A 72,089-nucleotide genomic window follows, 5' to 3' on the forward strand; every position below is an offset into this window, starting at 1 on the left:
TCTTTGTTACCGTATTACTCTAGAGATATCCTTAATCATTCACAATACTAATGGATCCTTTGGGTTTTTAAGATTTATTTATATGTTCAAGATTAACGGTATTATCTCTACCTATGCAATACATGGTTATTCTTGCTCTATTTAATTTTTAGTTTTAATTATTTAATAGTTAATTGTTATTTTTATATTTTCTGTTAACACTGACACATGCATGCAGTAAAAAGAAAAAAAAACAAAAACTCTTAAGACTATAAATGTGCTTACAGTGCAAAGTAAGTTACCCTGAAGGCCATTGCCCAAAGAAGATGCAGCAATATATACTCCTACCAAGAAGGTTTGAAACAGAACTTTTTCTTTTTCCTCTTAACAGAACTTTTCCCAGTATATAATTAATGTTTGTAATCTTTATGAGAGTAATAGATAAAACAGGTGTGATTGATGTAATTTGCCTTTCTCCAGTATACATGACTTAGCATATATTACATATGATTAAAAACATGCATATTTCTATTTTAGTATACTATCTCTGTCCTTCATAGGTGAGTAATACGTGAATAATTACTACTATAAAAATAAAATACTACAGATAAAGCATATATGCCCTCAGATCACCAACTTCAATGCTATTATTTTTATTACCTAACTTTTAATACATGCACATACACACACATACACATATACACATACACATAAAATATAAGATTGTTTGGGGGACTTCCCTGGCGGTCCAGGGGTTAAGACTCTGTGCTTCCAATGCACGGGGCACAGGTTCGATCTCTGGTCAAGGAACAAGGATTCCACATGCTGTGTGGTGCAGCCAAAACAAAACAAAACCATAAGATTGTTTGTGTGTGTTTTTGTTTTTCATAAGCATTATTATTCTTTATGAATTGTCCTTCAACCTGCCTTTTGTTTGTAGCAATATCTTGAAGTTTTATTTATGTAGATACATGTAGATCTACCTCTTGCTTTTAACTGCTGCATATTATTCCATTGTACAAAATACATTTCAGTTAGGCTTTTCTCTTCTGATAGTAATTTAGGTTGTTTAAAATTAGTGTCCTGTACATGCTTCATTCGGTGTATATATGAGTGTTTCTCTGGTGTAGGAAAAATTAAAAGGAATTGTTGTCATGCAATATGTATATTTAGAATGTTTAAATATTGCCAGACTGCCCTTCAAAGTGACTGCATAAAGTTCCACAGCCACCAGTGCTGTATGGCTGTACCCTTCTCTACATACTTACCTATAGTTTATATTCTTAAGCTTTTTGATTTTTGCCAACATAATGGGTTAGAGATATCATGTCATAGATATTTTAATTTGCATGCTCATGTCACCTAGCTGGATTGAGCAACTTTTTCATATGTATATTTGCAATTTTTATAGGCAACTTATTTATTCCTCAGAAATTTTTTATTGTTTGCTTATCTTTAACTTAGCTATAAATAAATAAATTTTGGATTCAACTTTGTTTTCTTCTAAGTCTATAGCTAATCTTTTTACTTTGGTTATGGTGGTTTTTCATACACAGGATTTGTCTGAAATTTTGATGTAGCTAAATTCTTAGAGCTTTGCTTTTTAAATCTTACTTTTTAAAAACTTCTCCTACCCTGTGTCTTATAGATATTATTTTATATTTTCCTCTAATACTTTATAGTGTTGCTCTTTGTATTTAGAACCTGAATCTACCTGGCAAATACATAGCAACATGTCTCAACATAATTTATTGAATCGTCTGTTCTTTCTAAGCAGAACACTTCTAATGTAATACATTTCTATACATGCATAGATGATCTATTTATCTAATACACACAAATACCATGGCATTTCAATTATTAAAGTTTCATATTACATTTGTTCTATGATTTTTCTCTTTCAAAAAGGTTTGCTATTTTTGCATACACTTTTCTATATGAATTTTATCTTCCCTTTGTTACCATCCATAAATTAAAACTTAGGGTTTGACAGGGATACACTGAATGCAGAGATTAATTTGGGGATAATTACTTATAACATTAAGTGTCCCCATTCATGAACATGCTATATTTCTACATTTATTTGGGTCTTATACATGCTTATATTTTTGTATTTTTTTCCCATTACAGTGCTGAATGTTTACTCTTTACTTCATAACTATGTACTATATATTTTTGTTACTACTGTGAGATTTTAAATTATATTTTCTATTGATTATGTTTGGTGAGTAGGAAGCTTTAGAGATCTGATGTTCTTCTTGAATTCAGCAACTTTCTCACAATTGGCTAAATGATTATCTTTTTTCTCTGGGTAGATGATCACCTGTTCTTTACATCATTTATTTCCTTATTTTTCACACCATTTATTTCTACATTATGTTTTACTGCAATAATAGAGGGATTTTATTGATTTTTAAAGTTTTAAATTATTTAAAAAGTTATGTAATAAGAAATTTTATATCATATTTTAAGGAAATTATACCTGCACCTGCCACATATATTTTTACTGACTGCCATCTTTCCTTTTTTCCTTTTTTTTTTTATTTTACTGAATTGACAGAAGCATCTTTATTAAGTGACCTGTTCAGAATTGCTATCCTTGCCCTCCAGAAAGAGAATAATATAATCTTTTAGAAGGTGGAGGTGTATTAATTGGAAGTAAGGAAAAAATCTAGATGAAACAGTTTCTTTTTTCAATAAATAACTTAGTACTTATTTTTAATAAAACACTGCCATTGTTTTCACAGGGTTTTACTTTCCCTTAACTTTTAACATATTATGAGTTATTATGCAGTGTGTAAACTACTCAATTAAGCCAAATAATGGTGGGTCGATACAACCAAAGTGAAATAGCCAAATGACACTTCCTTTTGGCCATAAATATGGTTATTATCATGTCCATAATAGAACAGGTGAATGACTTAATAGAACAGGTGAATTTGATATGAATTTCTTTCTCTTTCCATAATAACTGAAAGATGACTTACTTTTGGAGCACCATACCTTATATTCAAAATACTGTAGGTGTTGTTACATTATCTCTTTGTATTGTTGTTAAGGAGAAATCACAAGCCAAACGTTTTTGTTGTTCTTTTTTCTCTTGTAGATGACCTTTTTTTTAAAAAAGAAAAAATATTTATTTTAGGATAAGTGTTGTATACTTTCCTAAGTCACGAATTCAAATATTCTCCTATGGTGACTGCTTTATTGTTTTTGTTTGTTTATTCATTATTTGACAACTCAGTGTATTTAAGTGACTGTTGTTCTTCTCTGGTTACCTCTAATGGTTTGTACTGTCCTGTATCGATTCTGGAATCACCGATTTTTTCAAAGGGCCCTGGTTCCATTTAGAAACAGATCTCAGAATTTCTGTGCTCAATGCTACTGTGGTATTTTTGTTTCTAGACTGATTAGAAGACAGACCCAAAAGACATATACATCTATTCGTTATCTATCACCTATCTCTCTTAAAACCATAAATGGTGAGCTAATGCTGATCTCTCCAATTCCAATTTAACAACCCAAAGTTCATCCAGCACATTCTCTAACCATATTAGCCATCATTGGATAAGATGAATCTATATCATAAAGAGGTCAGTTCTCCCCAGTTTAAATTATACATTTTATACAATCTCAATAGAAATAGCACTTTTTGAAGAAGGCAGACAAATTGATGCTAAAGTTCATATAGAAAGAAAAACAGACAAGGATATCTGGGAAAAAAAGGAAAAAAAAACAGCTATGCGGAGGGACAGGGGAGGACTAGTCGTGCCAGATATTAAGGCATTTGAAACCTCTGTAAATAATACGGTATTAAAATAATTAAAATAATACCAATATTTTAATAATAATTAAAATAATACCGGGTTCCTCTTATCCGGTAGTGAGGAACCCAGATCCCACCAATCTCAATATATTTATCATTTATTTCCACCAGCCATACACAAAATGTATTTTCAGAATTGCTAGCCTATACCATTGAGGAAAAAAACTCTAATTAGAGTTCAATGTATGTTTACATTGTTCCCCATCTTTAGATTGAGTATATGGACTCAAAAGAGTGAGTTCAAAAGTTACTTGAGCTGGTACTCTTTTCTCTCCTTTTACTAAAGTTAAACTATCAATCTGGAATTTGTTTAGGTTCATATATTTCTGTTTGCATTCTATTCTGGATTTTTTTGGTTATTTCCTCATTTTGTTGTTTTGCTTATGGGCTTTAAGTATGTAGAATGTACTGTAGTTCCCAACAACAAAACTACAAAATGTACGCTACAAAAAGAGCTACTCCACCCACCAACAAGTCCACATTCACACCACTTTTGACATTAACTCACTTCATTTTCCAGTTTATCTCTTGTATTTCTTTTTCACAATAGATGACTAGATAGATGGACATTTTCTTATTTCCCCCTTTTATTTCTTACTCAAAAGTTAGCATGATATGAAATCAGTATGGTACTTAAAAAAATTAACAGTATAACCTGGAAATCTCTCTGCGTCAGATCATAGAGATCTTCCTCATTCTTTAAAATAACTGCCTAGGACTCCATTGTACCTTAGGCTATTCAACCAATATCCCAAGTATGGGCTTTTAGGTCATTTCCAATATTCTTCCAATGTAAATAATGCTTCAGTGAATTATCTTGTGCAATTGTATTTTCTTATGATAGGGCTGAATCTTTAGAGCAAATCCCTGTGAAAGAAGTTGATGGATCAAAAGATATTTTCAAATTCTCCTCCATATAAGTTGTACCATGTTACACTCCCACCAGCAATGTGTGACAGCCTCACCAGCAGAAGATATTTTCAAGTTTGTTTTTTATTTTGTTTCTGTTTTCTGTTAATCTTGGTGGGAAAGCACTGAAGTCTCAGTTTGGTTTTAATTTGTATTTCTCTTATTATGAGTGAAGGTGAATATATTTTCATCTGTTTAAGGACGGTGTTAATATCTTTTTCTTAAAATTATGTTAATTTCATTTGCCCATTTTTTCTATAGGATTTTTGTACTTTTCCCTTAAATTAAAAAAATGTGTATTGTGCATAGTATCCTATTCCTATGATATGTTGTAAATATTTTTTTGTGAAGTTATATAATACTTTTGCAAGTTTGTCTCTTAGTCTGTAATTATTTTTCTTTCCAATGCAAAGATATTTTTTATTATCTCAATTTAGTCAAATATTTGTTTGTTTGTCCATCTGGATTTTAGGTCATAGTTAGAAACCTTTCCCAGTGCCAAGTTATAGAAGAATTCACCTATATTTTCTTCAGGACCTGTATGGTTTCATTTGTTACATTTAGATCTATGACCTATTTGGAGCATATTTTTGGATATGTTGTGATAGGGAATTTAATTTGCTCTCTTTTCCAAGTGGCTATTCTGTTGCCTCAGCACCACTTATTAAAACAATCATCTTGGGCTTCCCTGGTGGCGCAGTGGTTAAGAATCTGCCTGCCAATGCAGGGGACACGGGTTCGAGCCCTGGTCTGGGAAGATCCCACATGCCACGGAGCAACTAAGCCCGTGAGCCACAACTACTGAGCCTGCGCGTCTGGAGCCTGTGCTCCGCAACAAGAGAGGCCGCGATAGTGAGAGGCCCGCGCACCGCGATGAAGAGTGGCCCCCGCTTGCCGCAACTAGAGAAAAAGCCCTCGCACAGAAACGAAGACCCAACACAGCCAAAAATAAATAAATAAATAAATAAATAAATTTATAAAAAAAAAAAAAATAAAACACTCATCTTTTCCCTTGTGATTTGAAATGGCTTCTTTATCATTTACTAAATTTGCATATATATATGTATGTATGCCACTCTATGGCTTCCGTTTCACTGGCCTCTCTATTCATGTATCAGTACAATACCGTATTATTTACAGAGGTTTCAAATGCCTTAATATCTGGCAGGACTAGTCCTCCCCTGTCCCTCCGCATAGCTGTTTTTTTTTCCTTTTTTTCCCAGATATCCTTGTCTGTTTTTCTTTCTATATGAACTTTAGCATCAATTTGTCTGCCTTCTTCAAAAAGTGCTATTTCTATTGAGATTGTATAAAATGTATAATTTAAACTGGGGAGAACTGACCTCTTTATGATATAGATTCATCTTATCCAAGAATGAAGGGATATTTTTCCATTTGTTCAAGTCTACTTTTGTGCCTTTCATGAGTGCCTAAAAATTTTCCTTTCACAGGTTTGATGACTTCTTATTAAAGTTGTTCCAAAATATTTCATCTTCTTTGGTGATACTGTAAGTGATAGTTTTGCTATAATTTTATATATATATATATATAGTTGTTATATATGTATATATATTATACATATATATAATATTCATATATATGTATACATATATAATATATAATATGTATATTATTGTTGCTGTTTGTTTCTGCATACTTAATTCTTGATTTCTGATGTATTGTATGAATGGATTTCCTATTAAAAACAAAACTTTAATTCCCGAAATAAATTTCACATTAGCATAGTGTATTGTTTTCTTGCTGTGATAGTATACATAATTTTTAAAATCAATATTTATAAATGATATTGGCCTATTAATTTCTTTTTGTGTGTGTGCTATCATAATCTCATTTTATTTTACTCATTAAAAAGAAAGAGTTTCTAAATTTCCCTTCATTTTCTATTCTCTGGAACAACTTGTGTAGCATTGCAATAATCAGAATTTCCTTTTGAATCTACTTGGGCCTGATGATTTTTTTGTAGGTGGTTCATTAATAAAATTTTCTTCAGTGGGAGATGGTCTATTTGAACTTTCTATCTCTAGTGGGGTAGATTTTGACTAACAGCATATCTTCCTTTGAAATTATCCATTATATATACAATTTTCAATTTCATTTCAGACAGGTCTGCAAAGTAGTGTCTTAATTAATTTCTTATATTTTAAAAATTATACCAACCATGTGTATTTTTGACTTCTCATTTTTTGATTGATTAGGTTAGATAAATGGTTTGCCGACTTTGTAATTTTTTCTTAAAAATGAACAGTGCAACAAAAAGAATAAAATATCTAGGAATAAACCTACCTAAGGAGACAAAAGACCTGTATGCAGAAAATTATAGGACACTGATGAAAGAAATTAAAGATGACACAAATAGATGGAGAGATATACCATGTTCTTGGATTGGAAGAATCAACATTGTGAAAATGACTCTGCTACCCAAAGCAATCTACAGATTCAATACAATCCCTATCAAACTACCACTGGCATTTTTCACAGAACTAGAACAAAAAATTTCACAATTTGTATGGAAACACAAAAGACCCCGAATAGCCAAAGCAATCTTGAGAACGAAAAATGGAGCTGGATGAATCAGGCTCCCTGACTTCAGACTATATTACAAAGCTACGGTAATCAAGACAGTTTGGTACTGGCACAAAAACAGAAATATAGATCAATGGAACAGGATAGAAAGCCCAGAGATAAACCCACGCACATATGGTCACCTTATCTTTGATAAAGGAGGCAAGCATATACAGTGGAGAAAAGACAGCCTCCTCAATAAGTGGTGCTGGGAAAATTGGACCGGTACATGTAAAAGTATGAAATTAGAACACTCCCTGACACCATACACAAAAATAAACTCAAAATGGATTAAAGACCTAAGTGTAAGGCCAGACACTATCAAACTCTTAGAGGAAAACAAAGGCAGAACACTCTATGACATAAATCACAGCAAGATCCTTTTTGACCCAGGTCCTAGAGAAATGGAAATAAAAACACAAATAAACAAATGGGACCTAATGAAACTTAAAAGCTTTTGCACAGCAAAGGAAACCATAAACAAGACCAAAAGACAACCCTCAGAATGGGAGAAAATATTTGCAAATGAAGCAACTGACAAAGGATTAATCTCCAAGATTTACAAGCAGCTCATGCAGCTCAATAACAAAAAAACGAACAACCCAATCCAAAAATGGGCAGAAGACCTAAATAGACATTTCTCCAAAGAAGAGATACAGATTGCCAACAGACACATGAAAGAATGCTCAACATCATTAATCATTAGAGAAATGCAAATCAAAACTACAATGAGGTATCATCTCACACCGGTCAGAATGGCCATCATCAAAAAATCTAGAAACAATAAATGCTGGAGAGGGTGTGGAGAAAAGGGAACCCTCTTGCACTGTTGGTGGGAATGTAAATTGATACAGCCACTATGGAGAACAGTATGGAGGTTCCTTAAAAAACTAAAAATAGAACTACCATACGACCCAGCAATCCCACTACTGGGCATATACCCTGAGAAAACCATAATTCAGAGAGAGTCATGTACCAAAATATTCATTGCAGCTCTGTTTACAATAGCCAGGACATGGAAGCAACCTAGGTGTCCATCATCGGATGAATGGATAAAGAAGATGTGGCACATATATACAATGGAATATTACTCAGCCATAAAAAGAAATGAAATGGAGGTATTTGTAATGAGGTGGATGGAGTTAGAGTCTGTCATACAGAGTGAAGTAAGTCAGAAAGAGAAAAAGAAATACAGTATGCTAACACATATATATGGAATCTAAGGAAAAAAAAATTTAAAAAAAAGGTCATGAAGAACCTAGTGGCAAGATGGGAATAAAGACACAGACCTACTAGAGAATGGACTTGAGGATATGGGGAGGGGGAGGGGTGAGATGTGACAGGGTGAGAGAGTGTCATGGACATATATACACTACCAAATGTGAAATAGATAGCTAGTGGGAAGCAGCCGCATAGCACAGGGAGATCAGCTTGGTGCTTTGTGACCACCTAGAGGGGTGGGATAGGGAGGGTGGGAGGGAGGGAGGTGCAAGAGGGATGAGATATGGGAACATATGTATATGTATAACTGATTCACTTTGTTATAAAGCAGAAGCTAACACACCATTGTAAAGCAATTATACTTCAATAAAGATGTTTAAAAAAAAAAAAAATGAACAGGATTTTTAGTTATTTATTCTTTTCTATTTCTGACCTTATGAATTTCTTTCTCCCAGAAAGATAAAATTTCTTCAAAAAAAACAACAAAAAATGCCTACTCCCAACAAAACTCAAGGGCATCACCTCACTTTGGATGAAATAGTTCTAAGCACTTCCTCTTTCATATGCTGTGGTTTTTGGGAATTGGTGCCTCTGAAAGGCCATAATAGATTAAAGTGAGTTATTCTGTCATTTTGGCAAAAAGCATTCAGATATTGGCAATTTCATATGGTTCAAACCTTGGATGATAAAAATCTCTTTGGAACATGTGCTCTAGCTGCCTCCAGAATCAGTTTCCACACATTATTGAAAGAGTTCCCCTGTTTGGTTTGTTGTTAGATATCTTTGTTCTGTGAGTCAGAGGAGGAAGAAAGACAAAGGAGGAGGAGCAGTGTTCACTTTGATTTTTTTTCCTGAAAATCTGGGTTTTTTTTTAATGTGGAAATGGGTACAACAAGAAAAAAATTATGGTTGTATTTTGAAGATTATTTTCTTATTCCAGATCCATATGCCTTAATGCAAAGTCCTCCAATATTCAAGACAATATCTATTCTTTCGTACTGGATTTTTTATGATATTTGTTTTATAGTATTTTAGCAAGTTGAGAGAGGCTATATCTAGTCTATATCTCCTTGTCCAAGAAAACTGAGATTGGTGTCACCTGAAAGAAAAAAAGAAGTCCGACACTGCAATCATTTTAGCAATTGCATATCTAGACCTGGTTGGTATTCACAGAATAAGAATCATATGGAATTTTATAGAAAAAGAAAAATTTCCCCCAAATAGCTCTGGGGACTGGCATGATAAAGCTGGCTGCCTACATTGTTCAAAGAAACTAGGAAGGCCTCTATCTTCCTTTGCTATATAATAACTTATTAGTATTCTTCATGCATTTTCAACCAGGAATTTGGTAGCAAACACCCTTCTATTTGAGGCATGATCCATATTGAAGTCATTTGAGATTTTCAGAAATTCATTAGACAACTATCTCAGCACAAACTATTATTTTTATTTGTAATGCACACATCATTGTGTTAGGAGAAAGGTAGTCTTTTGTAGACATCCAGTAATGTGGCATTTACTTATTTCTTATACCACGTCATGTTTCCGAATTCTCTTAGTGTTAATACATATTGATATACAATTTATTGACATTGGAAATTAAGTTTATCTATATGCATTAAATTCAAACTAACAAACATCCTTCAAAGAAAAAATTGGCTGGGAGCATATAAAGAAGTCTACGAAATACAGAAGCAAATGTGTCTTGGGAATTTTATTTACCTGAAACTAGTATCAAACTAGAAATATGTTTTAGAGTACATGCATATAATTATACTTTACAGCTATTTCATTTTCGGCTAGTGTTCGGGCAATGAAAATGGTTTTTGCTTTTTATGGGTCCAGAGACCCATTTTCAAAATGGAATCGACTCTTTTAAATGAAGAGTTCTTTTAAAATGAAATAGCAGAAAAGTGTAGACATTTGGAACACAGGAAACAAACTCATAAAGTCCCATTTTATTTAGAAAGCTCTACATTTTATTTTCAATGTGTCTTTCTTTCTTCTAAATAAAAGGAAATAATTTACAATACTCAATTTAATTTAGTGTTCTAAATGGCCAAGTGTCACAGACAATACTCTACATCATAAACAAAAGTGCACAGTAATTGTCCTTGGAAGTTGGAAGTGAAATGCATCATAACAAAGCAAAATTCATTATTTTTTCCACAGGCTTGATAATGTTAATGTGTCTCAATTGTGTTTAAACCATAAGTAAAGTACACTTCTGCTGGGTTAACTTCATTATGCTTGATAAATGATTCAGGGAATAAAGCAGCTTAAATTTGCTTAAGCAATTTGTTTGAATTACTCAATGTAATGTAACTGTGATGATATATATTTTTTAAAATTTCAACTAAAAGTTCATTTTCACATGATAGAGAAACTACACTTAGTACAAAACAAAAGTAAAATGAGCAAAATGAAAGCAAAAATAATAAAGGAAGAAGGGAAAAAAGGATGATAATACCAGATACAGCATAAAATATTTTCCAGATATCACACATACGTATTTTCCCTTCTCAACTTTTTGAGGATGCACATTATTCCCATCTTTTTTATACAGCCAAAACTGCTAACATTATGTAATGTATCCTTTCTTTGTTTTGTTGTCTCAGATAATTTTTCATGGTTTCCAGTTTTCAAATTTAGTAAGTCTGCTATAAAGAAAAAACAAAAATAACTAAGGATAATATTACCACTACATATGGAAGAAAGTACTTGGAGGTTACTGCACCAAGGCATGGAACATGGCTCATTCCTCACTGCCCTGAAAGGATGAAGTCCTTGCCAATAAACTTCAAATAATGTTAACAATGTCTGAGAAATTTGGCATTAAGGTTTTCCATAGACAGTATACGAAATCTCATCCACTCAGAGCCACTGAAGTGACAGTGCAAGAATGGGTAAAAATAACCACCAATGAAACATATTATCATTATCATTAACTGTGCTTCAAATCACTGGCTTGATGATATATTGAAAAGACCTAAATCTAGTGGAAAGGTTTCATGGGGCCTCATTTCCCCATAATAATTTGGTACAGAGTTAATGAGTTCATTCTAGTCCTCTGCCTCCAATTCCCTCTTTCTGTGTGTTTTTTTCTCTAGTGGAGAAGTAGACACTCCGACACAGGTCACAGGGAATGCAGAGGGAAACATCTGTCTAATTATGGGAATTCCATTGATTTTAGAAATATAGTAATAATTAAAATGTGAAGGATAATTTCTCTTTAAATTTATATTGATATTTTTAAAACACATTTTCTTCTGAAGCCACTAGGAATCATATTACATTGTATTATAGGTGTTACTTTTTATAAAAATGTTAAGTTTTGCTTTAATTTTTGTGTTACGTAGTAAATTGTGACAGACACTATTACTCACTGAGTATAATAACCAGCTCCCTCTAAAAGGGGCTAATTAGGTAACTTAACACTCCGTGTAACCCATAGAATGAGCTTTACAGGTATCCCTCTGTGAACCAATTATACCTTCTCTGTTATAAAATGTGTGACTAAGGAAGGTGATGACTGAGTTGAATTTATCATAAATTGTATTCCACATTCTGTTGGCCTCAGGCAAACTAGGTGACTTCAAATTCTGTTTTATTCCTCTTTTATACTAATGTGAAAATAATGGTATTGGGTAATGGTGTGGGTATTGTGAAGTTTAGTTAAAATCTATGTAGAGTTTTATATCCAAGTCTATAAAGTTATGTATGGGAGTCTTGTTTGTTTATATTGCTGATATGTTGTCCAAATAGGTAAGGAGAATTAGAACATTATATTGGGTGGGCCAAGAAGTGCCTTCGGTTTTTTAAGTAAAAATAAAAAGACACATTCTTCATTTTCACCAAGAACTGTAGTTCTTGAACAACGTAGTCACCCTTTTATTCCACTACCTTCTGCCATTTTTCAGGTAACTTCATAATTCCATCTTCCCAAAACTTTTTAGCTTTTTGAGCAAAGAACTGTTCCAGGTGCTTTTTACAGTCTTCCAGGGAATTGAAATTTTTTCCATTAAAAGAATTTTGTAAAGACCGAAATAAATGGAAATCCAAAGGTGCAATGTCTGATGAATACGACGGATGAATCAGAACTTCCCAGCCAAGCTGTAACAGTTTTTGCCTGGTCATCAAGGAAACATGCGGTCTCGCGTTATCAGATTATGCGTTTTCCGTTGCCTAATTCCAGACGTTTTTTGTTGAGTGCCGCTTTCAGTTGGTCTAATTGGGAGCAGTACTTGTTGGAATTAATCGTTTGGTTTTCCAGAAGGAGCTCATAATAGAGGACTCCCTTCCAATCCCACCATATGCACAACATCACCTTCTTTGGATGAAGACCGGCCTTTGGTGTGGTTGGTGGTGGTTCATTTCCCTTGCCCCACGATCTCTTCCGTTACACGTTATTGTACAGTATCCACTTTTCATCACCCGTCACAATTTGTTTTAAAAATGGAACGTTTTCATTACATTTCAGTAGAGAATTGCATGTGGAAATATGGTCAAGAAGGTTTTGTCCGCTTAACTTATGTGGAACCCAAACATCAAATCAATTCACATAACCAAGCTGGTGCAAATGATTTTCAACACTTGATTTGGATATTTTGAGTATGTTGGCTATCTCCTGCGTGGTATAATGTTGATTGTTCTCAATTATTGTTTCGATTTAATCGCTATCAACTTCAACTGGTCTACCCGACCATGGAGCATCGTCCAGTGAGAAATCTCCAGCACGGGAATTCTGCAAACCACTTTTGACACGTTTGATCAGTCACAGCACCTTCTCCATACACTGCACAAATCTTTTTGTGTGTTTCAGCTGTGTTTTTACCTTTCTTGAAATAATAAAGCATATACTGAAAATGTTGCTTTTTTTCTTCCATCTTCAATATTAAAATGGCTACACAAAAATTCACCAATTTTGATAAGTCCTTTTTTAAATGCTGTATGACAGCTGTCACATACAATCTAACAAAACTGTTTCGAATAAAGTTAAAGACAACTAAGTGCTACTAGAGCCGTCCTATGGAAAAAACCAAATGAACCTTTTGGCCCACCCAATATTTCACACAGGAAACTGGTTTTAGGGAAAATAATTTTGAACCTGAAATTGGACATCCTGGAATTGAGTCCTTATGATTTTATGAGTTGAGCCATGGAAACTCCTTGGACAAATTTTGAAACTTACCTGGAACTTTGATTTTTCTTTTTTAAACCTGATAAAGTTGCACTGACTTCACATGGTTTCTGTAAATCACAAATGTTACAGCATTTGTAAAATAAATTATTTTGAGTGACTACTAAGATGTTGAAACACTGAGGGGCTCCCAGAGGTGAAGAATATTAAAGTCCAACCCAAGAGAGGATGGTGTGATGAGTCATCAGGGATGCATCTATATACCCTCAGGGGAATTTATTCTATGGTCAGTAAGAAATTAATAAACAAAAACCATAATTAAATAAAGTCAGGAAATCAAAAGAGGGAGCTGTCATGTCCTGAGACAACATCAGAATGCAACAGAAAGAAGAAAGTCTCCTCTTGTTCCCTGGGAAGAACTCAGCCTATTAAAAGCCATGGCTTCTTCGTTTACTATATCCCTCCCAACTTCCTTTTCCCCTCTAAAAGCACTCTCCTTGCCTTGCTGTGCAAGGACTTGCACGTGGCTCACCATGGCAGCCGACCACACATTTCAATTCTCTCATGATCTGAAATAAATCCATCTTTGCTAGAGAAATAACTGGCAGTCTATTTGTTTTAGATGAATTCAATAATCTGACTAATCAGAAAATGAGGAGGGTTAAGAATGTGGGCTAGTGTCAGAAACACAGAAATTGCCTAGATTCTTGCAACACACAGAGCAGTGCATCGATCAGCAGCAACAGCAATAATTGGCAGCTTGTCAGAAATGCAGAATCTCAGGCCCCATCCCAGACATACGGAATCAGAATCTGCAAGTTAAAAAGATGCCCGGGCTTCCCTGGTGGTGCAGTGGTTGAGAATCTGCCTGCCAGTGCAGGGGACACGGGTTCAAGCCCTGGTCTGGGAAGATCCCACATGCCATGGAGCAACTAAGCCCGTGAGCCACAACTACTGAGCCTGCGCGTCTGGAGCCTGTGCTCCCCAACAAGAGAGGCCGCGATGGTGAGAGGCCCGCGCACCGCGATGAAGAGTGGCCCCCACTTGCTGCAACTAGAGAAAGCCCTCGCACAGAAACGAAGACTCAACACAGCCAAAAATAAGTAAATAAACAAATAGATAGATAGATAAATAAATAAATAAATAAATTAAAAAGATGCCCGAGTGATTCACACATATATTAAAGTTTAGAGGTATTGACCTTGACCTTGTGATATAGCCTAGGAATGCCTATTCTTGATACAACCCCTGGAAATGAATAGTAACCAAATACATGCAGGAGGACTAGACCAATTAGGCCTGGTAGCATTTTAGAATTTTATTCTCCCTTCTCTGATCCTTAGAGCCTCCTAGTCACAAATTTTCCCAAGCACAGACCCATTTATTGTGGGTCTATAACTAGTAACGAGTATATCTAGACAAGTAAGTCACTTTCAGGATTTAGGTCTTTATAAAAACAGATCTCAAATAAGACCTATTGCCTGTTTTGTTGTTGTTGTTTGTTTGTTTTGCTTTGTTTTCTATTCTATACAGGAAGACTAGCCACCTTGGTTGCTTCCTTACAACTACTCAAAAAGTCATTTAAGAGTCTCAGAGGAAGCACTGGAGATCCCTGCAAGACCAGGGCATATTTTCAGGGCATAAGAAGATTATAAAAATAAAGATTCCAATGCCCCAAAGGCTGATTTCTCCAGGAATCTGCATTTTAAAAGACTGTTCTTTGTTCTTTTACAGATAAATTCACTATACCTGGCTTTATTCAAACCTGTGATTTTGCCTATTTAGGAATTGACTGAATAGACTGGCCAATGAACACCTTCTTTCATTCTCTGCTATCAGAAATTTACCTCACAGTGTGCATGCATTAGGGACTAATGTTCAGGGCAATGTTTTCCATTGAGGTCCATGAACCACCTGCATGTACCTGGTATTCCTGTCAAAATTTCAGGTACCTTGGCCATACCCAACAAATGAGGATCACTGGATGGAATTGGCATTGTTTCTGTTTCCCCATGAACATCTAATACGCAACCAAGTCTGGAAACCACTTCTCTAGGGCATTACTTCTTAACCCTAGTTGCACATTAGAATCACCTGAGGACATTTTCAAGTATACTCTACTGTGCTCCAAGCCCAGGGCTCCTGATTTATTTGGTCTGGGGAGTGGGGATGGGCATCCATCAGTATTAAATGTCCTATAGTGTTTCTAACCAGTTTTCTGGCTAACATAGCCTGCAACTGGTGATCACAAAATGAGTCTCCCTACGTGAAAATAATCAGGTCAACATTGGTGCTTTGCCATCCTGAGTAACAGCACTTTCTACACCTTTAACCTTTTTCTGATGTTCACCTAATAACTCCCTCTCTGCTCATCGAAAGCCAAATAGATTCTGTCATTATAATTGCAGACCAGTGAAGAAATGTCCATCTTCAGAATTGAAAGAGAACAATTCCCAGCTATACTCTCACATATCTTGCTTTTGGATTCATTATCCTTAGACACTGTTCCTTGCCTTCACAGGATTGTTACTATATTTCGTTTTGGAGAAATGGAGCATATTCCAAGTGGAGGAAATGGTGCAGTAAGTGTAGTCTTCAGGAAATGTCAAATGACTTCTTTTAATTCATGAAGCAGGTCATGAATAATATTCGGAAGACATGAGATTCTTATTCTATTTCTATGTCATTTTAGCAATCATACCATGTAGCTTCTTTGTCAAAAGAAAACAGGCAGAATTATCATTATAACAGGTGCAATAACAGGTACAGTTTGATGGATAGCTATCCTATTAAAAAGCTCTGTCTAAATCACAAAGATTATAAATAAAGTAAGGGCCCTACCAGAGGTAGATGTAAGAAGAAACTCTGCAGTTTATCCTTTTGTAAAGTAAAAAGGAAATTGGCTTCTATTTTTTTAAGTACATGTTTTAGGATAGGGTTTATAAAGAAAGATGTATATTTATGCAGGCACAATAATTTTATATAATGGATTAGACAAAAGAGATCTTAGAAATTCTCTAGCACTTGTTTACTTGTTTACACGTGAGAAGAAGACAAAGCCCATTGGAGATTCTATGACCTTTTTTTACACCGTAGTTAGAAGCAGGTTCAAAACAAAAAGTCAAGTGTCCTGACTTCTAGCCAGTGTTCTTCCCCCCCCCACCCCCCCTCCCGCCCCAACATCTCCTTTGTCTTTGAAAGGATAAATGAAATTAAGTATAGGAATTTGACATTTAGATTCATACCATGAAATCAGGTTTTTTAAAGGTGGGATTGATTTTTAAGGTGCAAAAGATCACTAATGCATGAGCATTTAAATATCTAAATTAGATGTAATAATACATTTTATTGAAGATTTAAAATGGCCTGGGCTTTTAATGTTAATAGTTTTCAAACATCTCCTAATAGGTAGGTCAATTAATGCGGAATGAATACTTAGCACCATTATTTAAATAATGTGAAAGTTAAATGTGCTCCTTATCTTATTTTTTCCTTTATTCTGAGATACTGTCTAAGTGGTGGTTTGTAACTGGTAACTTTTCCTAGTCACATGTTGTTTTTGTAGTGCAGTTTGTAAATAAAGCAGGACTTGCAGCAGGTTCAACTTAAAAAATAAAACCAGTGGCCAACAGTATCCTGAAAGGCTGGTTAGATGGCAAGTGGATAGAAAGAGGCTTGGCAAATTACCTACCCCCTCTTCTCCTAATTCCCTAATTTGTAAAATGGGACTTACAACTATTCCTTTTTCAAGAGATAATTTGTGTAAAGATTCAATATTTACATTTTAAAGATCCCATTCAAATTGTCAAGGGCAACTTTTGTAGCTAATTGCTTTTGAGATGTTTTTTGAAGAAAAAAAAAGAAAGGCAGCATCTTTACTAGTCTGGGTAGAGTAGGATTAAAAAGTTCTTAATGCAAAATAATTATATAAGAGTAAGTTTTTCGTATTCCATATAAAATTTTATCAACAATAATCATTTAAATAAGTAAAACCTTGTTTGAAATAAAGATAATCTGTTTAAGGAAAGTTGAAATGCTTTCTCAAGGAAGTCTGACATGTGTGATAAATTGAATAAGAGAATTGAAAGTTTGATTCAGAATACTTACTAGCTGTGAAAGGTTGGGGAAAATTATAGATGTACGTTGACCAAATGTTTTCATAAACGTAGGCCAAGACTCAAAAAGAAGGCAGTGCACTCAGAAATATAATAGCCTAGAGCCAATTCATTATCCAGTGAAAAGAAATAAAAATGATTACCTCACTGATCTTAGTACTAATTGCACATTTGCAGATTTAACATTTTCCCCAATAATTTGTGAGAGGCACATTTAGCTAGTGAGTAAACCTAGCTAGCTGCCTGCCCAGCAAGCGAAATGCCACGTGGCTTTTTTGTTCCATATGCATTATTTCATATGCTATAATGCTGAGGTTGTGATTTTAAAACAAAACAAATTTATAAATGCTTATTTTTTTAAAAAAAGCACACTCAAAAGAAATAACTGGCATTGATGTAGAGAGTAAATATTACATAAACCAAGGAGTTCTAAGAAACTCGTAGAGAGGGGCTAAATCAAGGGCTGGAGAGCCTCGTGGGGCAGGCAGTGCTGAGGGCGCGGCAGCACAGGTAGAGGCAGTGCACTAAGGGCCAGTCAGACCCTGACTGGTGTGTCTTCTTGTTGCACGTGGTCACAGTGTTGCCCAGGTGGATGGCAAGCTGGCGAGTGTAGAGGAAGGCACGCTGGTAGCCGACACTGGGGCCCAGGGCCAGCAGCTTGGTTAGGGTCCGCTGCACGAAGCTGAGGAGGGGCAGAGCGCTCCAGGAGGTGAACTTGCAGTTCCTCAAGTACGTGATGTACGTTTGTTGAGGGCTGGATGAGGAAGGCATCCTTCTTGTGCCACAGACTCTTTTGAGGACCAGGAAGGCCAGCACTCGCAGCCTCTCTTCACTCCTGCTCCACAGGACCACCGTCCTTGTGGGCAGCATGAGGCGCCATGGCCACCAACTGCATGACTGAGCTCTGGTAAGCCTTGAGGTCCAGATGGAACTACCCTCCCTCACCCAGTGGACTGCTGGATGGCCGCAGCACTCAACTGCTGTCCTTCAGGGCTTTTCCAAACAACAGCTTCTGGAGGCAGCCGAAGAGAGCTCTGATGGAGAAGGTGACCAGAGCACTGAACACAGCACTGTCGACGATCTGGAATTTGCTGGCCTCGGTACCTTCCTGGTCTCCTTGGGTGGTGGCCAGGACAGCTTGGAACACTTGCACAACTTGGTGGCACAGCTCTGGAGTAAGGGGCTGCTTTGCCTGCTGCCTACTTCCATCTCTTGACCCTGGTGAGGGTCACTGGGGCAGCATCCCTCTTCACTCTGGGCACCTTGTCCTTATCCTCCTCATCTTCCTCCTCCTCATTGCTTCTTCCTGCAGGTCTGGCAAGGAGTGGAACGGCTCCTCTTCACCCTTAGAGCTGTCCAAGTGGCTAACGTTCAGCAGGCTCTGGGCATTCTCCTGCAGGACCTTGTGGAACTCAGAATCTTTGTCCTTCAGCCAGGAGAGCTGCTCCTTGTGCCAAAGGCATGGCCTTGATACTGGCTGGTTGGGGGGCTCCTGCCTGGTCAACCTACCTCTCTGTAGCTCTGTGCCTTTTCTGTCTCTAGTGTCATTATCTATTTGTTTACTTGTTTACTTATCTATTGCTTATTTGCTTATTTATTAGTGATTAAACAATGAGGCTTTTGGTCAATTTGTTTTGTTTTTCTGTTGGCAGTAGTTGGTGTAAGGAGATGTTAAAAAATCAGAATTACAGGGGCTTCCCTGGTGGCGCAGTGGTTGAGAATCCGCCTGCCAATGCAGGGGACACGGGTTCGAGCCCTGGTCCGGGAAGATCCCACATGCCGCGGAGCAGCTAAGTCCGTGAGCCACAACTACTGAGCCTGTGCTCTAGAGCCCACGAGCCACAACTACTGAAGCCCGTGTGCCACAGCTGCTGAAGCCCACACGCCTAGAGCCTGTGCTCTGCAACAGGAGAGGCCACCACAATGAGAAGCCTGCGCCCCGCAACAAAGAGTAGCCCCTGCTCACTGCAACTAGAGAAGGCCCGCGTGCAGCAGCGAAGACCCAATTTAGCCAAAAATTAAATAAATGAAAAAATAAATAAATTTATTAAAAAAAAAATCAGAATTACAGATCTCAGTTTTACCTCAATTTCCATATAGTTTTCATAGTAAATGAAACATAATCACATATATTTTAAAAAATAGTTTTCATAGTTAATTGCATATGATCAGGTATATTTATAATTAATGCTTAATACATAAATGCTATGTGGATTCTATTTAATGTATTTATTTATTTATGTTTAACATCTTTAGCTATGTGGATTTTAAAATGTTGTACCTACTCACAGTTATTTTATAATATTTTATTATTTCAGCAAAGGAATATGCTGCAATTCCATAGAAGAAGTATGCCAGCTGTTTTCACTGAAGGATTTTCTGGAAGTTAAGATGGAATGACTTTGTTTTTTCTACTATGTTATATCCCATTTCTAATAAATCAACTTTCCAAATTGTCAAAGGTGAGAGTTATGGATAATATTTCTAGTCAGGTGATAACAGAAATTGAGAAAAATATAGAAAAAAAAAAGAATGAAAGACAAAGAAGAAAGATACATAAACAACCTTTTTTTTGATATCTTGCTGTAATTCTTTTCACTCTTTTTAAAAAAACGTTATAATTAATCATTCTCTTTTTTGGACAAAATGACTGTTTCCAGTTTCTAGCTTACCCTCTGAGCAGCAAATTCTCTTTTAATTTTCAAAACATATTTTGAAGGAAATCCTTCTAGATATACCATAAATCCCTTTATCTTCTTGAACAGGAAATAGAAAGTGTTGTTTTACCTTTTGTTCCTAAGTCTGTATCATCACCATGAATGAATTACTACCCTGCAGCAATGCCCTCAGTGGGTACTGAAATGTGTGGACTTGCTTACCTTTCACACAAGGGGGCAATTTGTTTCTTAGGATGTTTATGTGGATGTGCTTGAGTTTTAACATTGAAATATCATATATATCTTCACATCAATTTCTCCTGAAATATATCATTGTATTCACTCCAACATACATCAAAATAGTACTCATTTCTGGTCCTCTGGCTAGTAGGGATCTGGGATCATTATCCATAAGTTGATATTCCCGATCTCTAAAATATTTTTATATACAGTAAAAATAGAGTTTCTTATCCAGTACAGCTTTGCTTAATAAGTACATAATCGTTTGGTGGTTTCTGTCTAGGCACAAATATATCCCTCACGTCTTCAGAAAATTCAGGTCATTATTCTTCTTGGTGCCAAACTTAACCAGATAACCTGAGCTTCGCTTTTTAAGAGATGAAATATTACATTAGCTATAGGACATTAACAAGAAAAACAACGCAACTGTGGACTGAATTGCCTCTGATAACTCGATTTTCGAATGTATTATGCTAATACTGCCAAGCAGATGTTACAGCTCTGTGGGCATTTTACATGAGCTGCTGGAGGAAAGACTGAGAATTTTTTTTCTTCTTTATTTCTGAGGATGCCTTTTAAATCAATAAAACATATGATAGTAATCACGAGGAGAGAACATCCATTCTGGTAACTTTTAAGTGATATCCCCATTGGCAATGGCTGTTTGGGGGTATCTGTTAGGGAGATTTTCTTACTTCTAAGTTAAACCAATTTCTTATCCAACAAGGAGCTGGATATGATTTGTAATCTTTGAAAAACTTCAGGGGCAGTGATATGAAGGTTTGAGCATTTCACAAATAATTGCACACATTTGGTAAAATCAATTCTCACTTAGTTTAGTGTCTAAGAGGGAAAGTATTGCTCTGGGCACATCTAATGACCTCCCCACCTTAGACAAGGATGACTATTCTGTGTGCAGGATATAATTGGATAAAAGGATTCAGGCTCTTGAATCCCTTGATTATGACCCATTTCATAGATCCCAAGTCTCTAGCTGATTCTTCAACAAAGTGTCAGGTTTTCTCAGGTGGCTGATGGTGTGAAATCACTCCATGCATAGACTGTTTTATTTTAGTTTGTTTGTTATTGCTATTGTTGTTTTTAAGTACTTTTGCCCTATGACTTCACAAAAGCCATTTAAAATTTTCCATATAACCTTGATTTCATAGTAATGGTAGTACTTACCTTCTTTAGGTTCTCTACATTCCTCAAGTGGTTACTACATGATTAGATGTATGATAATTGATGAAAGTGAAAAATTCAAGACAGTTTTCAACTTCCTTGCACTGTCATCTTGAAATGCTATTAAAAGTAAAAATATCAACCTAGGCAGAATGAAACATGAAGTTAGAAAATTACCATTTGGCAAGCAACACAATAAAAATTGTTTAGACAAGAGATATCAATAGTTACTAAATTGAGAGGATTATAAGAAACAGAATATCCTCAGTACCTTCCCTAAAATACGTATTAATTACAAGTGCAATAACAGCATCTCTGCCGTGTAGAAACCTGGCAGGTACCACTGTAACCAGGTGATCACAGCTAACTTTACTGGTAATGGGATAAATAGGTACCATTTGCCTCCTGATGAATGATTAACCAAAAGTACAACATCTCTTTTCTGGTGTTCCTGCCAAAAATGTATAACTTGAATTGAATTATGAAGATACTTCAGACAAACTTCTATAAATAAAGAGCTTGCACTCTTCAAAAATGTCAAGGACATGACAGACAAGGAAAGAGTAAAGAACTGTTCCAGATTAAAGAAGACTAATGAGAAATGACAACTAAATGCAACATGGGATCCTGGCTTGGATCCTGGACCAGAAATTTGTTTCTTTTGCCATAAAGAACATTAGTGGGGCAATTAGAATTTGAATAAGGAATGTAAATTAGGTAACAGTGCTGTTTTAATGTCAATTTCCTGAATTCGATTATATACGAGACTTGTGATTCTTAGGAACTATATGCTGAAGTGTTTAGTGGTAAAAGGGCATCGTGGGTACAACTTACTGTTAAATGATTCAGATATTATAAAGGATGCATAGACAGAGAAATAAGGGAAATGACAACACAAGTGTCTACATATCAGAAATGAAGAGTTTGGGACAAAGCTACTCAGCACTAGGGCACTGAGGAGGCACAGGCACAGGGACAACACACAGTCGGAGGGAGATTTCCACAGCGATCTTCTCTGACCTTCTACTCAAAGTATGCTCCATGGACAAACAATATGGACACTAGCTGGACAATTGTTAGACATGCAGAACTTTTGCTGCTACCCAAGATTACTGTTTGAAAATTTGCATTTTAATAAGATCATCAGGTGATTATGAACTTCTGAGAAGCACGGCTCTGTCACCTTCATGACAGGTATAGTATGGCTGGAGTAACAGTGAGGTGGGAAAAGCTGGAGTCTTGCTATGCTTAGATATGCCATCCTTGGAATATGTTTGGAATGCCAGGTCTTATTGTTATTGTTATCCAAGTATATAATATGTTAAAAATCAGAAGACCTAAAAATCATTTAGAGTCAGAATTTTTATGCTTTTCTTATAATTTTCAATTATAGAATTGAAATTGAACTAGAATTCTCAAATGAAATCTACAATTAATGGGTTATAAAATCATTGTAGAAGGTTATGATCAGTATTATCTTAAATGAAATACCACGGAATGGAATAGAAAATATGAAAATTCATTACACATCGTTAGGTAAGTGCTGTGGTCACTCTAAAGACGCGGAACAGCCCCCAGATTTGGTTCAGATGTAGTGACTGATGATGCCACACATGCAACAGGAAATTATGAAAAAATACATTACACACATAATAGGCTTTCTGGGGAGAGTAGAGTAGCTCCAAGCAGGCTAAAAAATGACTTGAGAGAGTCATGAAAGGGGAGTGGCATAGGGTTTTTATAGTGGTTAAGGAGGGGAGATGTGGCAAAAATTCCCATAGGCAGACTGGGCCTTGGGTGATTTGAAATCCCACACCTCTCTTAGCTCAAAAGGAGGGATATGGGGTAAGAAAAAAAGGGAGAATGTTGGGGTATGAAGGCTGTCAGTGGCCACATATCAAAAGTTGAGTCACACTCTTTATCACAGTAAGCGTCACTTCATGAAACCTTTTTTCAATAGCAGTGTGCTCATGCATATGGACTGGATTCTGAAAATATATATTATTTTGGTTTGTGGTCAAAAAAGTTTGAAAGCCAGAAACCTCAAAGTTATTGAGCAGGTTACATTAAATTATAGCTTGACTTAAAGAACATAGATTCAGAGGTTATTTTCCCTTGAGTTTATCACCAGATTAAGTGCAGAAATGAATTTTAATGGTCTCACTCAAGCTCTTACTGTCTCCCTTTTCTTTTATTCCAGGGAATTTAAGGACTGGGAAATTTAAAGTCCATTTATTAACACTGCGACTACCTGCCAAGCCATTTGGATCACCTGGACTATATTACTAAAGTTATTTCATCTAATTTAACCTTGACAACTAGACCCTGTGCTCCAGTCCCAACAGAGGTTCAGATTTCAGAACAATCTGATCACATAAATACTTGAATCCCTCATATATTAATCTTTCTCACAGCATCTCACTTGATACTTCATTCTTATCTATTGTTTTGCACAATTTGGGGTAGATCTTTTGAACTTTTAGAATCCACAAAAACAGAAATTCAAAATAACCTCTATGTTCTATCCAGCAGATGTTCTTTCTATTATTTGGTTTACCCAGATAGGGGTAAAGTTTCTACAATATATTTTATTATCAAGCGGAATTTAATTAATACAAAAATATTTTCTTTTGATCAGCCTATGAATATATTTAGCACTTGTTTTGCCTCATGACTCCTCCTGCTAACCCCTCTCCCAACCTGACCCTGATTATAGCACGTCATGATGTTTCTGTGCTTTAGGGTGTATTGGCTTTTATCTAATTATCTAATTTGTTCCTTTTTCCCAGAGTTATACCTATGAATTATGGTCACATGACTAGGATTTCCAGAGATATTCTAACTTTCTGACGTAATAAGTATTTAATTACTTTCATTCTTGAGCTAAGTGTACTTTTGAAATGTATATGATTTAGCCTTTTTATGCTATTTAAGCAATGCAGTGAGATGATGCCAACCACACAGACATACACATACATACACACACACACACACACACACACACACACACAGAGCCACATCCCTTTGACAGACAGATGGAAAATGTTGATTAAAATGATATCGCTTTTCAATGTTAATTGGACTGTGATCTCACTGTATAATAAGTTTCCATGTTCAAAAAGTCTGCAATGTGAGGTGTTTTTGGACAGTGCATTTTAGATTAGAACAAAATTGAATATACAGTCCGCTGCCTTAAAAAGCACAATTGCACAATTATCACTCTTTGAAAGAACAGCATAAGTCACTGGGTAATCTGACATGTGAGTGTCTCGTGATGTTGTTCATCTAGAAGCAGTGTCTCAGGCCTGTGAGTTGGGAGCCGTGTGAAGAGAAAGGGAGAGTAGAAACACACTTCTGTTTTACTTGTTTTGACCTTGGTACTTCTAAAGACTTTTACCAATAAATTGAGCATTTTTCTTTTCATGCTTTTCTTGGCTGTACTGCTGCTACTTCTGCTTTTTAAAATTATTTTTCTATTACTTTTGTCTTCTTGCTTCTTTCTTTCTATTTTAATCTATTCTCTTAAATGCTATAAAATTCAAAGATATAGATGGGTTTGTGGAACAGTGTTGATTAGATAAGAGGAAATCAGGGTGGGACTTTTTTCTCCGCCTAACAATCTACTCAAGATAGAGTTCTGTTACCTCAGTTTTCAAAAATGCCTAAGTTTTGTCTGAACTTATATTTGGAAAAGACTCGAAGGAAGTGCTTAGTCTTGCTCACAGCAGAGCAATAAAGGTAACTTAACTAGCTTTGGTAGTCTACATGCCATATGGTCTACAACTTATTAGAGTACAAACACCTTTGGAAAAAACCTTACTGACAAAAAAGGAGACGTATCATCTATTACTGTTGGGTTTTCCTCCACAGAACCTCTATCACATGGCATTCCAACGTACCATGTGCTCCAAATTCCAGGAGGAACACATTTCATTAAAATACCTTGGCTCATTTGCAAGGTCTCATTTTTATTAGCTTTGTTTGCTGTATCACCACACATTTGGATTTGTTATTGTGTAATTGAGCTAAAAATTTGATTTCGAGAATGTTTGAGAAATACAGGCTATCTATTAATAGTATAGACTAATCAAATAATGTGTGTGGAACTAATTAGTTAACAGTTGCCATTTAAGGTAATTTGCTATTTTAAACAGTTAAGTTTCAAAGGTCAAGGACAAAACAACAAATGGTGAAAAATGAAGTTTGATTGGTAATTTAGTTATGAAGCAAGTTACATTTTACATAAAAATTTAAATATATTAATGTATTATCTGCACATTAGATATATTTTACCTAAATCATCAATTAAAATGATGAGTATTAAAGTATTCCATGGGTGACTTCCTTCTATATTGACATAATTAACATTTTTTTGTAACAATATTATACGAAATATCTCATACTACTGTCTTTCAGCACATATGTTAAGCCTAATCTGAAAATTGAGGGTACCAAAGAAATTGTGAAATGCTTTACTAATCTCATGATAAACATAACTGCTTTTATTGGCAATGATCTATATTTAGATCCATATGTATGAACACATCTGTTTTTATTAATAATAGCCCACTTTGGCTCCTCATCCTCATTTTTTTATTGCCTAAATATTAATCAAAATATGTTTGCTAATCCATGACAGCAATCCAAACAAGCAACTCTTTCAATTTAGCTCTAGTTTCCAGAAGGCTCTTTTTTAAAAAAAATCATGTTATTTACTAATCTTAATTCTGTTGACTATATTTCCGTTCACTGTCATCTTTCAAAGACCATCCAAATCAGCACCGAGATTGCTTCAGCATGTCTCTTCATTACAGAACAGTAAATTGAAAGAGATTAGATATCAGTGTGGGGTCTCCCTGGGACGGACATTTTCAAAATAAAAAATCAAAACTGGGTTTTGCAAATCAAAAGCCATCATTCATGTTATTCAGATGAAGAAAGGTAGATTTATAAAGAGGATTTCTTTGGAGACAGCAATTGAGACCTGTAGAGTAAGAGTGGAAATTGTTCAAGCCTGGCGAGGAGACTTTTCAACAAAACTTCTGAGAAAGTTTAATAACGTGACCTACAATGTTGAATGGTGGGTTTCTGTCTGGCTTCTATCTGAAAAATACAAGGGTTATATATATGATCTAGCCAGCAGCTGACAGATGAGTTGAACAAGAGGTGTATGCATTTCCAGAGTTCATTGGAGAAAAAAATACATGAATGCTTCCCAGAATGAGTGGTGGGCTACAAAGGGGTGAGGGTTGGCCTGTTAGTATCTTAATCTGAAGGGGCCTCTGTAGAGTACAGTGGACCAGCAAAAAACAAGATGAGGAGAGGACTGAAAGTGAGAGGAAAATGCTTCGTGGGCAATGCAGTGGATATTCCCAGTGGGACCTCTGAAAAATCCATACAAAAGTGCCCTACAAGAGTAGGCTTTAAGTACCAGCAATACCCAGAGACTATAAAGCCATCAAAAAACAGCAGCAGTCAAGTAAGAATTTTTCTGTTCCCTTTTACTCTCCTCTCTAAACTAAACCTGAGGGAGAGAAAAATCCTCTTCTTGCAAATGGACAAATGAATAGGAAAAGAAAAATGAAGCACAATACCACCCTACTCTATTTTCTGGCCTCTTGCCTGCAGAATATCATAACTAGGGAGGGGAAGATTTAAGTTTATAATATAAGAGTTTTATCATATAGGTCTTGCAATTAGAATTTTTGAATTGAGACATTATTTCCTGATTTAAAGCAGCCATATGATTTTTATTACCTATGAGTAGTCAGAAAAGTCAACGGACTTAGTTTTCATGTACACTCGAGGAAAAATTTTGACCCCTGAATTAATTTTTTAAACTTTTTATTACAGAAAATTTCAAACATATAGAAAAGTAGAGATCATAGTACAATGAACTCACATGTGCCTATCACCAATTAGAACAGTCATCAACTTATGCTCAGCTTGTTTCATCTATACTGTCAGCTTTGAATTTACTGAAGCAAATCTCAGATATTGTATAACTCATTGAGTTAATTTTAAAAAGACAAAGGGGGACAAAATTACTTTAAGATTATACTTTAAGTGTCTTATAAGTGAAACAGTTGTAGAACAAAAGACATATGAGTGTTTCTGTGTGCCATGTCAGGGATGGGGCTGGCCTGGATTTTAAATCATGCTTAAAGACAGCTGGATTTATGAGATCCAAGAAAGTGGAATTGATTTAAAGTGACTTGAAACTACTGTCTCCTAACCCACTTTGGGCTTCTGGGAAATAATTCATTCTCTCTCTTAGAATATATTGTGAAACATTTCATTAATACATGGGAATGTTTTAATACCTTTATAAGGTATAGATAATAATATAATCCAAGTAATTGAATTATCAATACTAGGGAAACACTCTGTGTACTCCTCCCTGACCCTGGTCCATTACTCCTCTTCTCTGTGATAACCATGATCCCCACTTTTGCATTTATCATACAACTGCTTTTTTTAAAGAACTGTTTCACATGTATGTATCCTTAAAATATATATTATTTAGTTTTGCGTGTTTTTGAACTTTACATGAAAAGTATGATTGGTGATGAACATTTGGATTGTTCCTAGTTTTTTGGACATTACAAATAATGCTGCTATGAATATTCTTTTATATGACTCTTTGGGCATCTGGGGCAGAATTTCTCGAGGGTATATGCCTAGGAATGAACTTGCTGGGCCATAAGACTCACATCATCAACTTCACTGGTTGAATTTAGATTTATTTACAATGTTTCCCAATTTACATTCCTGCCAGCTCTGTGTGATAGTTCTCAATGCACCACATCCAAAAATAACCTCTAAAATAGGCAAAATGTTTCAAGTTCTGTCAATCTGATTCATGTGAAATTGTAATTTAGTATTGTTTTGATTTGTATTTCCCACAAATTTTCCCATAAATTTCATCACGTTTTTGTACTGTTATATGTTATGTGTGCCTCTCTCATTTAAAATGCATGGCCTTGATTTTTGCCCAAATTTTAATTTGGTTAATTTTCCCCCCTCATTTGTAAGAGTAAATGATTTATTCTGATACAATGCCTTTACCAGTTTTATATGTTAAAAATTTGTGGCTTTTAATTTTAATTTTAAAATGGTCTCTTTGATGAATGAAGGCTTTAAGTGTGTAAATTTTTTTTATCATGAGTTGTACTTTTTATATCTTGTTTAATAAGTTCTTACCTTAATTTCGTGACATCGTCTCCTATATTTACTTCTAAAAGCTTTAATGTTCTGTTTTTCACATTTTCAGATTTTTGTTGTCTGGATTTGATTTTTGTGTACAGTCTAAAGTGGGATCCAAACCGATCTTTTGCCAAATAGATACCCAGTTGTGCAACCATCCTTCACTGAACAGTCCATTCTTCCTCCAGCTGATCTTCAGAGACAATTTAGATTGATACCAAGATTGGCAATACCGGGGAGTCTGCTTCTGGGATCTTAGTATCCTACCATTGGCTGTTTGACTACCCATATACCAATGCTACTGTTTAGTTATTATTATAATTTTATAATAATTTTGGTAGGATCAAATAATGTCCTTTTATAGTCTAAGAAAATATTTTCTTGAAACTTTACAGACTTTAGAATTACCTTATGTTGGGTTTTGATTGGAAAAGAAATGTGTATATAGATTAATATTGGGAGAAATGTCAGATTCATAACATTGTGTCTTCTTCATGGATATATTAAGTTGAATCATGCGAAATTGCTGATATTTGACCTGCCAAAACAGCAGTATCATATAGTTCAACTTAATAGTTTATCTCTCAATTTATTTGTATCTCTTTAATGTCTTTCATTAAAATTCTATTATTTTCTCCATGAATTCACAAACATTATTGTTAAATTTAACTCTAGGCACACATTTTTATTTTAACCTATTATTGTGAAATAAATTCCTTTTTAAAATTATACTTCTGTTTTGCTAGTATAATTTACTTAAACTCATCTTCTATCTATTAACTGTATTTCCTTAACTAGATCCTTTAGTATGATATTTATTTGAGCAGTGATTGGCAATGTCTTTCTCTCACTCAGTTCTTGATTTTAAAGGAAAGGCTTAAAAAATTTCACTATTGAAGTATAATGTTTGCTGGAGGTATTTGATCAATAACCTTAATAGGTTTAGGAATTATCCTTTTTAATCCTAGTTCACAAAAAGGCTTTATTTTATCATGGATGAAGGTTGAATTTTATCAACAGATTTTTCTGCATTTATTGAAGGGACATGTGGATTTTCTCCGTTTAACTAATAGATTATAGTGCAGTATATTGATAGGCATTTGTGGAGAAATATACATGTATATCTTTCCCAGTTGTTTCATTTTTTATATTAAAAAAATTAGATAATATGCCTACATAAAAGTGAGTAAATATGTAGGTATGGTGCAAAATAATATTTATAAAATGAACACCTATTTGCTTTATCCAGTACAAGAGAAAGAAAACTATCAATAGCCCAAAGGTTACCCAGAAATAAATATTAGCCAAGATTTTGTAAAATAAAATAATAATTTACCTGTATTTTCTTCTGGACAGCAAACAATTCTGACCTCTGCCCTGGAGGGAGACACTGTTTCTATCTTCCCAACTTGTGTGCTCTACAAACATCCACGACAGTTTGGAACAAAGGCTGAAACACGATGTGCAGCAACATGAGAAACCCATGGAGAACTGTCTCTCAACAATCCTGTACTTCCAACTGGTGTAGCAACCTAGTGGGATTTGGAGTTGTCTGTTTTAAGGATGGCTGGATGACCTCTCTCTGCAAAGAAAGGAGTTACATATTTGGAGACCAGAAAGGCAGATTGTAACAAAGACCACAAATGCTCGATAATGTCCATTCTTTCTCTTCATCCGGGATTTACCACTAGACCTCATTTCTCAGGGCCCTTGTAACTATGTGGAGCTTTGTGATTAGTTCTCGTCAATGGACCATGGGCTGAAATTATGTGTTAACACTTACCAGAGTTATTAAGAGGGGATATACCTTCCACATGTTATGTATTTTTGCTTTTGTGTGACAGCTAACTACAAAGAATCCAAGACATCAGAAAATGACAAAGGTGTGCAATGAGTAGAGTCTAGATTCCTGAATGACTGAACAGAGCAAGGCCTCCCTTCTGACTTTCGTTAGACTGTAAAGTAAGAGATAAATATTTTTTTTTCTTGTTAAACCTCTGAGATGTTCGTTACAGCAACTAGCCTTCCCTGACTCATATAGAGATCACAATAATTTATAACTGTATTTTATTGGGTACTTATCATATGATAGATACCATATATTAGCAAATTTAATTCTTTCACAAGCCTATGATAAAGGTTTTATTAACCGCCTCTGAGAGATTAACTTTCCTCTTTAAAATTGTCACATGGCCGCTAAGTGGGGGAGTTAGTACTTCAAACTAGTTCTAACTGAACCCACAATGTGTGCTCTTAACCTGTTTTCTATTATGCCTGTAGTTAATTTCTTGGTGTATCAAACAAACAAACAAACAAAATCATATCCTTAGTCTTGGGTAAATCCATCAACCCAAACTGTGAAAATCTCAAACTGTAGCTCTCATTAATGTTTGGTTTGTAGAGTAATAGTTCATAATAAAACACAGCTGAAGGGAAATGTGGAGCATACTCATAAACTAAATAGTTTTATTAATAATGCATGTGGCATTGCTGGTTAACATTAATCATTGCTCTAAGTTTATAGAGAACTGAAGCTCTGACCATCTACGTGGAAAACTATTTCCATCATTTTAACTTCTAATGTTCCCACACATACATATATGAGGGTGTTTATATGTATATAACACTTTACTTATGCTATTAAGTATTTTTAAAATCATATTTTTAAAATTTTGAAACAATCTTTAGGTTATAAAAATTGAAATTTTTAAATGTTTTAAAATATTTTACTGTATTTTTTAAAAGTACAGTGTTGACCTTATACCCTATCACCTCCAAATTCCTTTATGTACTTTCTACCAAAAAGAATGTTCTTCCACACAAATGCAGTGTAACCATCCTTCTTTCTTTCCTCCAAACACACACACACACACACTTACTTCTACACTTGTCTTTAACTATATATTGAAAACCACAAGTTCATATCAATACTTTCAATCTAATCCAATACCAGTAGTTTATTCTGCTTTTATTCTGCTTTTCTCCCTTTCCAAATTTGGTAATGCCTTCTCCTTCAGTGAGAAACCAGCTTTCACTATCCCTCACAGCTATACTTTCTGTTGTATCTACTTCCCTTACATGGATGCCTTGCTCACCCTGCTCAGGCTCTAGCACCCTGAGCCAGGTTCCCTTCTCATGCCACTTGGACTCTGACACCTCACACATGACCACCCTGACCCAATACATATATGCTCTCCTTACCCTGCTCCAGCTCTAAAACCCTACCATCCTCATGCTGCCCAGGCTCTGACACCAAAGATGCCCTCCCTACCCTACTTGGCCACCAATATCCCACTCAGGGCATCTGAAATTCTCCCCTTAGGACATGTTTTAAACACAGAAATTATATCTGTGAAGGATAGTGACAGCTGGTTTTTCACTGAAGGAAAAGGGATTGAAAAATTTGGAAAGGGAAAAAGTAAAACAAACTATGTGGTATTGGATTAGAATTGAAGACATTGGAATAAACTTGTGGTTTTCAATATATAGATATTGAAATGCTTACCTTTCTCTTCCTTACCTAATGATTTTGAGTCCAAATTGTTCAGGAATGGAAGGAAAGATGAAGAAAAGACAATATTACAATTTTCAATGGCTGCATTCTTTTCTGTGTTTGTGCCTCAGTTTAAAATTCATTCTTCTAATCTTGGATGTCTTAAAAATTTTGAATTTTTCTCTTTAATACTGTAATAATTTTTGGATCCTCAGCTTATTAGGGAAGATTGCTAAAATTGAAATTACTAGATTTCAGCGTGTAAAATTCTTAAACCTTTATAATATGACAAGAAAAAAAAAAGCCCTCTCTCATTGTTATAATCTCCTTTTTTTTTTTAATTGGAGTATAGTTGCTTTACACTGCGGTGTCAGTTTCTGCTGTACAGCAAAGTGAATCAGCCATACATATATATATATGCCCTCTTTTTTTTGGATTTCCTTCCCATTTAGGTCACCACAGAGCACTGAGTAGAGTTCCCTGTGCTATACAGTCAGTTCTCATTAGTTATCTATTTTATATATAGTAGTGTATATATGTCAATCCCAATCTCCCAATTCATCCCACCCCCCTTCCCTTTCCCCCTGGGTATCCATACATTTGTTCTCTACGTCTGTGTCTCTATTTCTGCTTTGCAAATAAGATCATCTATATCATTTTTCTAGGTTCCACATACATGCATTAATATACAATATTTGCTTTTCTCTTTCTGACTTACTTCACTCTGTATGACAGTCTCTAGTTCCATCCATGTCTCTGCAAATGACACAATTTCATTCCTTTTTCCATTTCTTTAATTACCAATAAAATTACATGCTTTTTCTTGTTTGTTTCCCATTTTTGTTGTGAATTATTATTTTTCATGTTAACTGACACTACTTTTTTTTTTTTTTTTTGAAGAAACAATTCACATCTGCTACTTTATTTCTGGAACTGGTCACAAAGCCACAGATGATATTTATAAATTCCTTTTTTCTACCACCCATTCTGTATTCCCTTTGCCTTCAGCCAGCTGGTCAGTGTGACACTACTTCTTACAGTGCTTTCTTAATGATTTTTAAAAAGCTGTTTGTATTAAGCAAAGTCATATTTATTGCAAATATGCTTACTAGTTTTTCTTTTAGCTTTTATGATATATTTTTAATGTACCATAATTTAAAACAGTTTTAATATTATTGAATAACTTCTTTGGCATATTTAGAAAATTCTATCTCAATGGTAATTTAACTGTTTAAAGCTTTCTTCTAGAGTTTTACAGTTTCAACTTTCATATTTAGCTCTTTAATATATCTATCAAAGATTTATTTTGTGTGGTTTCTGGTGAAGATTTAAATTATTTCTTTTCTAAATGTAGCACAATTTCCCCAACATTATTAGTCAAACATGTTTTCTTTATTTAAATATTAAGTTATTATATATATTAATATCCAGTTAGAGGCAATTTCTTTTATTCTGTCCACTTTTCAAGTCTTATGTGAATACTGCAGTGTTTTAATCACTGTATGCTTAAATAGCCAATAGAATGAATAAATTCCTTTCATACCTCATTAAAAGAGTTCTGGAGCCAAGTCCAATGTGCACGTGGGGGGAGCAGGGAGGAGGGTTTTGCCACACTAACAAGCAATTCTCAGACACCAATAGTGTGTCCAAGAATTTAACTCAATTCAACTCAATTCTCACACTCTCTATCTGGAGATAGCATCAGATTCCACTGGTTAAGGGTTCAGTCTTACAAGACTGCCCCCACCCCCCACTTCAGATGCCAGTCAGAAGCCTAGGATGCTACCTGTGCTTCTGACTGTCTGGCTATAAAGCAGAGGTTCCCACAACCCACTTCTTCCTTGGGTTCAATTAATTTGGCTGACAAACTATAGTGGCTCACAAAACTCAGAGCAACATTTCACTTACTAAATTACCAGTTTATTATAAAAAGATATAACTCAGGAACAGCCAGATAAAAGATGCATAGGGCAAGGTGTGGGAGAGAGAGTGAGGAGCTTCCATGCCCTCTCCAGCAGCAACACTCTCGCCAAACTCTATGTGTTCACCAAACCAGAAGTTCTCCAAAGCCCATCCTTTTGGGTTTTTATAGAAGCTTCATTACATAGTCATGATCAGTTAATTACTGGCCATTGGCATTTGATTCAACCTCCATCCCCTTCCCCTCCCTGGAGGTCAGGGGGTGGGACTGAATGTTCCACTCTAATTTCATGGTTGGTTCTCCTAGCAACCAGCCCCATCTTTAGGTGGGGTCCAAAAGTCACTTCATTAACATAACAAGAGACACATTTGTCACTGTCAACACTTAGGAAATTCCAAGGGTTTTGAGAGCTGTAAGCCAGGAACTGTGGATGAAGATGAAATACATATGAGAAATATATTTTGGTCATCTGAATGTATGTATTTCTTATAAGTCACAATATTGCATTCATCATATTCAATAATGCCTGAGTTATGATGAGTGTTCTTCCAAATAGTTTTAGAATCACCTTTCCTGTTTTTCCCAAAGAGACTTTAAAGTGTACTTAATCTATTATAGTTTATCACTCATCCAAATCTATGATATGTCTTTCCTTTTATTCAGCCTTTTTGTTTCTGGGTAAAGTTTTCATCTTTTCTTGTTACTCTGATTCCTAGTTGCTTTATTTTTTAAAAATTATATTTCGTTGTCATTGTGAATGAATTCACATTTTTCTTAAAATTTCTACTGTCTATTATACAGGAAAATGATTGATTTTTGTGCATTTATCTTATGTCAAGATATTTTACTGTAGTCCTTCGTACTACATTATTATATCATGTTTTTCTTGATATTTTAGGAATAAAATGATATTGCCTGAAAATCTACCTTGTGTCTTCTCCCAAATAAACTACTACATTCAAATAAATTTATCAGTATATTATGAGAGCTAATCTTTCCCAACCACATTCTCCCCTGGGATGACAAATTTACTTTAGTGATATCTTGTTGGAAAACATACTGTCTAACTGGGTTTGGGGAAGTTACAATGACAACAAAACCCATGTCCATAAGAGGAGATATAAATGCCTATTTAAATATACATATTTTTAGTAACACAAATAATACTGTAAATCAAAGAATGTTGCTCACCATCTGGTTCTACAAGGATTGAATCATAGCCACTGCAGTTGCTGACCAACAGGACAACCTGAAAGGAATTCAGGAAGAAAAACAGCATGAGGCACTCTGTGCTTTGGAAAAACAGGCCTCTAAGATAGATAAATCTCAGGAAGAACTTTAATGAACCCAGGTTCTTGAATCTTCCTATACATATAAAAGCACTAAAATCATTAACTGAGATCGCTGTTCCTTGTAACTAGCAATAACCTTTTACAGAGATGTATGCTTGACTGCATGTATTCCCTCGGCAAAATTGTATATATACTGGCTTCTCCCCCAACTTCTTGGAAGCAGTTCTCTCAGAGCTACTTTACTGAAAGGCTGTTTCCCAAGCTATAGTCCTCAGTAAGACCCTGAATAAAACTCAACTCACAGCTCTTACACTGTGCATTTTTCTTTCAGTTGACAATACACAGCCACAATATCACATAAACATTTTATTTTATAGACAGTCTTAATATGTATTTTTCTAAATTTATATTTTTTCTCTGTGTTTGTATACAGACCATTCTTGAATCTGATTTCTAATAGTAGTGAATTGCATTTCAAAGTCATTCTGTATTATTTTGATACCCAACCATCATGAAATAGTAAATGCTTTAGGAAACCCCAATCCTTAACTTCAGGAAAAGTCCAGCATATATAACAGGAATCTCTAAAGTTCACCTTTAACAGAGAATTTTATAAAGATGTCTAAAGTCCAAAACTGGGAAAAAAAAAAAGAAAAAATACTTTTTAGACATTAATTTGAAGATCAGTCACCATAGGTTGAAGCTTTATTTACAATTCAGTGAAGTTCAGTAAGGATATGACCTTCTCTCCTCTCTGTTCTGTTCTTAATTCTACTGACCTTAATCTGTCTTTGTCTCACTACCCTGTGCCAGGGCAGTAATAGTAAGTGGTGAACCATTACCCAAGAATTACTGAGATTTTTATAATTTGAAGAAAACTCATCTTAAAATAACTTTTCTTTTTAAATAATGTCCTATCATAAGGGAGTGATTTTGTTTTGCTCTTGTCTAAATATTCCAAGCCTCATAACTTGGTAAGCCTCTTAATTCCATGAGAACTAACTATTAACTTATCCTTGGAAACTTAGTCTATGAGTATCTGAGTGTTTATGCCACCTCAGCACAGGAAATCCTAATGGATCCACTGGTATTTTCTTGAAGATAAATGTCTATATCTATATACTTTGACTTTATCTATTCAGTAAACTTTTAATTAGTCCATATATTGCTTCCTCAAATATGTAGAGAAACTAATTATCTTGGAAAATTAGGTTGGGTAGAAAACCTGGTGAAAACTTCTATGGGCAGTATCATTTTTCAACATGTTTCCAAGGATGTGGGAAGGTCTTGGATGGTAATTTACCTGTTTAATAGCTACCTGGAGTAAGCTGATATGCAGGACTCATTCTGCAGATATTCTTCTCTTCACCTTCAGCAAGATATTAAAGGCTTTTAAATAGCTATTCTGTATGGTTTTATTGATGTTAACAGAACTATTATGGCTGTTACTGGCCATTTTTATAGCCCTTTGCTGCTTCACTTCCACAGCATGCAAGTCTGGCTACCAAAAATGTCATTGATCCTAGTTTTAAGCATCAACCTTAGATGATAAAAATGGTGATATCCTTGAATGACAGATTCAAAAGTATCATAAAAAGTCTTTTAAACAGATGGCAAATATACCACTGTTTACATATTTTAAATGAATGCTACAGATGGTAAGAAATTATTCCACCATGTTTAATAGGAAAATTCCACAGCATTTCTACAAAGGCACTTTTCTTTTTACTGCAAGGAAATATATTCAGTAATTTAGCTACCAACCACTCTTTTGCCTTCCAAATTGTATATTGGAAGCATATGGGAAAGATGGCTAAAGAGCCTGTATTCATTTTTTCTTTATGTATCCTTAAATTTATTGAATAGTAAAAATAAATAGGAATGAGAAAGGTGTATGGATGTGTTCATTTTTAGGAAAAAAATGATAATTCTTAAAGGCATTTTTAGATAATTTACTCATTCAATTACAACACATTTCATGCTTAAAAATCTGGGGCTATAAAGAAAACATTAAAATGTCACATGTTAACAGTTTAAAAATATCATTTTTTAATGTATGAAGAATCCATTTGTACTGTACACTAATTTTATGTTTATTTTATGAAATGATGGTATAACAAAGTGTTTTGAGTGACAGGAATAATTCAGTAAATTAAGTAAAGATTTGAAAATAAGAATTTAAAATTTCTATTTGATTATGAATATGATTATAGTTATAGTAGCTGAGCATCAAAGATTATTGCACTTGATATGAGCACTTGTCCAATACCTTAAAATATTTCCTTCTATTCTCTCAATATTGTACACATATCCCTTGGATATTGGTGAGGAAATCAGTCTCTCCATAAGCAAACTTACTTGATGTCACAAATTCTAAAAAACAAAAAATTAATTCCAAAATCAGGATCCCTTCATAGAACTTCAATATCATTCTCACCTCCTTTTTTTTGAACAATTATTATAACTGTCTTCTTTTCAAAATACATTTAACTTTTAAAAATGTAAATTTGATGTGTTGAAACATACACGTTATTAGATTTTTCCCTTCAAATAGCTTTTTGAAATATTTCTCACTTGTGAGCATAAGGCTGTCCCTTCGTGAAGGACTGGTAGTAGAGGTAATCCCTGCTTCCATCACATATAAAAAATAACCTGTTATATTTATGTGTTAAGAGTTGGGGTACAGTCTTCCTTGCCTTCTGGCTATTGTTTGTTGCCATTATTTCTTCTTCATATAGACCTTTATAAAAATCATTGTTAAAATTCAAAGTTTATAATCTTTTTAAACAAAATAATATAGAAGGGGAAGACCTTCAAGATGGCAGAGGAGTAAGACACGGAGATCACCTTCCTCCCCACAGATACATCAGAAATACATCTACATGTGGAACAGCTCCTACAGAACACCTACTGAATGCTGGTAGAAGACCTCAGACTTCCCAAAAGGCAAGAAACTCCCCATGTACCTGGGTAGGGCAAAAGAAAAAAGAAAAAACACAGACAAAAGAATAGGGATGAGACCTGCACCTCTGGGATGGAACTGTGAAGGAGGAAAAGTTTCCACACACTAGGAAGTCCCCTCATTGGTGGAGATGGGGGGTGGCGGAGGGGGGCAGCTTCAGAGCCATGGAGGAGAGCACAGCAACAGGAGTGCAGAGGGCAAAGCGGAGAGATTCCCGCACAGAGGATCGGTGCCGACCAGCACTCACCAGCCTGAGAGGCTTGTCTGCTCACCCACTGGGGCGGGTCGGGGCTGGGAGCTGAGGCTCGGGCTTCAGAGGTCAGATCCCAGGGAGAGAGGACTGGGGATGGCTGCGTGAACACAGCCTGAAGGGGGCTACTGCGCCACAGCTAGCCGGGAGAGAGTCCGGGAAAAAGTCTGTACCTGCCTAAGAGGCAAGAGACCATTGTTTCGGGGTGCTCAAGGAGAGAAGATTCAGATCACCACCTAAACGAGCTCCAGAGACCGGTGTGAGCTGCGGCTATCAGCGCGGACCGCAGAGACGGGCATGAAATGCTAAGGGTGCTGCTGCAGCCACCAAGAAGCCTGTGTGCAAGCACAATTCACTATCCACACCTCCCTTCCCGGGAGCCTGTGCAGCTCGCCACTGCCAGGGTCCCGTGATCTAGGGACAACTTCCCCGGGAGAACGCATGCGCACCTCAGGCTGGTGCAAAGTCACGCTGGCCTCTGCCGCACTTTAACCCCGTCCTGCCTGAGCAAAGAACAGACGCCCTCAGGTGACCTAAATGCAGAGGCAGGGCCAAATCCAAAGCTGAACCCCAGGAGCTGTGTGAACAAAGAAGAGAAAGGGAAATTTCCCCCAGCAGCCTCAGGAGCAGCAGATTAAATCTCCACAATCAACTTGATGTACCCTGCATCTCTGGAATACCTGAATAGACAACAAATCATCCCAAAAATCAGGCTGTGGACTTTGTGTGATTTTATCTCTATAGCTTCGCTTTTACCATTTGTCCTAGGGTTCTGCCTGTCAATTTTTTTTTTTTAATTTAAGTACAGTTTTTAGTCCTTGTTATCATTGGTGGATTTGATTTTGGTTTGGTTGCTCTCTTCCTTCCTTCTTTCTTTTTTTTATTACTTTTTAATTTTTTTATTTTTAATAATTAAAAAAATTTTTTATTTTAATAACTTCATTTTATTTTATTTTTTCTTTCTTTCTTTCTTTTCTTCTCCCTTTTCTTCAGAGCCGTGTGGCTGACAGGGTCTTGGTGCTCCAGCTGGGTGTCCAGCCTGTGCCTCTGAGGTGGGAGAGCCGAGCTCAGGACATTGGTCCACCAGAGACCTCCTGGGTCTACGTAATATCAAACGTTGAAAAATCTCCCAGAGATCTCCATCTCAAAGCTAAGACCCAGGTCCACTCAATGACCAGCAAGCTACAGTGCTAGAAACCCTGCAGCAAACAGCTAGCAAGACAGGAACACAACCCCACTCATTAGCAGCGAGGCTGCCTAAAATCATAATAAGGTCACAGACACCCCAAAACACACCACCGAATGAAGTCCTGCCCACCAGAAGGACAAGATCCAGCCTCATCCACGAGAACACAGGCACCAGTCCCCTCCACCAGGAAGCCTACACAACCCACTGAACCAACCTTACCCACTGGGGCAGACACCAAAAACAACGGGAACTACGAACCAGTAGCCTGTGAAAAGGAGAACGCAAACACAGTAAGTGAAGCAAAATGAGAAGACAAAGAGACACACAGCAGATAAAGGAGCAAGGTAAAACCCCACCAGACCAAACAAATGAAGAGGAAATAGTCAGTCTACCTGAAAAAGAATTCAGAGTAATGATAGTAAAGATGATCCAAAATCTTGGAAATAGAATGGAGAAAATACCAGAAACGTTTAACAAGGAGCTAGAAGAACTAAACAGCAAACAAACAAGGATGAACAACACAATAAATGAAATTAAAAATTCTCTACAGGAATCAATAACAGAAAAACTGAGGCAGAAGAATGGATAAGTGACCTGGAAGATAAAATAGCGGAAATAACTACCACAGAGCAGAATAAAGAAAAAAGAATGAAAAGAGTTTAGGACAGTCTCAGAGAGCTCTGGGACAACATTAAAGGCACCAACATTTGAATTATAGGGGTCCCAGAAGAAGAAGAGAAAAAGAAAGGGACTGAGAAAATATTTGAAGAGATTATAGTTGAAAACTTCCCTAATATGGGAAAGGAAATAGTCAATCAAGTCCAGGAAGCACACAGAGTCCCACAGAGGATAAATCCAAGGAGAAACACACCAAGACACATGTTAATCAAACTATCAAAAATTAAATACAAAGAAAAAATATTAAAAGCAGCAAGGGAAAAACAACAAATAACATACAAGAGAATCCCCATAAGGTTAACAGCTGATCTTTCAGCAGAAACTCTGCAGGCCAGAAGGGAATGGCAGGACATATTTAAAGTGATGAAAGGGAAAAACCTACAACCGATATTAATCTAGCCAGCAAGGATCTCATTCAGATTTGATGGAGAAATTAAAACCTTTACAGACAAGCAAAAGCTAAGAGAATTCAGCACCACCAAACCAGCTTTACAACAAACGCTAAAGGAACTTCTCTAGGCAGGAAACACAAGAGAAGGAAAAGACGTATAATAACAAACCCAAAGCAATTAAGAAAATGGTAATAGGCACATACATATCAATAACTACCTTAAATGTAAATGGATTAAATGCTCCAACCAAAAGACATAGACTGGCTGAAAGGATACAAAAATAAGACCCATATGTATGCTGTCTACAAGAGACCCACTTCAGACCTAGGGACACATACAGACTGAAAGTAAGGGGATGGAAAAAGATATTCCATGCAAATGGAAATCAAAACAAAGCTGGAGTAGCAATACTCATATCAGACAAAATAGCCTTTAAAATAAAGACTCTTACAAGAGACAATGAAGGACACTACATAATGATTAAGGGATCAATCCAAGAAGAAGATATAACAATTGTAAATATGCACCCAACATAGGAGCACCTCAATACATAAGGCAAATGCTAACAGTCATAAAAGGGGAAATCGACAGTAAGACAATCATAGTAAGGGGCTTTAACACCCCAATTTAGCCAAAGGACATATCATCCAAAATGAAAATAAATAAGGAAACATAAGCTTTAAATGATACATTAAACAAGATGGACTTAATTGATATTTATAGGACATTCCATCCAATAACAACAGAATACACTTTCTTCTCAAGTGCTCATGGAACATTCTCCAGGATAGATCATATTGTGCGTCACAAATCAAGCCTTGGTAAATTTAAGAAAATTGATATTGTATCAGGTATCTTTTCCAACCACAACACTATGAGACTAGATATCAATTACAGGAAAAAATCTGTACAGAATACAAACACATGGAGGCTAAACAATACACTACTAAATAACCAAGTGATCACAAAAGAAATCAAAGAGGAAATCAAAAAATACCTAGAAACAAATGATAATGTAAACATGAGTACCCAAAACCTATGGGAGGCAGCAAAAGCAGTTCTAAGAGGGAAGTTTATAGCAATACAATCCTACCTCAAGAAACAAGAAACATCTCAAATAAACAACCTAACCTTACACCTAAAGCAATTAGAGAAAGAAGAACAAAAAACCCCCAAAGTTAGCAGAAGGAAAGAAATCATAAATATGAGACCAGAAATAGATAAAGAAATGAAGGAAACGATAGCAAAGATCAATAAAACTAAAACGTGGTTCTTTGAGAAGATAAACAAAATTGATAAACGATTAGCCAGACTCATCAAGAGAAAAAGGGAGAAGACTCCAATCCATAGAATTAGAAATGAAAAAGGAGAAGTAACAACCGACACTGCAGAAATACAAAGGATCATGAAAGATTACTACAAGCAACTATATGCCAATAAAACGGACAACCTGGAAAAAATGGACAAATTCTTACAGAAGCACAACCTTCAGAGACTGAGCCAGGAAGAAATAGGAAATATAAACAGACCAATCACAAGCACTGAAATTGAAACTGTGATTAATAATCTTCCAACAAACAAAAGCCTAGGACCAGATGGCTTCACAGGCAAATTCTATCAAACATTTAGAGAAGAGCTAACACCTATCCTTCTCAAAATCTTCCAAAATATACCAGAGGGAGGAATACTCCCAAATTCATTCTATGAGGTCACCATCACCCTGATACCAAAACCAGACAAAGATGTCACAAAGAAAGAAAACTACAGGTTAATATCACTGATGAACATAGATGCAAAAATCCTCAACAAAATACTAGCAAACAGAATCCAACAGCACATTAAAAGGATCATACACCATGATCAAGTGGGGTCTATTCCAGGAATGCAAGGATTCTTCAATACACACAAATCAATCAAGGTGATACACCATATTAACAAATTGAAGGAGAAAAACCATGTGATCATCTCAATAGTTGCAGAAAAAGCTTTTGACAAATTCAACACCCATTTATGATAAAAACCCTCCAGAAAGTAGGCATAGAGGGAACTAACCTCAACATAATAAAGGCCATATATGACAAACCCACAGCCAACATCATTCTCAATGGTGAAAAACTGAAAGCATTTCCTCTAAGATCAGGAACAAGACAAGGATGTCCACTCTCACCACTATTATTCAACATAGCTTTGGAAGTTCTAGCCACAGCAATCAGAGAAGAAAAAGAAATAAAAGGAATCCAAATCGGAAAAGAAGAAGTAAAGCTGTCACTGTTTGCAGATGACATGATACTATACATAGAGAATCCTAAAGATGCTACCAGAAAACTACTAGAGCTAATCAATGAATTTGGTAAAGTAGCAGGATACAAAATTAAGGCACAGAAATCTCTTCAATTCCTATACACTAATGATGAAAAATCTGAAAGAGAAATTAAGGAAACACTCCCATTTACCACTGCAACAAAAAGAATAAAATACCTAGGAATAAACCTACCTTAGGAGACAAAAGACTTGTATTCAGAAAACTATAAGACACTGATGAAAAAATTAAAGATGATACAAACAGATGGAGAGATATACGATGTTCTTGGATTGGAAGAATCAACACTGTGAAAATTACTATACTACCCAAAGCAATCTACAGATTCAATGCAATCCCTGTCAAACTACCACTGGCATTTTTCACAGAACTAGAACAAGAAATTTCACAATTTGTATGGAAATACAAAAGACCCCGAATACTAAAGCAATCTTGAGAAAGAAAAAAGGAGCTGGAGGTATCAGGCGCCCTGACTTCAGACTATACTACAAAGCTACAGTATTCAAGACAGTATGGTACTGGCATGAAAACAGAAATATAGATTATTGGAACAGGATAGAAAGCCCAGAGATAAACCCACGCACATATGGTCACCTTATTTTTGATAAAGGAGCCAAGAATATACAATGAAGAAAAGACATCCCCTTCAATAAGTGGTGCCAGGAAAACTGGACAGCTACATGTAAAAGAATGAAATTAGAACACTCCCTAATACCATACACAAAAATAAACTCAAAATGGATTAAAGACCTAAATGTAAGGCCAGAAACTATAAAACTCTTAGAGGAAAACGTAGGCAGAACACTCTATAACATAAATCACTGCAAGATCCTTTTTGACCCACCTCCTAGAGAATTGGAAATAAAAACAAAAATAAACAAATGGGACCTAATGAAACTTAAAATCTTTTGCACAGCAAAGGAAACCATAAACAAGATGAAAAGACGACCCTCAGAATGGGAGAAAATATTTGCACATGAAGCAACTGACAAAGGATTAATCTCCAAAATTTACAAGCAGCTCATACAGCTCAATATCAAAAAAACAAACAACCCAATCCAAAAATGGGCAGGCGACCTAAATAGACATTTCTCCAAAGAAGATATACAGATTGCCAACAAACTCATGAAAGGATGCTCAACATCACTAATCATTAGAGAAATGCAAATCAAAACTGCCATGAGGTATCACCTCACACCAGTCAGAATGGCCATCATCAAAACATCTACAAACAATAAATGCTGGAGAGGGTGTGGAGAAAAGGGAACCCTCTTGCACTGTTGGTGGGAATGTAAATTGATACAGCCACTATGGAGAACAGTATGGAGGTTCCTTAAAAAACTAAAAATAGAACTACCATACTACCCTGCAATCCCACTACTGGGCATATACCCTGAGAAAACCATAATTCAAAAAGAGTCATGTACCATAATGTTCATTGCAGCTCTATTTACAATAGCCAGGACATGGAAGCAACCTAATGCAGATGAATGGATAAAGAAGATGTGGCACATATATACAATGGAATATTACTCAGACATAAAAAGAAATGAACTTGAGTTATTTGTAGTGAGGTGAATGGACCTAGAGTGTGTTCTACAGAGTGAAGTAAGTCAGAAAGAGAAAAACAAATACCATATGCTAACACATATATATGGAATCCAAAAAAAAAAAAAATTGGTTCTGAGGAACCTAGGGGCAGGACAGGAATAAAGACGCAGATGTAGAGAATGGACTTGAGGACGCGGGGAGGGGGAAGGTTAAGCTGGGACGAAGTGAGAGACTGGCATTGACATATATACACTACCAAATGTAAACTAGATATCTAGTGGGAAGCAGCCACATAGCACAGGGAGATCAGCTGGGTGCTTTGTGACCACCTACAGGGGTGGGATAGGAAGGATGGGGGGGAGGGAGACGCAAGAGGGAAGAGATATGGGGATATATGTATATATATATATATATATATATATAGCTGATTCACTTTGTTATAAAGCAGAAACTAACACACCATTGTAAAGCAATTATACTCCAATAAAGATGCTAAAAAAAAAGATAATATAGAAATTGAAATGCATGAGAGGTGGACATAGAAACTTATATTTATAGGTCAAAATTTTAACACTACATGGTACAACTTCTATTTTTTGACAAGATGGTGACTAATGACCTTCCAGAGACAGGACATAAACATTGCCTCGGTGTACCAAAACCAAGGACATCTAAGACATCCCTGTTAGGAATTGTTTTAAAGTTTTGATCTCTATTTTCTAAACAGTGGTTCTCAAATGTTATATTACATCAGAATCACTTGAAGACTTTTTAAAATAAAGATTGCTGGTTACCAGACCCAGAGTTTTGGATCCACCCAGTCTGTGGTGGAGCTATAAAATTTGCATTTCTAACAAATTCCCAGTTGATTTTTATGCTGCTCATCCGGAGACCACATTTTGAGAACTACTACATTAGCATTAAGACAAAGGGAAAAAGCACTGAACTGAGGTCAAGTTCTTAACTTAGTTTAGCCATTAACTGTGTGATCTTGGAGATGGCATTTACTATCGCAGGTTTACTGTTTTATCTTTTTCAAATGAGAATGTTGGCCCAGGTGATTGCTTATTTCCTTGAGTTTTACCCCAGAATCTATGAATATAAATCAAGAACCACGAAGGAGCATACAAGCCCTTTTATTAGGATGATTCGAAGGTCTTACAGAAGAAAAAGGTTTGAAAATACTTTTTAAGTTAGAGGAACTCTTCCCTTCATCCTGGCTTCCTCTGCAAAGGTGACTTATCCATGAGCTCAAAATGTTTCTGCTTGAGCTATACAATCAAACAAACAAACAAACAGAACTAAACATATACTTTAATGGGTATGTGATTCTAAATTCAGTTTTTTCTTTATCATGTTATAAAATTATTGCTGAGGCCCTCACAACAATGTTGTTGGAGATTTCTTCGCCTCAGGCTGCTCTTTGGACTTAAAGCTAGTTCCTTACCACTCTATATTGATTTAAAACCTGAGGGTTTTTAGAGCCTCTTGCCAAGCCACCTATGTGATAGGTTATTCAATAAATACTATCTTCTGTTAATTATAATGGTGGCTCTTTCCATCTCTGTATTTCAGAGACTTTAAATTCTCTGAGCTAGAGAGAATTGGAGAGAATAGTCAAACACACAAACGTTCTCTCCGTAGCTGATCTGACTAGGTTCTGCTTAGGTTAGACTTACTTAGGTCCACCTGACCTCTCTTGAATTATATTATTCCATTTCAATTACAGTTGAGACAATTTCAGTCACTGATGAAAACAGACTGGAAAGATGATTGACTATTCAGAATCAATAAAGAGTGTGAGAGGTTTTATGTTCTGAGGGAGCAACGGAGTGTTAGGAAAATGGTTTTCTAATTTGTACCCTTGGCAGCTCCTGAAGTTTTAACAAAAGGGCTATTAAAGTAACAATATTAATAGCTTAAAAGAAGTCAGATATCATAGTTAAATTTTATTTGTAGTCTATTATAAAATTGATCAGCCTGAAAAGTTGTCTGCCCTGCAGGTTCTCCTTTCCCTTCCCCCTTTAACAACGATCCTTTTAAAAAAAGGCAATCTCAAAACTTCCTTCAGTGCTTGGCCTGATGTGGAAAAATCTCCAGAATGGCAAATAAAGGAACATTTCCACAATTGTTTCAAGTAAGGAATTCACAGTCATCTCATAAAATTTTTTTTCAAATGAATTTTACTTTATAAAAATAGTATTTATTGGAATTCATAATGTATTTTGCTGTTTTAAATAAATTAAGTACAAATAATAACTGCAATAAAAAGTCACTCTAAAAGATATATAGAGCTTTATGGCTACAGGAAATTAAAATTTAAAAATAAATATCTATAGAAAAGTATGATAAGATGTTCAGTAGAAAACCTTCAAGTCTAAAATCATACATTGGGATAAATTAGTGTTGCAGAATTAGAATGGGAGTAAAAATTCAAGGAGACAAAATCAATGGTATAAAATTTCCTACTATTAAATAATAACTTGTTTTTGGGTTTTTAAATGAATGATGATGATATCAATTTATTATAGTATTTATGTTCCATTGCTGTCAATACTTAAATAATATCATAATTTCAACTATGCTAAGATAAAACATTTAGATGTCACTTTAAAAATCATGAGTAGAATGGTTTTTAGCAATTCATTTTGGAGTAACAATAATACCTGAACAGCTGTGTTCCATTATTGAATAAAGTATAGAATTGACAACTCTTATAATAATAGTAATAATTAAAATAACGACAACTTAATAACCTAGTTTTAAAAACACTTCTGAAATATACTGAATTAAAATGTTCATATAATAAAGTAGGCATTATTATCACCTATTTGTAGATGTGGAAACCGGCCATTGGGTAACATAGGCAAGTCACTTGCTTGAATTGAAAATAATATGAAAGGTGAAGGCAGGACAAAATTTGATCCCAGTGACTCCTATGTTTGCTTTTTCTACCTACTTCTACCTAAGTGTAAAAAGTGATTGACCACGACAATAACATACCAATTTCGTATACATCTGCAAGATCTATACATCTGCATTTCATACATCTACACTTTGTTCATCTATACATGTACATCTGCATTATACATATATATTTCACTGGGTCTGAAAAACTTTGTAGAAGATCTTTGTGCTGAGGTTTCATCAAAATTTTCCCAGTGAATAATTCTTTAACAATTACTGTATTGTAATATCATATGTTTCCTTCCTAGAACTCTAATATCTTTCTATTTTGAACTGTTCTTCTGTAATTAGTTTAGGTCACTCTTCCATCTTTTATTAAAATATTATTAGTGAAGCACCAGTGGATTCAGTATCATCAAATCCACTAAAGTTAAATGATCACTTGTGACTGATAATTCTCAGTAGCAAAATATCTCCGAATTCATCAGGGAGATTAACACTTATAATCACCTTTATAAAAAAATGAAGTCTAAATTAGTTCAACCAAGGAAAGTGATAAAATATTTTTTAATTTGACTAAAATGTTGCTATTGGCAATATAACGCAGAAGAAAATGAGTGTCTGAGCTGCCAAGAATACTTGTTACATTGCAACTGTCTTTCCCTCTGTTAAAAGGTATTAGACTCAGCCTTTATTTTAATAACTAGGCAATCTCAAAGCTTAAATCAACATTCACAACCAAAAACCATGTCAATGATTCTGACTTGAAAAGAAAATCTTGAGCATAGCAAGTGCCAACCACCATCCAACATTTGGCTTTCAAACATCTATGAAAGGGTATTATCAACTGTTCAACTAGCATTTTGGGGGGAAAGAAATATAACCTACTCTGAGTTCCACGAACTCACTGATTTAATGTAATCTAACGCATTAGTTTCAATGCCTCAATATATGCCTTTTCTGAGTACCTAAAAATGTCTGTGGGTCACAAGACAGTTATAGTTCAGCCCTTAAGGGGGAAAACAGTTCTTCAATTCACTTCCAGCCATTTCCAACACTTACATATATGGTACAAGATGCCATATAATGGGAAAATGTCTCAAGAGACTTTATTCTACCTTGTCATACCAGAAAGATATGCTGAAAACTTGCCATGTGTCTACTTGTCAGAGAATAGAATTTTTAAAACATCATTACTAATTTCCCCAATACTAGATAATTTTATCTATGATGAGCAACCCTCACTCACACCTGAAGAACAGCATCATAATGAGGCTTAAGTGTAAATGATATGTCACCTACATTTAAAATCACAGATGATTAGTGATAGAAGCTTGTGTTTTTGAAGGATGTATTTTTCATCTGGCTCCTCTTTTAAACAGAACACTGTACTGGTTGTAGATACCGAAGAATATTTTAAAAAGTTATACATATGTTATTAAACCAGTTACATGTTATCCCTAAAAGGTCTGGATGATGGTAATGATAGCACATGTTTATTAAAAAAAATGGATAAGAACTGAAGAAGGAACACAGATGAAAGCTTGCCCTTTCTTAGTGAAGCTGTGACACACATGGATTACAAGATTGAGTGAGGATGGGACTTCCCTGGTGGTGCAATGGTTAAGAATCTGCCTGCCAATGAACGGGACACGGGTTCGAGCCCTGGTCCGGGAAGATCCTACATGCCGCAGAGCAACTAAGCCCCTGCGCCACAACTACTGAGTCTGCACTCTAGAGCCTGCGAGACACAATCACTGAGCCCTCGTGCCACAACTGCTGAAGGCTGCATGCCTAGAGCTCGTGCTCCACAACAACAGAAGCCACCACAATGAGAAGCACGTGCACTGCAACTAGAGAGCGCCTGGGCACAGCAATGAAGGACCAACACAGCCAAAAATAAATGAATAAAATAAATAAATTTATTAAAACAAAAACAGTTTAAAAAAAAAAAAAGATTGAGCGAGGAGAAAAGTATTCTTCAGAATGAGTATAGGGGATTTTCCTCTACTTATTAATCAGAGTAATGCTCATGACATTTCTAAGCTTTAGAGAAGTAAGAATGCATAATAGATCCAATCGCACCTTCACATAATTATGCAGTCATAGGATGCCAAAATGAAGGCATTTTTAAAAGTTCAGAATGAAGTAAAATTCACTTTCTAAATATTAGATAACTCTATTAGAATATTAAAAAAATCCTTTCCAAGTTATCAGAATAACGGCATTTCTTCAACAAGCTTTACTTGATAAAACGTGTTTATAAGAAGGAGGTTCATATGTTTATATACAAATACAATTCATCTAAAGCTCACTGCATTGCTAGTGAAGTCAATTACTCTTTTCTTGGTCACACGTTATTTGACAGGAAGTCTACTGTTGCAGCATCATTTAGGTTTTACAAGCAGGCCTATTTTATAGGAAGCTGTGGTAGTATTTTTTAAAGAGAAGCTATATAATGCATTTTAGAGTCTCTGAGGTGAAGATTTATTGTATTCAGTGGTGCCAAGAATAGATAGCATGGGCTGGCAATATACAAACATGTCCACGGTCATGACACAGTAGTCCAGCAGTGGCATACAAAATGTCTCCGATTTCAGCCCCTGATGTCTCAATGGGGATTGGCAGCTCAATCTCATACTAACTTGTCCAAACATGAGGCAGAGTTTGCAAATAAAAACTCTAAATATATTTACTAATATGTGACTTTTCCATAGAAATTGCCTAATATTTTAAGTTTAAATATGTAAATAGAACTTAATCTCACAATAATTTTAATTCTCAGACTTTTCTTAAACCAACTAGTTACGATGTGTAAAATATTTACTTAAGTAGCATTTTATAATCATCTTAGAATTTGTTACCTAAATTAAATTTGATCAGTCTATCGAAAAACTTTGAGCTTTAATGAGTAACTCACCTTTCTTAATAAATTTATTTATTTATTTTATTTATTTATTTATTTTATTTTTGGCTGCATTGGGTCTCCATTGCTGCGCACGGACATACTCTAGTTGAGGCAAGCGGGGGCTACTCTGTTGCGGTGCACGGGCTTCTCATTGCGGTGGATTCTCTTTGTTGCGGAGCATGGCCTCTACGCACGCAGGCTTCAGTAGTTGTGGCTCGCAGCCTCAGTAGTTGTGGCGCATGGGCTTAGTTGCTCTGCAGCATGTGGGATCTTTCCAGACCAGGGCTCTAACCCATATCCCCTGCATTGGCAAGTGGATTCTTAACCACTGCGCCACCAGGGAAGCCTGAGTAACTCTCCTTTATTGTCAGAGGTACTTTGCTCAAAGGGCAAAACATGGTAAGTTTCCTGACAGAAATATTAACGTTTGTGGTGAACATGCATTTGAGAATCATGAAGAGTAATTTTATATATTTCAATAAGAAATTTGTTTGCTTCTTAGTAATTTGACATATTATGCCAGAGAAGACTGACTTTTTCTTATTGCCTTTGCTTAAATTAATGTAATTATATGCAATTTTAACAAAGTTTTTAGCTTAGGAGAAAAGTATATCATTTCCACCATAAAGATATTAAGTTATGCATTTGAGCATAACTGATATTATAAATTACTTGTCATACTAATGACCCCACTAATCAAAGAAAATGTAGTGAAAGTATGGAAGGAAGAATACCCCATGAGTCTTTAACAAACAGACTCAATAGCAAAGGATCCTATAAAAACTAGAATATTTATGCCAGGATGTCTTCCATTATTCAGCCTGACTGAGGTATGCTACTTTTATAGAAGGAATACAGGATGAATGAATGAATGAACGAGTGAATGAGTAAAGAAACAAACTAGCAGATAAGTTTACAACTTGATTAAATTACAACATTTTGAACTTCTGCTTACTTTTACAGTTTTCGTGTTTACTGTAATTACCCTTGGACACGGTGATTCCTATCAAGCATAGATTCAAATCACCCTCACCAAAAATGGTGTTACTTTACTTAGCAAACACCTGTCATCCAATTTCAAATGAAAGTTTGCCTCAAATCCGTAAACTTTTGAATTAACAACATGCTGACACATTAGATGCTGAGTTATGCATTTTGAGGTTCATTTTTAATGCAGCTTTTATTGATTAACTAATATTTAGGTTTTAAAATTGTGAAATATATTGACCAAAAAACAATGACATGTGAAGTGATATGTTAGGATTTACTATTTCCAAGGAACAAAAACAAATAACTATGTTATTAACCCTAGAAATCTGTCATTTTTAATGTCTAATTTTCTTCCTCAATCATCACTGATGTTTAGTCTCTTATTAAATATATAGCACAGACACAACATAGTCACCTTCATTGGCAATATTTTTCTTATCTCAGAAAAGGAACATATGCAATTAAGTATCACCTTATGTCATATTTGGTTACTTAGAGTAGTGTTATATACAGGGCATATGCCTGCCAATAATATGTCAGATTTATTTAGTATTATACGACAAATCTTTCAAAGCCTTACCAGCTCTGGATACTGTTAGGAAAGTGTAGTATTATTTCTAGATGAACCATGTGAAAGGAAGTGACACATTTTGGAAGGCAATTTTTTAAGTGAAAATGCCTATAAACCACTTTAGGAGTGAAGAAAATGGTTTACATTCTAATTTAAAAATGATATATAGCTGTCCAGTTTTCCCAGAACCACTTATTGAAGAGGCTGTCTTTTCTCTATTGTATGTTCTTGCCTCCTTTGTCATAAATTAGGTGACATTTTTGTGCATGGGTTTATCTCTGGGCTTTCTATCCTGTACCATTGATCTATATTTCTGTTTTTGTGCCAGTACCATACTGTCTTGATTACTGTAGCTTGGTAGTATAGTTTGAAGTTGGGAAGCTTGATTCCTCCAGCTCCATTTTTCTTTCTCCAGATTGCTTTAGCTATTCGGGGTCTTTTGTGTTTCCATACAAATTGTAAAATTTTTTGTTCTAATTCTGTGAAGAATGCCATTGGTAGTTTGATAGGGATTGCATTGAATCTATAGATCGCTTTGGGTAGTATAGTCATTTTCACAATATTGATTCTTCCAATCCAAGAACATGGTATATTTCTCCATCTGTGTCATCTTTGATTTCTTTCATCAGTGTTTTATAGTTTTATGAGTATAAGTCTTCTGCCTCCTTAGGTAGCTTTATTCCTAGGTATTTTATTCTTTTTGTTGTGATAGTAAATGGGATTGTTTCCTTAATTTCTCTTTCTGATTTTTCATTGTTAGTGTATAGGAATGCAAGAGATTTCTGTGCACTAATTTTGTATCCTGCAACCTTACCAAATTCATTGATTAATTCTAGTAGTTTTCTGGTGGCATCTTTAGGATTTTCTATGTATAGTATCATGTCATCTGCAAACAGTGACAGTTTTACTTCTTCTTTTCCAATTTGTGTTCCTTTTATTTATTCTTCTTCTCTGATTGTTGTGGCTAGGACTTCCAAAACTATGTTGAATAAGACTGGTGAGAGTGACATCCTTGTCTTGTTCCTGATCTTAGTGGTAATGCTTTCATTTTTTCATCATTGAGTATGATGTTTGCTGTGGGTTTGTCATATATGGCCTTTATTATGTTGAGGTAGGTTCCCTCTATGCCCATTTTCTGGAGAGTTTTTATCATAAATGGGTGTTGAATTTTGTCAAAAGCTTTTTCTGCATCTATTGAGATGATCATAAGGTTTTTATTCCTTAATTTGTTAATATGGTGTATCACATTGATTGATTTGAGTATATTGAAGAATCCTTGTATTCTTGGGATAAATCCCACTTGATCATGGTGTATGATCCTTTTAATATGTTGTTGGATTCTGTTTGCTAGTATGTTGTTGAGGATTTTTGCATCTATGTTCATCAGTGATATTGGTCTATAATTTTCTTTTTTTGTGATATCTTTTTTCTGGTTTTGGTATCAGGGTGATGGTGGCTTCATAGAACGAATTTGGGAGTGTTCCTCCCTCTGCAGTTTTTTGGAAGAGTTTGAGAAGGATTGGTGTTAGCTCTTCTCTAAATGTTTGATAGAATTCGCCTGTGAAGTCATCTGGTCCTGGACTTTTGTTTGTTGAAGATTTTTAATTACAGTTTCAATTTCATTACTTGTGATAGGTCTGTTTATATTTTCTAATTCTTAAGAGAAAAACAAATACCGTATGCTAACACATATATATGGAATCTAAAAAAAAAAAGGGTACTGATGAACCACTTGCAGGGCAGGAATAAAGATGTAGACATAGAGAATGGACCTGAGGACATAGGGCAGGAGGGGGAAGCTGGGGTGAAGTGAGAGTAGCATCGACATATATATACTACTGAATGTAAAATAGATAGCTAGTGGGAAGCAGCAGCATAGCACAGGGAGATCAGCTCAGGGCTTTGTGATGACCTAGAGAGGTGGGATAAGGAGGATGGGAGGAAAGTTCAAGAGGGAGGGTATATGGGGTTATATGTATGCATATGGCTGATTCACTTTGTTGTACAATAGAAACTAACACAGCATTGTGAAGAAATTATACTCCAATAAAGATGTATAAAAAAATTAAAAATAAATAAAAATGATATATAGATAGATACCTGATTATTTTTATACTTTTATGTTAACCAAATGAAACTGATAGCTTAAAGGAGATGAAGACTTTTAAAAAGTCTTTAAAATTTCAGAGTGAATGTAATGAGCAATATTTTATAGAACATTAAATATTAATAAGAGTAATTTTAATGAGAAAATGTGGGAACAGAGCTACTTGACAAAACATCTCAAGGCAATTAAGGAAGACTATTAGCATAAGGAAAATAGTGTAAAATTACTTGCATGGAATCATATTAAAAACAAAAAAGGCAAGAGAAAAAGCAAATTATTTGGAATTAAGAATCAATTTTCAGGGCTTCCCTGGTGGCGCAGTGGTTGAGAATCTGCCTGCCAATGCAGGGGACACGGGTTCGAGCCCTGGTCTGGGAAGATCCCACATGCCGTGGAGCAACTAAGCCCGTGTGCCACAACTACTGAGCCTGCGCGTCTGGAGCCTGTGCTCCGCAACAGGAGAGGCCGCGATAGTGAGAGGCCCGCGCACCGCGATGAAGAGTGGCCCCCGCTTGCCACAACTAGAGAAAGCCCTCACACAGAAACGAAGACCCAACACAGCCATAAACAAATAAATAAATAAATAAAAATTTAAAAAAAATTTTTAAAAAAGGAATCAATTTTGAGCAAAAAGAGAGTCAAGCAAAGTATATAAAAGGGTCAGGAGAAGACCCTTGATTATAAAATTGAGGTATATTGATAGTAAAAAGTAAAAGAGGAGGCAGATTTCAAATAGAACCAAATAAACCAAATAGAGCATAAAGAGTGAAATATATTCATATATGTATATAACTGGTAATAGTGACTCAATGGATAGATTTACTCAGCATGTTAAACTCAAGAGAAGAAAGTATAAATTTATTCAAAGAGAGATATGAATAACTGATCCATCTTGAAGCCAGTCATGGAACACATAAAAATCACTCATACACAGAAAGAAAAGTTTCAACATAGATGTGATTGGAGGTTCAGAAAGACTTGATTTTCATATATTGGATTTCACATGCTGCTGGTGAATGTGCAGATTGGTAACCATATTGGAGACAATTTGGCATTCATGTGTATCACTGGTTTCCCGCAATCCAACTCCTACCTATGAAATGATCCTAGAGGAATTATTTCAAATGCATCAGGGGAGCTGCAGGAGCATATTCATTACAAAAACAATAGCAAAAACAACCTAAATCTTCATCAGTATTAAAATAATCAGTGACAATGTACACAATCAATAGAATATTATATAGTGTTGGAAATGAATGACTACAGCTACATGAGATAAAAAGAATAAATTTCAAAAATATGTTAAGCAAAAAGGAAAACCTCAGAAAAATACACACACTATTATTCCATTAATAGAAATTAGGTATAAGCAACATTAATTTTTGCTTATGTCTACATACTTACGTAACAAATCTATAGAAATCAAGGAAATTATTATCATAAAATTTAAGGTAGGGGTTATCTTTGGGAAGAAAAGAGATGTGATAGATTGGAGGGAGAATGCAGTAGCTTGGAACTGGATGATGTGGTATCTAAGGAACATGAAAGTTCTGTTCCTTAATCAGCAGGATTACAGCAGTGTTCACATTAGTATCTTTCTTTAAATACTACATATAGTCTTCATACAATTTTTCTGTATATTTCATTATTAAAACGTTTTAAAATAAGAAACATCTGTGCAATCAATGTAACATTTTTGAAAGTGGATTCTTTATATTTGCTTGGTAATGGAAAAACTATTTAACTGTATAACATATAGACCCATATCTTAAAATAAAGAAATAAAATGTGATCCTTAAATAAGGTATTTGTATGGACTGAATTGTGTCCTCTCTAAATTCACATGTAGAAGCCTTAATCCTCAATGTGATAATATTTGGAGATAGTGTCTTTAAGGAGGTAATTAAGGTTAAGTGAGATTATAAAGGTTTGGCCCTAATCTGATAGGACTGGTGTCCTTATGAGAAAAGGAAGAAAAGTAGAGAGAGCTCTCTCTCTTCACATATGCAGAGAAAAGGTCATGTGAGGACACCTAGAAGGTGGCAATCTGCAAGCCAGGAAGAGAGGTCTTATCGAAAACCAACTGTGCTAGCGCCATGATCTTGAACTTTCAGTCTCCAGGCTGTGAGAAGATAGTTTCTGTTGTTTGAGCCACCCAGTCTGTGGTATTTTGTTGTGACAGCCCAAGCAGACTAATAAAATATTTTATATAAAATCACTTTGAAGAGTAAAACTTGTTTTCCAAATGATGTTATTAATGGAATTGCTAATACTAGAAGCATTATTACTAATAGTTCTCAATTTGCCACTTGTTTTCAGGAGCAAAATACCAATCACATGTTGGGCACTACCTCTGCTGCTATTAATGCTGACTAAATAGCTATACTATCCAATAGCTTCATTAAATTATCCCCTAAGGGGCTTCCCTGGTGGCGCAGCGGTTAAGAATCCGCCTGCCAGTGCAGGGCACACAGGTTCGAGCCCTGGTCCAGGAAGGTCCCACATGCCGGGAAGCAACTAAGCCCATGCGCCACAACTACTGAGCCTGTGCTCTGGAGCCCGTGCTCCGCAACAAGAGAAGCCACCGCAATGAAGAGTAGCCCCCGCTCGCCGCAACTAGAGAAAGCCCGCCTGTAGCAACAAAGACCCAACGCAGCCAAAAATAAATAAAAATAAAATAAATAAATTTTAAAAAACAAACAAAACCGATGACGTTTAAAAAAAAAAAATTATCTCCTAAGACCTTTAAGGAAGAGTAATTCTGAGCTAGCACATGGAAAAAGGAAAGAAACACTTAGGGTGGGTTTAATTAGTCATGCCAAATAAAGCATCATCAAATGACTTCAGTCACTTTTACTTTATACTCATTGCCAATCACTTACATTTATTCAAATTCCACCCACCACACTTTCTTCTTATTTTTGCTACCCTAAACCTTCTTTTAAATAGTACTTCTTCCTAAAGCCCTGTCTAGATCGAATTGGTCATTTAAAAATTATTCTCTGGGACTTCCTCTTCTGGCCATAAAGATTAACTATGGGAACTAAACTAGCCCTCTCTCATAAACAAATAGAAAACTGAGCAAAATAAATGAAAAGTAAATCCTGTTTTCCAGCACTGGACAAAGGCAACATAGGATTATGAGCCCTCAGAGTAGAGAATAAATGAAGTAAGCCCTGCAACTAACTTTTTGATAGTAGGGTTTTACCAAAGCACAGATTGGAAGGGGAACTCATGCAGAACATTGTGGTCTTGCTAAACTGAAGAGATAGAGATTAGGGTTTAGGTGAATTAAAGCAGCAAAGCATTTGTCAAGGGGAAGACACACTGAAAAGTAACTACCAAATCTGCATAGGTGTTCCTTTGAATTGTTGCAGAATCCTGATGTGGGCATTTGAAGGCAAGACTCTGTGTGGTCAGGAAAAGAAAAATGACCAGGGAAGAAAACAATGACCAATAATTTATGAATGGAACATTTCCTATAGCTTGCACAGGATTGGGAGGTGTCAGAGAGCTGACAAAACAGAGTAGAGAAACCTTGTTAAACACCTGAGACATTTAGTAGAGAATCCCCAAACACTCTTTTCTTTTCTTTAAGAGGAGGATTAAAACTCTCCCCAGAGGAAAGCTACTTTAGGGTAAAGTTGTCATCGTCATCGCCGTCATCACCATCATCATCAAGATGATACAGAGGTAAAGTAATAATTGAAAAATCAAGCTGCAAACCAAAATAAATTAATACTTGCCAGGAAAAACAAGCAAGCAAACAAACAAACGTTCAATATCCTTTGAAGAAGAACAATGAACTCAGTACACAAAACAGTGACCAGCATCCTATAAAAAATTATTACACATATAAGGAAGTGGAAGTCATGATGCATAATTGAATACCATGATGGTGGATACGGATGGTAGTTTTACCAGACATATTGCATGAAGAGAAGGCAAATCTCTATCCAGAGTAAACGTCTATTCCAGTAAGAACAAAACACTTCCCATGGTGGAAGTGGTCCAATGTAATCAACCTGACACCAGGTAGCCATACTGGGGACTCAGTGTTGATCTCTGCTTTGGTAGAGGGAACGTTCAGCGGTAGCCATAGACTGGTGAGCCTTGGTGAGTAGAAATCCATGTTATTATTTTCAGAGAATAAATATGAAAATTAAAAACTTAAGGATATTATTTTTAACAATAAATATGTAGATGGTTAATTAATATTTAGATGGGTAATTAACAAGTCTATATTGTAAAAAGTTACAAAAGTCAGATGCAGTTTCATAAGAGATTGAAAATACGTTAAGAATGGGGGGGTACTTTAATTCATTTCTATCTTACAAGTACCTAAACACTTCTGATAATATGACATTTATATATAAAGATGTGTATGCATGTAGCAAGTAACTTATTCTTCACATTGCTTGTACCATGAGACCAGTGCGTCACATTGTTTGTGAACTGTACTTCACACATCTATTGTATAATTTCACATTTTGTTGTGGTAACCTGCTAACTGAATTAGTGTGACATGAAACAAGGGGACATTTTTATTCCTGTCAGTTATGCAGTGACCACATTAAATAGAAGATATCACCTACCTAGCACTCTTGTCAGGGGGTTAACATTTATTCATGAAGTAATAAAGGATTTGGGTGTCAGAAGGGCATCTTTTCAAGCCCCACATCTAACCGTTGTGCAGGATGTCAGAGACCAGAATCCTAATTATCTCCCAGTTGTAACTGCTCTGGTTAGAGGGTTGTGTCTTCAGCATAACTGGCTCAAGCTTTGACTTCTGAGGAAAGTTTACCTGCTCTCTGGTAAATAATCCTTCACTAACAATGTTCGAATTCCCAACCAAACTGAGGTATATTTCTCAAGTCGTATAAAATAGATTTTTCTTTCCTACAAATGATACACTATATGAATTAGATGCAATTTCTAAATGCCATCAAGCTTTTCCATAGACACACAGGTGAGAAAGAGCAAAACAAATAAAACAAAGTGAAGTAGTTTTATAAATAATTTGATAAAGATGCCTACTTTGGAAGAATTTTGAAATATAATGATTTATCTTGATGTTTAGTGATGAAAATGATCTATTAACAGCATAACGGATGGATGCATACATGATCTTTGAAGATATTCATACAGATAACATTTTCATATTAGATCAAACCATATGAAATTGGCATTTTTTAAAAACCAGCTGGATATTAACAATTTCATATAGTACCACCTAAATATTGTGTAGTTTTATCTTTTTATCATTGTGTAGTTAGATACACTGTTTTAAGTTTATGATACCTTTTTTGTTTTTACTTGAAGTTACTTTTTTCTGTAGCAACGGGTATTATATTAAAATGATCATGTTTGTTGCTTTAAGGAATCATGTTGTTGAAGCATAAGTCTTTTTTTTTTAATTTTTTTTTTATTTTTGGGTGTGTTGGGTCTTCGTTTCTGTGCGAGGGCTTTCTCTAGTTGCGGCGAGTGGGGCCACTCTTCATCGCAGTGCGCGGGCCTCTCACTGTCGCGGCCTCTCTTGTTGCGGAGCACAGGCTCCAGACGCGCAGGCTCAGTAGTTGTGGCTCACGGGCCCAGTTGCTCCGCGGCATGTGGGATCTTCCCAGACCAGGGCTCGAAACCGTGTCCCCTGCACTGGCAGGCAGATTCTCAACCACTGTGCCACCAGGGAAGCCCCCATAAGTCATTTTTAATGACTGAAATTTTTCTATTCTTAGCTGTGTTGACTATTTTTTTTGGTCTCTCATACAGTACAGGACTTACAGCATGTTCCAAAAAAAGTTCTGGCTGACCAGAACCTGCAGAAGTTCCGAACTGGTCTTGCAGATATAAATGGTGGTAAATTGTGAGACAGCACTGAGATAGGCATGCCAGTGTAATGTGCCACTTTTCAAGGAGTTTTCAGGAAGACTCGTTCTCAGGAGAGTCAAATCCCATGCAAAGATACCGCCCTTTTTGCTCACAAACTCATTACTATGCCTCGTACACTGCTTGAAGAGGAGCTGACACTCAACTTGATATTCAGCTTTGTTTTCCTTTATCCCTTTGAAGCTTAACAGATACCCAGGAGGGGGAAAGGAAACAACACAGAACACATGACTGAGTGACAGACAACAGTTAGGACAGACGTACAAACAAGCCTGTGTGACTTCAGTTCCTGAGGGGTCCTACCAACAAAATACACATAAGATGTTGCATTTGCTTTCACCAATGAGCAATTTTCAAGGAGGTAAGTGAGAGGGTGAATATCACTTTCACAAATACTTTTAAGAAAAATTTTCTTTTCCAACTCAATATTTTTTTCCCCTAGTATCAGTTTAAAATATTTACCTTTGTTTGTCCTTGATACTCTCCTGTGAAGGTATATAGAAAAGAACCATTTTTTAAAAATCATTTATTGAAATATTTATTAATATCAGTCTTTTCCCTTGTGTGACAAGCCCTGTCAAAATGACATACAGTGGACATACTGATGTGCCTGTGCTGTAGCCACTCATGATTGGAGGCTTATCTTGTCATTTGATCTTTATACCTAATGGGTCCCTGCTGAACCCGAAGGAGTGGCTGAAAATGACAGAAAGAGCAGGTCAATGCCTCGCATCTCAATGGAAGGTTGCACGGCACCTCGGGTCAAGGAGTCTTTGTGCTGGTATGAATCTTGATGCAGTGTTGGCACGAGCCTGCCATAACATGTGCTTGCCTTTCTTTGATACGGTTTTCAAATTCCTGATGTATAGCTCTGACATTTGACAGAGCAAAGGAAAAAATCAGAAGCGAAATTCAGTGACAGCTAACAACTTTCTTTTCTCTCAAAGATTTTGTAGCTTCTCCTGAGGAGAGGTGAATCTCAACTATTTGATTGTTAATTAAAACTGCTGTATGAACACAACAAAATCAAATTAAATATCTGGTTTGTGCCATCTTACGTTAGCAATGTGGGGCAAAATCATCAGTTTACTGCAATTCATGAATAACTGCCTCAAGGACTGTGGGAGTGATTTGCCTCAAAGAAGATTTTCAATGCATTCTAATTTCAGAATTTTTAATATCATACTACAGAATAGTAATAAATTTAAATACAAACATGTGCAGATACATAAAACTCAGGCTGTCCTTAACAGTCCTTCTTAACTAAAATTGGTTTAGACTGAATGCCCTTTATACTAAAAGTCAAGTATGGAAACTGTATTTGGTGTTTGGTTGGCTGACATTAGATAAATACTGGAGTTTTTTGGATAAGTTAATATGAAGAACTTGACACCTTTAAAACAAATTTTCTTAGCTCTTTTATTGAAGAACAGATCACTATGGAAATGACATTAATGTCCAAATTCACATTTTTTTTTTAAAATGTTTATTTCAGCTTACTTTTTTTTTTTTTTTTTAAACTTTGGGTTTATTTTATTTATTTATTTATTTATTCACGGCTGCGTCGGGTCCCCGCCTCTGTGCGAGGGCCCTCTCCAGCCGCGGCAAGTGGGGGCCACTCCCCACCGCGGTGCGCGGGCCCCCCACCACCGCGGCCCCTCCCGTCGCGGAGCACAGGCTCCAGACGCGCAGGCCCAGCAACTGTGGCTCACGGGCCCAGCCGCTCCGCGGCATGCGGGATCCCCCCAGACCAGGGCCCGAACCCGCGTCCCCCGCACCGGCAGGCAGACCCTCAACCACTGCGCCACCAGGGAAGCCCCAAATTCACATTTTTAACACAGACGACCACCACTGGTAATGCCATATGAGAAACCTCACAAATATTACTGGATATGATTAACTTATATGGGAAGACAGTTTAAAAAGATGCTGTGTCACGCTACTAGAGATTGCCACACTTCTTAAATTTTTCAATGATAATATCATCTTACCTAGTCCATAGTTTAGGAGTAGATGCATATAGTTTTCTTTGTCAATGGTTCATAAAACAGTAAATGTAATTTTAAAAAACATATTTGCCTTTTTTCCTGTTTTACTAATTATGTATTTTTTTTTGTTTTTCATTTCTTTACTATGTTAGTTTCAAATGTATGGTCAGGCATAAACATGTTACCTCTTTAGTCATTCATTTATTAGCATTGATCACTTACTGTGTATAAGGAGGCACTGGGACGTTCTATTTTTCTGCATGTATTGTTTGTTAGTCTCTGATTTATCCATTCTCATTCACTCACTTTATAATCCCTCAATATTTTAGTTTAATTTATACTGTGATTTTTTTCAATATGTCCATCTTGTTTTGAACTATCTTTATCCCTTTTTTCAGCTTCTCTAATAATAATAGTCATCATTTACTGAGATACTCTGTTAAACAGTCTGTACCCCAAATTTCCTTTTATTCTTCTAATAGTCGTGAGAGGTAGATGCCATTATTATCTCTGTTTCATGGATTAGGCACAGAGAGGTTACCTGTCCAAGTTCACATAGCTAGAAGTGATAAAATCAGAATTCTGAATGAAAGCCATTAGGTTCTTGAACAACTACACTGCTTTGTTTCCCAGAGCATACCGCTTTGCAGTGGTCTAGGCCTTACCAATTAGCTGCCTAACTCAACAGGCTTATCTCCAAGAAGGATATCAGAGCTAGGATCTGCTTTACCTGCCCTCTCCTCTAAATATATGTCATATGCCACATTCCCTCCAATATTTTTTCAAAATTCTCTATTAACTAACACAAAATTGTTCATCATGACTTACAAACTAAAGAGGTAAGACATCTGCATACACAAGAGCCTCTTGAAAGTAATTACTTAGTCTAAATGGATGACTCTGATGAAAATCAGGTGGGTCCTTGAAAAAAAAATATTGTGTACATGGAAACATGTGAGAAAATATAGTATTATTGTGGCAACTACTTACACCTCAGTTTTATACTGCAAACATACAAAACTCATCTCTCTCTCTTTCTTTTCCCCCACTCCCTGATTTAACCAAGATATTAACAGGAAAGAATTATTCTTTCTTCAGATATTAGTGAAAAACAAAAATTTTGAGATTCAAAAGGTCAATTTATGCTTCTCATAGGTTATTTGAAAAAAAATGAAATAAATATGTGTATGTAATATGAAAGGGAAACACATGCTAAATGAAGATTATGTATTTTTCTGTTTTCTGTTCCCCTTACTCTATCTAGCTATTAAATACCATTGTTCCCTTTATTTCTCACTGTATATGCCATAACTCTAATATCTAAGGTCTTATATAATAATCCTCATATTAGTATCTCATCTTTTCTCTTGAGCTATACACATTTATTGCTACAGAGTCTCCAGATTAATATATTCAAATAGATTCCCACTCCTCCCAATCATTCCCTCTTCTATTCCATTCTCACCTACTCTTCTCTATCCTTGTCTATTATCATTCACCTTAATTCTATCAATATCCTCCTATTGACTTCCTGTTTATAGCCATTCAGACTATCAATCAATGATTAATCACACTGGCTACAAATTACCTTTCCAAACAAAAAGATGTTATCATGTCACTCATCTTCTCAGAATCAAGTCCAAACTCCTTAGCAATGAATATAGAGTTATTCTAGCTAGTCCTTTCTTTAATTCTTTCATACTTATTGAGATTATACCAAAGTATGCTACAAGTTTGGTAGCACTGAATAATATATTTTTCCTTAGCAGTCATATAGTATATATACATATATTTTTTTTTCCTTCTCATGACAAGTCTTTGCAAATATTTGGTTGTAGAATACCTTAAATAGTTTCCTTATTTACCTTCACTTTTTTTTGTGTCACACCATAGATTTTTATGAAAATTAGTTCTCTTTCCAAATGTGGAACATGCTCACAATACAAATTAAAGTGTGAAAGGAAGAGTACATCTCAAAATCAGAATGGCAGAGGTGAGATTCATGAAATATATCAGATAGAATTTTTAGCAACCCCTACAAATAACACAAAAATAGAGCCAAGGGGCCAGTAGATAGATTAAAATGAACACTAAAAATCAAGTAACCTAAGAGAGGGAAGAGAAGGGGATACAAGTACTCAAAAGCAGTAGGGATAAATAGAAAACAAATAATAAAATAGTAGACCTAAATCAAAGCATAGTAGGAATTACATTATGTACTAATTGATTAAACACTATAATTAAAATATAGAGAATGAAAGATTACATAAAAAAGCAAGACCCAACTATAGGCTGCTTGCTAAAAACAATAGATAGATTGAAATGAAATGGGTAGAAACATATACACTACTCAAATAAAAAACAAGCATAGGAAAGTTGGAATGGCTATATTAATAACAAAAAAATAGACTTCAAGACAAAGATTATTATTAGCAAAAAATAGGTGATTTCATAATAATGAAAAAGTACACTTCATCAGGAAGATACAGCAATTATATATTTGTATGTGTCCAATAACAAAGCTTCAAAATGAATGAAGCAAACATTGGTAGAATTGAACAGCAAAACAGAAAATTTATAATCATGGTAGAAAATCTGAACATCTTTCTCTCAGAATGATAGAGCTAGATAAAAAATTAGTAAAGATAAAGAAGATCTGAACATTAACAACTTCCTAGCTCTAAATGACATTTATAGAACTCCATCTAACAACTAGAGGACACACATTCTTTTAAAGAGCACATAGCATATTTCCCCAAATCGACCACATGATGGACCTTAAAATAAGTCTCAATAAGTTTAAAAGATTAAAATCCTACAGATTGTATTCTCTGACAACAAAGTAATTAAACTAATAATCAAAAGCAGTAAAGCATGTAAGAAAATCTCAAATTTCTGGAATTTGAATAATGTGCTCCTGAATAATTCATAGGTCAATGATGAAATTAAAAAGGAAATTAGAAATTATTTTGAACTAAATGACAAGGAAAATGCATCATTTCACACCAGTTTACCAAAGGAGTGCATAATGGCAAAATGGCAAATACAATATTTGTTAATAGTATAATTAAAATGCATAAAGAAAGCTGGACATTTTAGAGAAACCTGATGTCAATGGAAAACAATAATTTTTTGGTATAAATAATTGGGCCTCCTTATACTTATGCATTTGGATTTTTGTGTATATGTATGTGTGTTTACACACACATATAGCTGTATATAAAAATATATACAGGAAGCTTCTCTGCATTTGATAATGGCTTATAAGAAATCTCCACACAAACATTTATGTGACTAATTGAAGAAACTAACTCCCATTTAATAGAATCTGAACAAAGATCCTTTACAGTTGATTTTATTAATATCCAAAATAAATATCATAATTAGCTATAAAGAAAAAAAAGATAGGCACACTAATATGGTTGAAAGACAGTAAGAATCTGGAAGGAGGTAAAACTTACTATGGAATTCGTTTAAATTCAATTTTTTAATTGTTCCTATTAAGATGACATTCTTAAAGATTCCACACTTTACCATAACAGAAAGAAAGGGTAAAAATTACCCTCTCAAGTTCAACTCTTTACTTCTTGACTATTCATTATACATTATCTTTATGTGCTAGTTACCAAAGCCTTTAGCAGGATCCTGAGCCTCAGCATCTTGCCTGTTATATACCATATTTGGTGCAGCACTGTGGGGAAACTGTATTTTTATATGTTCAGGACTGAAGCAACTACAGTGGTAATTTTTAAGTATCAGTATCTTGCCACAGATAAAGATGATACTCAGTCATGATCAATCTGTTGTAGACATGCATTTCTTTTCTTGTACATAGAGAAATAATTGACTCCACCAGTCTATGGAAATGTAAAGAAAAAATATCTAGGAAAAACAAGGGTCATAATTAGTTCTTAAGGAATTTGATGTTAGAAAAGTTTTAGTTACGTGTTAACATAGTGTCTTGAAATGATTGTTTTGTATTCAAGGAAAAGTTGGGATCATTTTAGCAGTATTATACATTAAAATAGATTTTTAAATTTCTGCTCTTCATGTATTTATTGCCAACATTTACAGAATAATTTATTGTTTCATGTTAAAAGATCATCTTTGATTTTAGTTGTTTTATATTTCAGCTTCTGAACCTTCCTTAGTCCTAAAATATCCCTGATCTAATGAAACCACATCAAGGTGATCTTTGTCCATTCAGTGCTGGGATCAGTCCACGCCTTTTTGTAGAGGTGCATCTTATCATTAAGCAAACTAGATACATAAAATTTTTCATGTAATCAAAAGGTTATTTATCCTCTGTATAGAATTACTTTGCATTTTGTAAATTAATTTGCATAATTTCTTTGCATAGTCTGCCACGTCATTGAATTTAAGGTATTATTTTATTGCAAAGCATTTTTTTCACAATTTTTCAGGAAATTATCCGCTGTAAATCCAGCAAATGGTTTATCTGAAAGTAGATAATCACTCTTTCATTCATACGTAACTATATTGATGAAGCTCCAAGGATGTAATTTTGCAAAGTTGGTGGGTGTCCTGATATTTACATTTAATTTACTAAAGACAGCAAAAAATTTGATTCTGAACTCTTTGACCACACTAAAATTCAGTATTACATTATATACAAGAACATAGCAATGATGTTCTAAAAATTATTTTTGGCATTTTTGCAGTCAGTGAGAGGAAAGCCATTTGCATCTCTCTGAGGCTTGTTAATGGACTCATTCTCTTTATTCATTCAACTATTTTTTTCTTTTTTTCTATCTTGTCAGTCTTTATATTATAATGTATAATTATCATCAATCAATTCAATAGATGTTTATTGTGTACCAACTATGCATTATGCATTAATCTAGGGACTGATTTATAAAGATAAGCCTGTATTCAGGAATTATATAGTTGGGCAGATATGGAAGTAAAAGGTAATTTTAATACAGTGTGATGAAAGCAATAATTACTATGAATGGAATGATATGGGAAGACATAAAAGAGGGGATGAGTAATTACTCTGGCTAGAGCTGTTTCAAAAAGCTTTTTGGAGAAGATGATGTTGAATATGTTCTTGGCATGTAAACAACAGATTGTTGCTCCTGTTTTTTGTTTGTTTGTTTGTTTTTAAATTTTTTATTGTGGTAAAATACACATAACATTAAATTTACCATTTTAACCATTTTTCAGTGTACTGTTCAATGATATTAAATACATTCATAACTGTGCAATAATCACCACCACCAATCACCATAACTCTGCATCTTGTAAAACTGAAACTTTATACCCATTAAACAATAATTCTTCATTCTATTCTCCCCCCACCTCCTGACAATCACCATTCTACTCTCTGTCTCTATGTTTTTGACTATATTAAGTACCTCATATAAGTGGGATCATACAGTATTTGTCTTTTTGTGACTGGTTTGTTTCACTTAGTATAATGTCCTCAAGATTTCTCCAGGTTGTAGCATACGTCAAAATTTTCTTCCTTTTTAAGGCTGAATGATATTTCTTTGTCTGTATATACCACATTTTGCTTATCCATTCATCCATCTATGGACAATTGGGTTGCTTCCACACTTGAGCTATCATAAAATAATACTGCTGTGAACATGGGTATACAAATATCTCCTCAAAACCTTGTTTTTAATTCTATTGAGTATATATCCAGAAGTAAAATTGCTGGATCATATATATGGTAATTCTATGTTTAATTTTTTGAGGAACTGCCATGTTTTCTACAGCAGTTGTACCATTTTACATTCCCACTGAGTGCACAATGGTTCCAATTTTTCCATATCCTTGCCAACACGTGTTATTTTCTGTTTTTATTTTTGTTTTTTTTTTTGATAGTAGCCATCCTAGTGGGTATTAGGGGGTATCTCATTGTAGTTTTGATTTGTGTTCATTTTAGTTTTTTATTTGGTTTGTTTTTTTGGCTAATTTTCCTTAGATCAGTGTTTTTCAAAGTGTGTTCCAAGGACCACATGACCAAAATTACATTGTCAATAAACTAGAATGTTTATTAAAAATGTAATTTCTTATGCTACCAAACTTTTATTCAATAGTTATGGTATTGTATGAAGAATATACATTTTTAGAACTCCTCAGGTGATCTTTTTAGCAGAATAAACTTCACCACAGAAACAAGTAAAAATTATTTCCTTTTGCATCAACATTACTATCATATTCAGAGTCATATTGTCTATTACCATCATCTCCAAGTTGTGTTAACAAGAGTACTTATTTACATTTCACTAATGTATTGCATACCCCCCAAAGCCTGGTTTTCTTAGAGATAAATTAGATTCAATGAGCCAAAAATCTTGGGATTGGTGGACACTTTAGAGGTCCAAGTAGTTTAAGGCCCCATTTAATCCTCAGACCCTCTCTGCAATGCCCTACTAAGTCACCTCGCCTGTGCCATGTCTTTGAACCTACAGGTTCCCTTTTTCTGGAATACATTTGAACCCTCACTCACTGCAGGATATTTGCTAATGTTTCACATCCAGCCCAAGTGCCTCTCCATAAAGCCATCCATAAACGACTCCAGCCATGCAGAGCTGATGTTTCCTTCTATTGTACGATCACCAGACATACCTTCGCTCTTATACTTACACTATCTTGCAAATTTTGTTGGCAAGGCTGCCCTAAACTCCATGAGGATAGAAATTATTCTAATTATTATTATTATAATTTTGTCTTAGGCAGTGCCTTATACCTGGTATGTAAAAGTATGTTCTTTATTTGAAATGGAATTTTAACAAAACTTTAAAAACTATGTTAACCAAGCAGTCCTTGATATATTGATACTGACAATTTTATTCACACAAAGGGCTGAGGATTAAGAGTTACATAGATCTTTTCAAGCTAAAAATTATTAGAACTTGAATTTTGTCATAAAAATGTGTATAGTGATATAGAAAAAAATGAAATATCAAGAGTCTATGTAAGAAAAATGTATATTTTTTAGGTTTTTTTGCAGTGATAAACAGGAAAATTTTTTTAATAGGTAGAAAATAAGAATATAAGGATATGTTTAATTTTTCCCTTTGACATGACATGCAGAATTTTAGTTTCCAAATCAAACAAGGATAATTAAGTGTTGGAAAATATTCTGTATATAAGGTATTAATACAGATAACTTGTAGTGTACAGTGTACAATTTCAAGACAAATGATTAATTTATGAGGTTTTTTAATAGTGAAAAGTTTTCAGTTTTAAAATATTGATGGACTTTGTCTTTGAGATACCATTTTGGGATCATTTTCTAAGCAGTAAAATAGGAAAAATAATTATGGGATACAGCTTTCCTTGGGAAACTGTATGGCTGATCTCATTGGTGGCTGTTTTCTTGAGAGAAGGATCCAATCCTGGAGCCACTTATTCTCTCACAGTTGATACACACTAATACCACAGACAACCCAGAATTGCTTTACCATTTATTCCCTCTTGGTCTCTCAGATAATTAGTTGTAGGTAAAATCAATAGTTGTTTCCCCCAGGGTATGTCATTACAGTGACAACAAAATTTCATTTTCATTATATTTACCAAGCTATTCTTTCAATTTGGTGCATTAGTGCAAGGACTAGACATTCTGAAGAACATGTTTATAAAATAGCATCTACAACAAAGAAACGTACAATCTGTAGGGCCCATTAAATGGTGAAAATGCATGTCTATAGATAATGAACAATACTTTACTGAGCCAGTATTAACATTCACAATATCAGTTGTGTGTTCTAAAGACTTGTGACAATCTGATGGCAGGCAAATGACTGCAATAAGATAACAATTGAGCAGGTGCTTCAAAATAATGACTCAAGCCTTTTCCAGAAAGCCTGTGGGAACCAGAGGTCAAACCTGTCCAGAGATACTGATAATGAGGAAGTGAAATGTCTATGATGGCAGTAAGCTAATCATCATCTGATTCATTATCCAGGTACAAAAATGCTGTGAGAAGCCCCATTAAAAATCAATGCAGAATATGGAAGAAGATGGCGGAAGAGTAAGACGCGGAGATCACCTTCCTTCCCACAGATACATTAGAAATACATCTACACGTGGAACTGCTCCTACAGAACACCCACTGAACCCTGGCAGAAAACGTCAGACCTCCCAAAAGGCAAGAAACTCCTCACGTACTTGGGTAGGGCAAAAGAAAAAAGAAATAACAGAGACAAAAGAATAGGGACGGGACCTGCACCTGTGGGAGGGAGCCGTGAAGGAGGAAAGGTTTCCACGCACTAGGAAGCCCCTTCGCGGGCAGAGACTGCGGGTGGTGGAGGGGGGAAGCTTCGGAGCCACGGAGGAGAGCGCAGCCACAGGGGTGCGGAGGGCAAAGCGGAGAGACTCCCGCACAGAGGCTCGGCGCCGAGCAGCACTCACCAACCCGAGAGGCTTGTCTGCTCACCTGCCAGGGCGGGCGGGGGCTGGGAGCTGAGGCTCGGGCTTCGGTCGGATCGCAGGGAGAGGACTGGGGTTGACGGCGTGAACACAGCCTGAAGGGGTTAGTGCACCACAGCTGGCCGGGAGGGAGTCCGGGAAAAAGTCTGCAGCTGCCGAAGAGGCAAGAGACTTTTTCTTCCCTCTTTGTTTCCTGGTGCGCGAGGAGAGGGGATTCAGAGCGCCGCCTAAACGAGCTCCAGAGATGGGCGCGAGCCGTGGCCGTCAGCGCGGATCCCACAGCAACAGGGGCGCAGAGGGAAAAGTGGAGAGATTCCCGCACAGAGGAGCGGTGCCGACCTGCACTCACCAGCCCGAGAGGCTTGTCTGCTCACCCGCCTGGGCGGGCGGGGGCTGGGAGCTGAGGCTCGGCTTCGGTCAGATTGCAGGGAGAGGACTGGGGTTGACGGCGTGAACACAGCCTGAAGGGGTTAGCGCACCACAGCTAGCCGGGAGGGAGTCCGGGAAAAAGTCTGCAGCTGCCGAAGAGGCAAGAGACTTTTTCTTGCCTCTTTGTTTCACAGCGCGCAAGGAGAGGGGATTCAGAGCGCCGCCTAAACGAGCTCCAGAGACGGGCGCGAGCCGCGGCTATCAGCGCGGACCCCAGAGGTGGGGGCGAGCCGCGGCTATCAGCGCGGAACCCAGAGACGGGCATGAGACGCTAAGGCTGCTGCTGCCGCCACCAAAAAGCCTGTGTGCGAGCACAGGTCACTCTCCACACCGCCCCTCCCAGGAGCCAGTGCAGCCCGCCACGGCCAGGCTCCCGTGATCAGGGGACAACTTCCCCAGGAGAACGCACGGTGCGCCTCGGGCTGGTGCAACGTCACGCCGGCTTCTGCTGCTGCAGGCTCGCCCCGCATCCGTATCCCTCCCTCCCCCCGCCTGAGTGAGCCAGAGCCCCCGAAGCAGCTGCTCCTTTAACCCCGTTCTGTCTGGGCAGGGAACAGACGCCCTCAAGCGACCTACAAGCAGAGGCGGCTCCAAATCCAAAGCTGAACCCCGGGAGCTGTGCAAACAAAGAAGAGAAAGCGAAATCTCTCCCAGCAGCCTCAGAAGCAGCGGATTAAAACTTCACAAACAACTTGATGTGCCTGCATCTGTTGAATACCTGAATAGACAACGAATCATCCCAAATTCAGGAGGTGGACTTTGGGAGCAGGATATATTAATTTTTCCCCTTT

General features: G+C 35.9%; 1 pseudogene; it reads right to left on the minus strand.

Annotated features, from left to right (window-relative positions):
- Positions 1-9,573: 9,573 nt before the first annotated feature.
- Positions 9,574-29,216, minus strand: LOC133096624 (nucleolar complex protein 2 homolog; annotated as a pseudogene).
- Positions 29,217-72,089: the final 42,873 nt, after the last annotated feature.

Source organism: Eubalaena glacialis, chromosome 8 (genome assembly GCF_028564815.1).
Source record: "Eubalaena glacialis isolate mEubGla1 chromosome 8, mEubGla1.1.hap2.+ XY, whole genome shotgun sequence".
Lineage (NCBI taxonomy): Eukaryota > Metazoa > Chordata > Mammalia > Artiodactyla > Balaenidae > Eubalaena > Eubalaena glacialis.